At 44.4% G+C, this 72,089-nt stretch overlaps 1 protein-coding gene across 1 annotated transcript; it reads left to right on the forward strand.

Annotated features, from left to right (window-relative positions):
• The first annotated feature begins 29,199 nt into the window (after window positions 1-29,199).
• LOC146059166 (aquaporin-2-like) lies at window positions 29,200-54,842 on the forward strand. The gene is made up of 4 exons (XM_083171288.1): window positions 29,200-29,568; window positions 37,631-37,795; window positions 40,252-40,332; window positions 54,303-54,842. Exons 1-4 carry the CDS (start codon window positions 29,200-29,202, stop codon window positions 54,522-54,524), a joined length of 837 nt encoding a protein of 278 aa, XP_083027414.1. The 3' UTR covers window positions 54,525-54,842.
• The last annotated feature ends 17,247 nt before the right edge of the window (window positions 54,843-72,089 follow it).

Genomic DNA, 72,089 nt, shown 5'->3' on the forward strand with positions numbered 1-72,089 from the left:
AGCAAAGATGTCTAAGCTGATGCATGCAAATTAGTGCAAAATTATAATTTTAATTAGTACCTTTGTTATGTTTTTCTCTAATATGTTGTGACACCATAACTAGAGCAGTTGATAGCCAATAAGATCCTGCTTTGAAAGCAAAGTAAATCAGAGTAAATCAGAGCCTGCACATCTCTAACCATAACAAATAAAAAGAGGTCATCATTTACCTACTTTAATACCTTGTATTGTCATAGCTGTTCCTAGTTTATGAGAGGGATATTCTGACCTATATGATTAGAAAGCAAGTTTGAACCATGATTATATATACACAAGTCATTGCAGGATTTATAGTTGTTTATAATAATAATAATTAAAATGTAAATCATTTAAAATATGGTGTTGCTGTACTGTACCCTTTTAAAATGTTTTATTAATAATTAAATAATTTTACAAATCAAGAGAAAACCTCTCATTATATGCAATTAAAATATTATATACATTCATGTTATTTCTTGGTTCATTATCTCAAACAGATTGCAAAAACCTTGTAAAATTTACATTTTTAAGTATTTATTTTATTATTTTATTAACAGTTTCTTATATAGTGCATGCATATTCCGCAGTGCTTTACAGAGAATATTAGAATATACAAACTCCGCACAGTTAGAGCCATGGTGGGAATCAAACCCATGACCTCAGCGCTGTGGGGCAGTAATGCTAACCATCCGTACTGCCCCATTTGTTGACTTCATTTCAGTAAATCCAAAAGAGTCTTCAGCTGTTGTCAGGTATCTCATGACAACAACAGGTCAGGGGTTTTCAAACTTGGTCCTCAGGACCCCGAACACGTTGTCCAGGTCACCCGGCAGGTGCATTCATTACTAATTAACACATATTGAAAGATTCATAGATGGCGCTAATTATTTCACTTGTGATTCTGTGCGGAGACCTGCAAAACGTGCACTGTGTGGGGTCTTGAGGACCGAGTTTGAGAATCTGCAGTATAGTAAAAGCATAAGTACACTTAAGATGTGCAACTGCTTGTAAGGTCTATTAATGCTGGAAGCATATTGAATAATATAACTCCACAGTTGGCCAGACTGAGGCAGTCAAATAAGTACAAAATTATAATATTAATTGGTTCCTCATTATGTTATCTAACAATATAAGTGACACAACAACAAGTAAATAGAGGCCATCCCTTAACCTAAAATTACACCTTCATTTTCTTATTATAGCTGTCCCTGATTTATGAAAACAATATACGATTATTACGATTTATTTTTGTTTTATTTTCTCTCCTAAATCTAAAAAAAGGAAATGCTAAATCATTTTAACTATGGGTAAATGATGAGCATCACAATATCTGTGCAGCTGCACTAAACAGCATTCTGAATTAGCCATCTAATAGGGGAAGTCATTAGCTTCCCATAGTATTGTTCATTAAGCTGACTCATAATCTATTGGTCACGCTCACTACAGAAGGTAATTTGGAGACCATCCCATCCGCTCTGTGAGGACTTTTATAGTACTAGGAGTTTAGGCAACGGGTTGCAGATCCACTGGTGTCTTACCAGAGGTTCTGTGTGCAGTTAGATCCCAATTCAAACAACCTTTAGCAAGTTGATCAAATCAAAATCTTAAAACCTTCTTCAATGCTGGAAAGTAGTCATTGAGCACCTTGTAGTTTGCAACTTTGTAACCCATTTCTGTTTTGGGCTACAGATCAACAATATTACTCCTAAGATGTTGGGGGTGTCTAATTCTGTTGGCAGTTGTTCAATGGCCAGGGCAAAAATCAGAGGGACTAAGGGGTAGATTTATTAAGCTTGGAGAATTGATAAAGTGTCTGATGTGATGTTATCACCGGTCAATCACCTCATACCTCTTATTTTTCAAACCAAGCCTGTAACTTCACAGTTAGGAGCTGATTGGCCAGTGATAAAAAACGAGACTTTATCACTTCACCGATCTTAATAAATCTGCCCCTAATTAATTTGTTCTACTTGTCTTGTGCAGCTCTTGGCTTAAAGGGATGACATGGTCTTGTCAGGGTGATATATTGTTATATATTATTAACATATTATATACATTCATTTTATTTCTTGCATCATTTTTCAGATTGCAGAAATCTTGCAAACATCTGTAATAAAAATGGGATTTCAGTTTTTAGGTAATTACCTATAAATGTCTCCACAATCCCATGTGTTCCAGTTGATTGATAGCATACATACACATATACCTCATAAAGTAATTTGAAGTTGAACAAGTAGTGGAACAGTTGTTATTCCCAAATACCCTAGTAATGCTGGTAGCATACTGAAAATATTACTGTAACGGTTGTCTAAGCTGAGGCAGGCAAATAAGTGCAAAATTATCAGTTTAATTAGTACACATCATTATTTGTTTCTCTTACATCTTCAGTGACACCATAACAAATAAACAGAGGTTATCATTTACCTACTTTAATACCTTTTATTGCCATAGTTGTTCCTGATTCATGAGAGTGACATTCTAACCTACAGTACAGCATTCTTGCCTACTTTTGAAAACTGGTTTCAGGGAGATTATAGTCGGTAGTAGAATTTTGCACACCACCCCATTTAAGGGACTTGTCATGCTCCACCCAAAAGGGCGTGTCTAGTTCCATATATGGAGAGATTGTGAAAAGAGATTGTGAACGTGGCACCTAGAAGCGTGGGTGTGTACTGCTACATCTGAGAGGAATCTTGTAAAACGACATATATCTAAATGTAGATGAGCCCCAAAGCAGTTAGTAAGAGCTACTATACTTGGTAAAATGCTGGGAAATGGTGCTGATGATTCAATGTAACTGTATCTAATCTCTCATTCCTTTTTTCCCAAAAAATGTAACAGTATAATGTGGGCTAGGTGACATGAGGGAGATTGGTAGACTAATGAGGATGAGAGGGAGATTGCTTCAATTTCAGGGAGTCTCCTGCAGAATGCAGGAGGGTAGGCAACTATGACCTACACTATATGATTAGAACCAGATGGGACTGAATGCATAGCTACTGAATTTTAACTCAATAAGCCATTATTCATAGAAAAGTTATTGCAGTTTTTTTTTAAATATACTAAAACAAACATGAGATAATTTAAAATATGGTGGTTATCACAGCAAAATCTTCAAGTCACTGTGCTGTACTCTTGTAACCTTGTTTAAATAATATTAAATTAATTTTACAAACCAGGAGAAAACATCTCATTATATGCAATTACAATACATATACAGTCATGCTAATTCTTGGTTAATTTTTTAGTAATTCCAAAAGAGTCTTCAGCTGTTGTGATGTATTGCATAACAACAACAACAGCATTGTAAAAAGCAAGCACACATAGAGATCCTACAATAAACTGAAGATGTGCAAGTGCTTGAAAAGGTTTACTCCCAAATAACCTAGTAGTGCCTGTAGCATGCTGAATAATTTAACTCCACAGTTGGCCGACCGAGGCAGGCGAATGAGTACAAAATTATAATATTTATAGGTTCCTCATTATCTAACAATATAAGTGACACAACAACAAGTAGACATCACTTAGCCTATACTTACAGCTTCATTCTCTTATTATAGCTGTCCCTGATTCATGAAAATAACATTCTGACCTACAGATGTAGCCTCGCTCATCTGTCCCGTTGTCATGCCATCCGGGCATCCTTGTCCCGCCATGAGAAATGTTGCATGATATACATAGTTACATAGTAGATAAGGATGAATAAAGACTTGCGTCCATCGTGTTCGACCTGGGTTTTAATAGCTTATCCCTTGTAAAAGACAGAGTGTGAGTCATTTTTAAAGAATATGATTCTTATTAGTACCCTTGGATGTTTTTATCCAATAAATGTTTGTCCAACCTTATTTTAAATGTATTTATTGTGTCCGCCGACACCACCTCACCAGGAAGAGAGTTCCACAGTTTGACTGCTCTGACCGTAAAGAAATTTTTTCTTTTGAGGGAACGAAATCTTCTTTCTTCTAATCTAAACTTGTGCCCACGCTTCCTAGATTCTTTTCTTGCAGTAAAAAGTGTGCTCGACAGTTCCTTATATTGGCCCTTGATAAATTTGTACATGTTGAGCATGCCCCCCCCCCCCTTAAGCTCAATCTCTCCTCGTAGCTTAAATTATCCATTCCCCTGATTAGTTTAGTTGCTCTTCTTTGGGTTTTTTCTAATTCTATGATGTCTTTTTTATAGTGTGGGGCCTAGAACTGTACTCTGTATTCAAGGTGATGTCTAACCAATGCTTTGTACAGTGGCATAATTACTTTTGAGTTCCTAGTATCTATGTCCTTTTTAATACATGCTATAATTCTGTTGGCCTTTGTTGTTGCTATGTGACATTGAGCACCACACCCCAGTTTGTTCTCTATTTGGACTCAAAGCTCCTTTTCAACTACTGAAATACCCAATGCCTCCCCACTTAAGTTATAACTAGCACACTGGTTATGCCTCCAGAGGTGCATGACCTGGCATTTATCCACATTGAACCTCATCTTCCACCTTTTTGCCCACTCATCTAGATTGTTAAGATCACTTTGAAGTGCGATGACATCCTCTTCTGATTTAATAACTCTACTAAATTTTGTGTCATCAGCAAAGATGGATACATTGCTGAGTAACCCCTTCCCAATATCGTTAATATATATGTTAAATAAGATGGGCCCTAATACCGAACCCTGTGGCACTCCACTTAGTACTGGTGTCATATTTGATACAGGACTGTTCACAACCACTCTTTGTTCTTTATTACACAGCCAGTTCCCTACCAATCTACAAATGTTTGCCCCAATCCCAGGTCCTCCATTTTATTTATCAACATCTTGTGTGGTACTGTATCAAAAGCTTTTGCAAAATCTAGAAAGACCACATCTACAGTGTTTCCATTATCATGGTCTTCATAGAAGCCTAATAAATTTGTCTGGCATGAACGATTTTTCACGAACCCATGTTGGTTAATACTAAGTAAACTGTGAAGGTCTAAATATTCCATGATACCATCCCTTAAAATTCCTCCAAATATTTTACCCACTATTGATGTTAAGCTCACAGGTCTGTAATTAGCTGGGTCATCCCTTTTACCTTTTTTGAATATCGGCACTACCTCTGCTATTCTCCAGTCTTTTGGTACCTTACCTTATGATAGTGAATTATAAAAAATGCAATATAGAGGGGTCGCTAGTTCCTCCCTTAATTCCATTAGTACACTAGGATGGATCCCATCTGGCCCTGGTGATTTATTTGTTTTGATTTTGCTGAGCCTCAATATTATCTCGTCGGTCGTGATGGCGCACCAAGTGTACTATTGTGAAATCATGCAAAAGTAGGCGAAAGCATGTATATAATATTGCACTGCTTTGTAGCTGTGTGCCAATTGCTCCACTAATGAATAGTTTAGTGCAGTGTCGCGGATAGATACTGCACAGTTTGTGAAGCGCCATGGCTATTCACCAGTCACCTATGCTTCGACTCTTTAATTAATTACAGCAGTGGCGTAACTATTAAACTTGCACCCCTCCGCCAAATATTTTGGCAGCACCCCCTCCCCCAAGTAGAGTTTACCCTCCACCCAACCACCCCAAACCTGCCTTACCCTTCCGCATCATGCTACGTCCACCGCCGGTCTTGTCTGCGGTCCAGGCATTCCTAGAACTCGGCTCCTGCTGCTAATGAAAACTGAAACTGACAAAATGGCTGCCCCCATACAGCAGACCGTTTTTAAAGATGTTAGAGGAGTGCGCCGCCTTCTCTAGCATCCTCAAAAACTGTCTGCTGTATGGGGGCAGCCATATTGTCAGTTTTCATTAACAGGAGCCAGGAGAGCCAGGACCGCAGACAGATGCAGCAGGTCCCAGCAGGTGGCAGCAGCATAGCAATAGACCCACAGACCCCAGACGCCCACACTTCCTCAGCGCCTCACAGCCGCCACAGGTCTGCGGGGCTATTGCTACGCCACTGAATTACAGTATGCTATGTGGTTGCTCAATCAGCCCCCGGGACTCGGTGGGGAAATGTATGCCAAGTTTAGCTCTGTAAGGGCAGGCTAAACTCAGCAAACATTTCCCCACCTCAGGTCCCTCAGGCTCAAATTGCAGCATTTACTGTACAAGATAAAGATGCAAGTTGTACCAAAATGCAATTAAAAAGCTTACAGCTCTTGTTACAATAAACCATGATTATACATAAAGAAATCATTGCATGATTTATTTTTGTTTCTCTCTCTTTCTCCTAAATCTAGAAAAAAGTAAAACTATTTCAACTATAATGGTTAATAAGCATCAAAATATTTTGTAGCTGCGCTAAACAGCAGTATGAATTAACTGGCATGATAAAAGAGATTGGTACTTGTGTACTAGCACTGCGCCCATCGCATCGCAGACCATAAGGCATACGATGGTATGCAATGCGATGATGCGCGATGGCAGGCGATGTTTTACAATTTTAAATTGTATACCATCGCATTGTATGGCATTGTATGCCATTGTATCGCATATACAATGGTATGTGATTTAAAATTGTATAAGCACCCTAATGGGTTTTTCAATGTTAAAAGTGCCCCCTATAACATAATTAAACGTCATGGGTGCTTACTATGTTAAAAAAAGCACCCCCCCCCCCCACTATTAACGGCAACCCAAAGCGTGGTGCCACTGCAGCCCCATAACAGAGGGGTACAAGTCACTAGGGCTGGGGGGTTAGGGTGGGTACTGTATGTCACTGGGGATGAGGGGATAGGGTGGGTACCCATTTCTAAGCACTTCTATAAATGTTGCTTGTCAGTGTCCAATCTCTAACTTAACTTTCCAGCAAACTTGGGTAGAATGAGAGAGAGGCAGTACTGAAAAGGGCAATCCCCAACTACTGACCAGCAACAACGGGAGCATCCTGCAAAACTACCAGAGATCATTTGAGGTTAAGGTAGGCTTACAGGGGGCCCTTTATTTATTAACAGTTTCTTATATAGCGCAGCATATTCCGTTGTGCTTTACAATTGAAGACAGTGATAGAAAAAATTGGGTATTTATAGACAGTCAAAAGTTAGGGCCCTGCTCGCAAGACATTAATCATTAATCGGTGGCACTGCAAAACTGGGGTGTAAAGTCTACTTTTGTTCTATATAATACAGTATATAATACAGTAACAGTGGTCTTATGTCCTTTTTTTTCTCTTTTTTTTTTTTTTCCTCACAGAAATGACTGAATGGAGAAAGGAACAGAAATATTACAAGGACATTTTCATTTTTACATCTCTTCCAGATGGAAGGATTGATAAAACTAAAGTTATTTGTAAACACTGCAACGTTGAATTGTCTTATCAGTGGAGTACTTTGAGTTTAAAGAATCATTTAAATGCAATACATTTAGTTGTAGGCTAATTGGCTCCCAACAAAATAACCCTAGAATTTCTGTGTGTGCGTGTACATGTTGTAGGGAATATAGAGTGTAAGCTCCACTGGGGCAGGGACTGATGTGAATGTACTAATATTCTCCGTAAAGCGCTCGGAATATGTGTGCGCTATATAAGAAACAGTTTATAAATAAATAAAAATAAATACAAGCGTTGATTCCAGAAAATCCCCCAATGAAACAAACAGTGCAGTGAGGCTTCAGCAGACTACTTTGGATATGTAACATATGGGAGATAGATAAACAAAAGTTAGAAAAGCTAACACATAACCTAGCGAAGTGGATAGCTACAAGCTGCAGGCCAATTAGTATTGTGGAAGATGTCGGTCTCAAGAACATTCTTAGGATCGTAATGAATGACAGCACATATGAGCCTGCCTTAAGACGCACCATCACAAGAGGAATCCATGACTTGTATGAAAAGGAGAGGACTACAAAAGCGACAGCGTTACAACATGCACCACATGTTGCTCTCACAGGAAACTACTGGACATCGCTGGGTAACCATAATTACCTTGGAGTTACAGTACATTATATTGATGAAAAGTTGGAGCTGCATTTTCATGCTGTGACTGTAATGAAAACAGAAGAGAGACATTTTGCTGAAACATGAGCAGAACATTTTTGCAGAAACATGCGCAGAACATTTTATTCATGTTGCACAGGAGTGGGACATTTCAAATAAAGTCAGCACACTTAGATGGTTTATCAAAAAAGTCTGTTAATTCTCATTCATTTCTCTCCATACAGGACATGCAAATAAAAAGGAATAAACAAACAATGCGTAGTCCAGTTTTTTCAATACAATTAAAACTTCATGAGGGTCCCAGAGGGCAAATAAATAGTCCCTTTATAGTTTTCTTTTTTCCTCTTCCCTTATGTGTCTGCTCAAATGGGTAGATTGTACAGGTTCACTGCGTGTCACCAAAGATAAGGTGTATGTATGTATGCTTACATGTGGAAAATGACCATCAAACACATCAAGGTATCTTTCAACTTAATATGCTTACTTGTATGCTTACATTCAAGAATGTATGACTCCTCATATCTCAGTTTCTTTAGGCACAGACATCATGGTGATCCAAAAGAATGTTTATTGATAAAAGACGAGATACAATAAAACGTGGTCCAAAAAATGAGTAAAACTGATACCTGGCATTCACTAATGACCCTTTCACTGGGAGATTTTAAGATGCTATAACAAGCCCAGGATGCTCACCAGTTATGATGGTCAAAAGATAAAAACAGAGTCTGGATAAAAATGATAGCAACACAGCACCAACGCGTTTCGACCCTTAGGTCTTTTTCAAGGTGGTGTTTTTTCTTTCCCCTGTTCAGGTTTATATACCCCATAGTTATCCGCCCCCCTGGTGTTAATACATCAAACATAGACAAATATAGACAAATATGCCCTTAGATTAGGGTAAATCTCAGCAACCAGCCGACCCTCACCCTAATCTAAGGGCATGTCTATGTTTGATGTATTATTAAGGATTCACCCTGACGCCGCCCACCATCCCACAACCAGGGGGAGGGATAACCATGGGACCTTATGAACACCTTATCTTTGGTGACACGCAGTGATCCTGTACAATCTACCCATTTGAGCAGACACATAAGGGAAGAGGAAAAAAGAAAACTATAAAGGGACTATTTATTTGCCCTCTGGGACCCTCATGAAGTTTTAATTGCATTGATAAAACTGGACTACACATTGTTTGTTTATTCCTTTTTATTTGCATGTCCTGTATGGAGAGAAATAAATGAGAATGAACAGACTTTTTTGATAAACCATCAAAACAGTAAGAACTTAACACAAAGTGCTGTCATTATATCCTAACTGTTGAGCGCTTTACCTTTTTATCTGTTTATTACTGTCTCTATATCCCAGGAAGATAACTCCTGGGCAGGTTATTGCTGCCCTCATCAGCGCCAGTGATTGTATATTTGTATATTGTACAGTAGTTTATAGGTAGGTATCCTCTCTGTTTTTCACAGGATTTTCTGGGACTTCAGAGGGTTCCTATTGAACCACACTGACCTGAGTGTTGGTCCCTATATGCACATAGCGTTTTCTTCATCCAGTCTTTCCCACTTCAACAATAAATCCACATACAAGGCAGTGAATGATGTAACTGACCTGGGAACTGGTCCCTAAGTTTGCATTAAAAAATTCTTTAAGATGAGTGTATCTTTGTTTAATTTTGCAGTGTAAATGATTGCCGCTTTAAAAATGGCCTCCCCTTATAGCAGACCGTCTTTTAGGATGCTAAAGGAGGCCGCCACCTCCTCTAGCATCCTGAAAAACTGTCTGCTCTATGGGGGCGGACATTTTGTGATGGTCAGTTTTCATAGCACTGCAGCAGGAGCCAGGAGGAGAGCCGGGACTGCAGACAAGTAATCTGCGGGTCCTGGCCACAGACCAGGCAGGTGGCATTGGCGTAACAACAGCCCCGCAGACTGGCACCCACACTTATACAGCCTGCTACTGGTTACTTCTGGCCTAAAACTAGCGCAAATAAATGACTTTCGCAGTGTTAGTCCTGACTCAGCATACACACATAATTGTGTTTTGTGAATGCACTTTTATTTGTAAGATGCATTCAACATCAAATCCCATTATGTTCAATTAGTCTTCAATATGTGTTGCATTGTGTAATATAGCTGGGAAAAATATTTAATATGTGTAGATCATAAATTACACCCTCCAGCTGGAATAAGACATACATGGCAGCTCCCCAAACAAGCTGTGGCTTGGCCGGCCACCATTTCTTTTCAGTCTATATCTGGATAATAAACAAGTGTTATGTATTAGCTGTCCTAGTTATTATTATACTACTACTACGCCTTACATGGGAAGAAGTTACACTCAAAGTCCTACAGTATATTAAAAGACACACCTCTGTAATGCTGCACATAGGTAATTACAGGTAAACACTGGACATTATGTACCATCCACCCAGATATTTGCATTTTCCAATAGGCAACATATGTTGTGTTATGTACGTAATATATTGTAGCTAATTCAATCTTTTGTATTTACTGTAACATGGCTAATCCAATATTTGAATAATGAGGGGGAGCTCGGGAAGCCATAAACGCCCAATCTTCTCCTAGGAACCTTCCGTTATGCTAATGTTTACTTTAGCTTCAGGCTTAAATTTCATTGAATTTATACTGCAGTAAAAGAATAGATATAAAAGATATAGGGCCAGATTCTCTAAACTTCAAAAGTGATAAAATGGAGAGTGATAAACAACCAATCAGCTCCTGTCTGACATTTTTCAAACACAGCCTGTGACATGGCAGGTAGGAGCTGTTTGACTGGCTGTTTATCACATATAATCTAGCCAATATACAGTATATAAGAATCTTGCCTCATGCCTGATATACAGATGGGGCCGGGCTCATCTTTGCAGGGGATGGCGATGGCGACGCCATCGCCATTCCCTGCTCCTGCGCCATCTGTGTGTCGGAAGGGGACGCGCGCGCACAAGGTGCGCGCGCGTCACCTTCTGACGGTGCTGCCGTCCCCTTCCGACGGTCGCCCGGTGCCCACACCGGGCGCCCGCACCCCCCCACAGCCTCCTCGGGTCCCCCCAGCCCCCCTCGAGCGGGAGGCGGACAGTATTGCGTCCGCCTCGCCGGCCGGCCGCCTGGATACTGAGACGCGCGTGCGTGGGGGACGCACGCGCGTCTCAGTCAGATGGCGCGCCGTGTTGCTGGCGCATCGCCAGCAGCATGCTGCTGGCGATTCGCCAGCAAGCATAAGGCCGGCGCCGTCTGTATGTACAGTATAGACTATCAGGATGCAGCATTCTAGTAGTAAAATACTGTATTAATTGTAGATTAATACAGTCATTACAATCCTTTATCCACTCACTTCTAAACACTATCGTATACCCATACCTTTATGTATGCTCGAGTCTATATGGAGTTGTGCAGCACTGTATCACCTTACAAATAAACAATAATACTACTAATCTTGTGAAAATAGTATTATAAGTTTTCCTATCAGATGTAAAGCGTGAATTTCCACTTTCTACCTGGTAGCAGCCAGATCTGGGAGGACCTTTCTATCTTACTATCTGAGGGCAGTGGCGAAACTACTGTAAGGCAGCCCCAGCAGCCGCTTGGGGGAGCAAGCAGCAGCAGGGTCTGTGTGGGCGCCGGCACCCGCTCGACGCACTGACATGCTGCTGGACCAGGGGCATAAGTTCATCCCAGTTGCCCAGAGGCAAGTTGCTTTTGTATTGGGCCCTTATAAACACAGGACTTACACATCTTTATAGCTAGCGCTCTCTTACAGTCTACAGAGACCAGAGCCCAAAATGAAATAGCAGGCTCAACCTCCACTGTGTGACATTATGCTGTTGGGATAGGTTCAGATTCATGACATTCAGCTGTTTGTAGCATGCAAAATCAGTGTTCTCTAGTGGGCCTGAAGCATGGCTTCTTAACTCTGTAGCAGCAGAGAGTGCACCGCAGATCTCCATTGGGTTTTCAGAGATCTTGAATTGCAACTTTTGATTTTAGGTTTCTTTCCAGCATTTTAGGATTGTTTGAGTCCTTACTTTTGTTTGAGTCCTTAAAGACTTTTATCACAGTTACACACACACACATAAAGACAAAATGCCACATGCATTATTAGCATGGACGGTGTAATGGTTAGCATTACTGCCTCACAGCACTGAGGTCATGGGTTCGATTCCCACCATAGAACTAACTGTGCAGAGTTTGTATATTCTCTCCGTACTTGCGTGGGTTTCCTCCAGGTACTCCGGTTTCCTCCCACAGTCTAAAAACATACTGGTAGGCTAATTGGCTCCCAACTAATGAACACCCACCTTGAAAAAGCTGCTGTGGCCAGCGAAACACGTAGGTGTTTTCCTTCAAACAGGACACTTGGTCATTTAAACCCTTGCCAGAAGAATCCTTGCCAGACGAATTCCATCCTTCTATTTATGGACCCTCAGAATTGAGCCCATTTCTCCATCTGAGACATTGTCTCCAAGGACAAAGTGGACTGGTCCAACTACCACTATCCGTGGCACAAAGGTCATCTTGGGGGCACGCCACCTCCTAAATAGCCCTGCAACTCACTGTGGAAAAAGTGACACCAGTACCGTTCCCCTTCCAGCATAAAAACGGTTTGGATTACAAATATTGGTTCATCTCTGGATTCCAACAAAAAAAACCACTTGGGTTTTTTACAAGGACTGGCACACTACTCCAACTATAAATGGGTGACTATTGACCATCTGTCCGTATTGTTTTAATTATCCTCCATTTTTATTATTTTATTGATATTTTTCAATTAAAGTGTTATTTTTATTCACATTATTCCTTTTATTATTTTCATAAGGAAAAATTAGTCATTAAGTGTACAGAACAATTATACATATGAATGGGAAGGGCATACTGATTTAACTGCCGAGAACTGGCGAGAACACTGGTGGTCTGACTAGGTTTTGACTTCCTCCAGACCACGCATTGCCGTCACTATAGCATCTACACACCAGAGATCAATGCTAACTTTCTAAGCTATCTAGACAGATCACTTAGTAAATAGACCAAAATCACTACATGTGTATGGGCTAGGGTTACCAACTCATCCCTTTAATCCGAGACACATATTAATTACACAGGTTCTGTGGCTGGCTTTCACCTGGTTTTAAACTGCCACACCTCAAGACTCCATTTCACCTGGCTTTAAACTGCCACATGCATACCTCCCAACTTCTGTGTTGGGGAAATAGGGACACTCGCCCCGCCCAAAAATGGGGCGGGACGTATGCAAATGAGGGTGCGGTTTATGCTAATTAGCCACAACCTCATTTTCATACGAGAATAGACGCTGTGCGCATGCGCACGGCGTCTATTCTATTAGATTGGGGGGTCTCCCAACTGCCACCCTCCGCAGCGGGACAATGCCTGCCGCGGGTGGGACAGCGGGACAGGACCCGAAAATCGTGACTGTCCCGCTGTAATCGTGACAGTTGGGAGGTATGCACACCTCAAGACTCCATTTCACCTGGTTTTAAACTGCCACACCTCAAGACTCCATTTCACCTGGTTTTAAACTGCCACAGAACCTGTGTAATTAATATGTGTCCCGGCTTAAAGGGATGAGTTGGTACCCCTAGTATGGGCCTATAGTCTTTCTATATGGAGCAGTGAACAACATGCATTGCAATCATACAATTTTCCCAAGAAATGAATTATTCAGACTTCTGGCTCTGAGATTACACTCAATGACATGTTTGGGAGGCAGATGAAAGGAAATAAATGCAATATCTCTGGAAGAGAGGTTCCCATGTTTGCATATTACAACCTCTCGCAGTCATTTCTGTAAAATAAATGAGGACATTTTAGGGTAACACGCACATCTAGTTTTTGGAACACTAGATAAACATATTGCTTAATTATCTGCAGCAATGTAAATGATCCATCTACAAACTGATTAGACTAAGCCTCAACATTTGCCAGCTTAGTGGCCCTGGAGAACTGACTTGGCCACTGATTGGTAGGAGCAGGTGGAAGTGGAAGGCGGCCCCATCCAGCTGGGAATCATTTGCAGAATGACCTATTATACTATGAGCAATGTTATTGAGGCCTTTTATTATAGCACACAACAATACATTCCAACAATGCTTTATTTTCTTCCAGCTGTGATATTATGACATTGAAGGCAGTAAATTATTCAACACTATTTTATAAATACATATTAGAAATGGATCACTGGCATTCGATAATAATTACATAGATCACTCCGACACTGAGTAATCTGTTTTAACTAGTCTCGGTAATATTTCATTAGGGTACGTTTATTTGTGGAATCATTGGCAAACGCCAGAAAATCTAGAACAGCAAAAATTCTGCCAAATGAACATGTACGGAATGGAAAAAGTTTCATCCTCACAACATTACAGTAGTGTATATCACAGAAACTGCCACTTGCAGATGGAGCAGCTCTCATTAAAGCCATCCGCCATCCCCTGCCAGCCTACACTGCCCCACCCCTTCTGCCAGAACGAGGCACGCGTTCACAAGACGCTGCAGCGCCCCATTCTTGGCAATGGGACACACGAGCACGTGATAAGCTTGCACATCCCCTTCCGTCCCCGTCCGCCGGCCACGCCCCCGGCCAGCCTCCGCCAGCACTATGGATATGTTGCACTGGTGGACTGCATGAGGCTGGCTCCTTCTGTACTGTGTTAGTGGTGCTGGCCATGGGCTTTAAAAGGGCAATAATATTATATGCAAAACACTTTTGGTTTAGCATTTAATGTTGTTTCTCTTTTAAATTCCATGGCCCATTAATGCCAACAAGTAACTATATCCTAGAGTGAGTTGAACGCTAGTTGGCATAGCGTATTGTACCTATAATACAGTGCACATATGTACGAGCGGATCTGTCTGATTCTCAGGCTTACTTCTGCTTGTGCCCAGTGGCGTCGAGAGGAGGTGGTTACTTTTTACCCGGGTCCAGGTCTACTGGAGGGGCCCGGGTTCCCGCTCCCCCATCTCCTGTTGCAGTGAGCCAGGCAGTGTGGACAGAGATGACAGGCTGTTCAGTGCCGTGTGCTGAGCTAGGGAGAGAGACAGCTGCAGCGGCAGCCTGCCATCTCTCTGCCTCTCATTTCATTTTTTTTTGCACAGGGGGCCACACCACATCCATTTTTTTCGGGGCCCGACAGACCCGTTGGCGTCACTGCTTGCACCTAAGTCTATAACACAGGACAGAGGAGATATAACACAGGCCAGTGAGTACAGTAAAAGTGTGTTTGCATGATTGTACACACATGCACTAGTAAAAATTATTGTGATTGGCTGTTTGCCAATTTGTGTGTGTGTGTGTGTGTGTGTGTGTGTGTGTTAGAGAGAGAGAGAGAGAGAGAGAGAGAGAGACAGAGAGTGACAAACACACTTTTTAAAGAAATGCAAAAAAGTGTACTACAAAGCAGACTTTCTGTGACACCTCAGATAGTCTTACATTTGGAATCTAATTTTAGAAAATACATTTATTTCTATAACATCATATCTCCCCCATCAATCCACTTCTCTCTCTGCCACACCATGATTCCATAGTTGCCTGCCTTCCTGCGTTTTGCAGGAGACTCCCTGAAATAGCAGCAATCTCCCTCTCTCCCTCATTAATCTAACATTATGTCACCTAGCCCACATTACACTGTTACATTTTTTGGGAAAAAAGGAATGATAGACAGATACATTTACATTGAATCATCAGCACCATAGTAGCTCTTACTAACTGCTTTGGGGCTCATCTACATTTGGATATAAGTCATTTTACAAGATTCCTCTCAGATGTAGCAGTGCACACCCACACTTCTAGGTGCCACGTTCACAATCTCTTTTCACAATCATTCCATATATGGAACTAGACACGCCCTTTGGGTGGAGCAATGGGACGCTGTGCAAAATTCTATTGCCAACTATAATCTCCCTGAAACTAGTTTTCAAAAGTAGGCAAGTATGTATACACATTAAAATGGGATCATCAGTGCCATTTCCCTGCATTGGTTTATAAGGCACAATGAGCCCTATGGCTATATGCATTTTAATTGAGGTTTCTTGTTGCCACTTGTATGGAACCACATTGTAAAGCACAATACAGGAACAAGCCCCGACTTTTATCAGTACAGTAGATCTTACTAACTGCATTTGGGCTCATCTACATTTGGATGTAAGTGATTCTATTATATGCCTCTCAGATCTTGGACTACATACCCACACGTCACCTTCGCAATCTCCCTGAAATGTACAGGATGCTGTTCTTCTAGCATCCTTATTTCACCTTGCTTGAAAAAATGAGAGACATGAGGAATATTACAATATACCTGATATTGTTATTACAAGGGAAGGTGCACACAGTTAAGCAGAACCATAAAAAGCTCAGATACTCATCTGCTCATACAGAAGGTGAATGTCTGCCAATAAACTCCTTGTTTATTGCACAATGTTGCATTATCCCATTTAACCTCTAGAGGTCCCCTTCAGACAACGGTTATCTCTCTTTCTTGTGCTTTACTGTATATATTATGCTGCATCACCAACAGGTGTGCCCGGTAGATACTGTTTCTTGTAGACATTATTTTTATTATTCTATTTTTTTCTTACATCTGCCATGTGACCTAATGGTTATAATATTCTCATCATAACAAGGAGAGTCTGCTGAAAGGGATGCGGCCATTCGGTCTACGAACATTAGCTCTATAGTCATTAAATCAACCACTATAAGTCGACAATCACCAGGTCGACACGTGCAATAGGTTGACATTTTTATTAGGTCGACATGAAAAGTTAGTTTTTCATGTTTTTTTTTTTTTCATGTTTAAAAGGTGTTTTTTTATACTTTCATACTACCCAAGTGGACATAGAGGGAGAATATAAGTGTTCCAAGTGCAGCGAGGCACTGTGTATGAAGCATGGCGAGCAAATCTTCAGCCCTCCCCCCCCCTATATAATACAGTGCATGCATAAATTCAGAACTGGCAGTAAAGTGATAGAAATGGGAACCACTTGTTAACCCCTTACCGACACAGCCTGTTTTTGCCTTCCTGACAGAGGCCTTTTTTTTCAAATCTGACATGTATCACTTAAGTGGGGATAACTTTTTTTTGCTTTTACTTATCCCAGTGATTTTGAGATTGTTTTCTCGTGACACATTGTACTTTAAGTTAGTGGTAAATTTTGGTCGATACAGTCTTTTTTTTTTTGTGAAAAATACCAAAATGTCGTAAAAAAAATTAACATTTTGCAATTTGCAAAATGTTAAATTTTCTGCTTGTGAGACAAATAATCATACCACTCAAAATAGTTCATAACTAACAAAGATCATATGTCTACTTTATGTTTTAATCATTATTTCAAACTCCTTTTATTTTTTTTTGGACACTAGGGGGCAGCAGAGTCAAAATTATACACTTAACACAGTAAACGCTGCTTTTGGCTGTTCACGTTTGAACAGCCAATCGCAGCGATCGCTGAGGGGGGGGGGGCATCGGTGCCCCCCCTGGGCAATGAGGGAAGATGTCTGCTGTCAGGGACAGCAGACATCGTCCCTCTGTCACCGCGTCTATAGACGCGGTGACAGTTTAAAGTCATGACGTACATTTACGTCATGTGTCGGGAAGTACATCCCGACCATGACGTAAATGTACGTCAAATGTCGGGAAGGGGTTAAATACCCATGTAAGTTTATTCCTAATTGCGACTACATACTTCCCTTCATTGGGGACCTTGCAAACTCCTCAAAAGGGGGCGGAGCCTAAGGTGCAACATTGCGGCACCCTGTTTCCCCTCACTATGGGGGTTTGCCCAGGACTGCCAGATGTTGGGCTGGTCCTAGGCTCTCCTTGCTTTGTGTATAGACGCTGTGCACATTGCATGGAATCTGTTCACTCGCTGCTACTATGAAGAGTAGGAGACTACATCTTGCCCAATTTAATCACCCATGTGACACTGTGGAGTATGGGTGGGACAGCGGGACAGTCCCAGAAAAAATGGGGCTATCCTGCTGAATGTGGGACAGTGAGAAGTATGGTTTATGTAATGGGGCCCCAATACTACCAATAATAAATATACTGTAACCTACTGTATGGTTCTAAACCTTTGTATAGTGAGAATATACATGAACACTCCTCTGATTATGAAGGTAGCCTGGTTATTAATTGTTTCTATGCCCTCTCTAATTAACATACTTACTATGCATAAAGCATCCCTGAAATAAAATGTTTCTCTGCTTAATACACAGATTCCCTAATCAGGAATGTTGTCCAAAGAATGTTGCCGTCAGTTGAGGACAGCAATACGAGACAGACATGATGACCCAATCAGGAAGATGCATTGTACGTTTGTCACTTTGATACATCTGGCCCTTTGTGAGAAGACAAGGAGTGCTGTCCCTTGTTTCACTGTGTACATACACAACTACACACATACATATGTGGGGGCATCCAGGTAATTGGTGGTTTGGCATTATTATTATTATTGTTAAAAATATAAAATTGTATTTACGGTGCAGCATTCTGAAAAGGGGAGGTGGTATCCTTTCAGTCAAGGTCAAATCTAGAGGGCAGGTGTTAAGGGGCCCATACACGCACCGATCACTGCGGTGCGATATGTGTTCTGAGGTGCGCGCTCCCGCGGCACCTCATCGCACAGTACAAAAAGTATGTGCTGCACATACTTTTTGGACTTGCTTTTCATCGCATTGCATCGCATTGCATGCACAAGGCATGCACAAGACATGCAATGCAACGCGTTGCATGCTATTTAAGCTCAAAATGCACGCCCACATCGGGACGTGTATGGGCGCCTTTACAGTAATCTGTGTGATTGCTGCTCCATTATTCCCCCCAGACAAGTAGAGCATTTCTCCTGCTGCTGAGTCTCAGCGGCAGGAGTATTCCTAGCCCCAGTATGGCTAAGCTGGGGAGAGAGGCAGCTGCTGCTGGGAGGTAAGTATGGGCAGGGGGTTGCAGCGGATCCCCACCCCACCAACAAGCCCAGGCCTAGGTAATTAGTACAAGAAACAACTCCCCCCCCCGAAGGGGGTGTTGTGCCGTGACCACATCATCATGATTCTGCCCCATGCTATGCAAAGCCAAATTACACATGGCACGGCAACACCAAACCAAACAGTATAAATTTAAAGTAGTATAAATATAGGGTACTTGTGAGTTATCTGGGCGTCCGATTTTTTGATTGTATGCCTTAAGTTAAGGCATACAATCAGATGCGATGCGATGCGATATCGCATCGCATCGCATCGCATGCGACCATCGGATGCGATGACCCGATTTTTCCATAGGAATCAATGTTAAAATGGACTGAGTCCATTTTAACATGGAATTCAATGGGAAAAAGGGGTCCTTTTCATACCCCTACTATCCAAGTGGGCATGGAGTTGGATATAAACCTGTGGCGAGCGTAGCGAGCCACCGAGCCCGAAGCGTGGCGAGCGAAGCGAGCCCCGCGAGGGGACGGTATTCCGTGTCCCCTCCCGGGGCTCGCTACGCTCGCCACGCTTCGGGCTCGGTGGCTCGCTACGCTCGCCACAGGTTTATATCCAACTCCATGCCCACTTGGATAGTAGGGGTATGAAAAGGACCCCTTTTTCCCATTGAATTCCATGTTAAAATGGACTCAGTCCATTTTAACATTGATTCCTATGGAAAAATCGGGTCATCGCATCGCATCGCATCCGATGGTCGCATGCGATGCGATGCGATGTCCCGATCCGACCCGATTTAAAAATCGGACGCCCGGATAACTCACAAGTACCAAATATAGTATAGAAAATATACTCCGATTCCTCCTCTGTGGAAAAGTTTTAGGAATTCACAAACTGCAATTGCCAACAATCAAATGCTAATATTATAATTATGCCCATATAAATAAAACAATTAATTAGGCTGTCAACCTCCACTTCACTAATTCAGCAGTGATATGAAGTAAACTATTCAATAGCCTATTAAATAACCAACTTTTATGTAATCTAATGTAAATAATTTAATTAGTACCTACTATACTTTTGGCAATGTTTTCTTATTAGTAAAAGTGATTTGGAGTTTTTACATTTAAGATTCGCTTTAAAGAAGGTGAAAATCCTGCATAAATTGGGATCAGTGTAATATTCCTAATATATCTGTCAACGCTGTCATTCTGAAGTTGCAAAATTGATACATGCTGGATAATAAGTAAAGCAAATTGTCACAGTCTTGTAGAGCGTGCAGTGGAAGTGCTGATACTCACCCGTATGTGAGCACTGGTTCTCATGTCTAGCTGGCGTTTGGTTGGCACCATCCGTCAAGCAGGGATCGGAGGGGCACGATAGCCTCTTAGTGTGTCTTTTCTGCCAGCTCACGAAGATGGGCGCCACCATATTTGTCAGGTCATCTTATCTGCACTGTGACCGATCGGAGACCTTCCCCGCTGCAGCAACCAATGGCGGAGTCCCCTTAGGTGTATAAATGGACTTTAGGAATGCCTCCACTCCGGAACAACTTCTTCCATAATCCTCTGTGTACAGTTGTCTGCCCTACATATGTATCCTGGCATTTTAGGATTTCACCATCTTCCTTCTTGTCAGTGCTCTGCCGATGTCCCTGGTTTTACGTATTCCAGTGCTCTGCCGGTGTGCCCAGTTCCTGGTATTCCAGTGATCTGCCACTGTACCTGGTGCCATGAATTCCAGTTCTCCGCTGATGTCCCTGGTTCCACATATTCCAACAGCAGTAGCACCATACCAGTTGCCGACAGCAGTAGCGCTTCCTATACATAATGCCCACACCAGTTGCCGACAGTATTACTGCTGCCTATACATATGCCCACACCGGTTGCCGACACTAGTAGCGCTGACTGTACATATGCCCACACCAGTTGTCAACGCTCATAGCACTGCATGTACATGCAGATGTACAGCAGGGAGAGCACCTCTATTGCCCGGCGCCTCCCTGCTCTGCATCCTCTGATGAGCGGGTAGCGCAGGCCCTGGCCAGGCGTTTGATTACCACAATGGCATATGTGTGTGGAGTTTCTATATTCTCCCTGTGCTTATGTAAGTTTCCTCCAGTTACTCCGGTTTTCCTTGAGGCATGGAGGACAGCACTGGGTGAGCAGCAGCAGCAGCTCACCCGGAGCTGTCCTCTCATCCGCCCATCCACCTCCCACCGGGTCCCACATCACTCACCTACAGCTGGTCTGGGTGAAAGCAGCTCACCCGGCACCATCCCGCCTTGAGGCCGCATCCCACCACCTAAGTCGCTCACCCAGTCCCGGCGCTGGCCGCGTGAGCAGCAGCAGCCAAATCTGAAAAGTTATTTTGTGCCTTGCCCCTGATGAAGTTGTTCTGACAAAATGCGTTGGGTTGCTTTTTAATAAAAGACTATCATCTTGAACGAATCTCACGTCTTATTCTGAACATCTATGGACATCAATTTATATGGAGTGTGAAGAATACACCATTAAATTTTTAGGACATAGGGTTATATTGGGTGATAACATGGATGCACACTCCGTCAACAGAAGACCGGAGAGGATTGAAAGGGGGACTGGACAAGGCTTCGTTTTGGGGGCGGGGCAATGCTACCAAGTCCCGCCCCCACAACCGGTGGCTGCATTAATTTGCGGGTCATTTTAGCCCCTCCCCACGGAAATTTATACAGCAGGGAAGGGGGAGCAGGGGCTGTGGCTACAATGGGGGAGACTTGCCCACCTTCCCAGGGGGCCGGGAATGGGACCCGATTTGCGGGAACCTCCCGGCCATTCCGGGAGGGTAGGCAAGTATGGTATAGATATATAGTTATACACAGGGTTGGACTGGCACACAGCGGTACATGGGGAAATCCACAGTGGATCCTAGCTCCTTCTCTAGGGATCAGGTTCCTGGCTTTGCAACTAATGCTGGGTACACACCAGAATGATTTGGCACCAACCCGGTAAATTTAGATGCAATTTTTTATCCGATGTATGTAAATTGGGGATGTTTCGGCAAGTTTTAGATCCAATTCCGATCCGTTGCGCATCTCCGTTGGTCGTTTAGTCGATTTGGGGATCCTGTCTTCTGTAGTCAGGAATTGTAAACGATCCCATCCACTGGGTACAGATCGTGATTGGATCGTGATCATATGCAGATCGTGTGCTCCAACAGATCGTGCGGCCAACGTACAATTATCTTACGATCCCCTCATGATCATGATTGTTCTGGTGTGTACCTAGCATAAAATTATAATTTATGCATGTTACCTTGTACTGCACATCACTATGGTGTATTTTCTACAGTTAATCTGGTACATTGCTTGGGCTATCAGTATTTAATATATATATATATAGCCCCTTATAAAAGGAATGCTAAGGAATTTAAATGATTATTGTTGATTATAGTGGAATAGATCAATATTTATTGGAGATCCAGATATTTATTTTTAATAATTCCCCACCCATATTGGCTTATGTATTGTCTTTTAATTGTGTGTATTAATGAAGGAGTTTTATTGTTCCTAGATGGGTACACTTTATTACCGATCACTTGACTGATTGGATTAAATGCTCTCGATCAATTGAGAGGTGTGTACCCAGCTTTACCCCTGCGACCTCCAAACAGAGTGAGCTAGAAATACTTCAGTGTGTACCTTCTTCTATCGGACCGGGGGTCTGCAGTTTATATAGTAAACTGTGCATAACATATGACCTCTCTAACCAGAATTTTAAACCATTTACTGGCTAAAGCTCCTCCATCACTGCTTCATCATACACAGTATCGTCAGTCATCAGGCTGATAGGCCAATATCAGATTGTATAAGTGTGTACCCAGCATTAGATGAATAGGGGAGGTAGAGACGGAGAGCTATCCCCTGGTAAGCACTCTTATTCTATGGATGACAGAAGTCCCACCACGTGGAATCAAGTGAATAGTTTATAAAGCAGCATTGTAACCAGTCCAATGAGAGAAGAATAACAGGTGAGCAGGAGTTACCTATACATTACAGGGAGTTTTAGCATGTGTCAGAAAACTGGATTTTGGAAAGTGTTCAGCTACAGTAAAAGCTGGTTTAAGAGACCCCTGTATAAATATAGGAGAGCAATAAGACTGAACTTCCCTTTGGGCATTGCCTGATTGACGTACAGATGTAGCGCCTCTCATTCTTGCAGGGGCTGGCAGTAGATTAGCAAGCCGCCTGCCGCCGAAAGGGGACACGCACGCACGAGACGCATGTGCGTCCCCTTACTATGGAGCTCCCTGCCGGTCACCACTGCTTCGCAGCCGGTCCCCGCCACCCAATTCCACCTCCCTGCTCACCCCCCCTAATCCTGCCCATCTCCCTGAAGCAGAAACGGGCAGGGTTCGCATCCCTCGTTGACAGGAAACTGGGATGCGCATGTGTGTGCGAAGCTCATGCGTCCCAGTCAGATGGAGCACCAGTTCGCCAGAGGGGGCATTCTGGTGAGCCCCAGCGCTGAATGAAGGGCGCTCCATCTGTATAGGCTGATTAGGCTGCAGCCTCGGGCGTCAGGGCTGGGGGCGGCACCTTGCAGTTGAACGCTGAGAAATAAAATGAAGACCTAATTTATTTCATGCTCCTTAGCTATCACCTGTCCCAATGTACTGTGCGGGGTAAAGTTCTTAAGGTGACTGCCAGATGGCTGTGCCAATGTAATTTACTGAAGGAACCATTACTTTAGGCACATTATACTGCAGCGCCAGGTGACTAGCCTAAAGCCAAAGTCTTCTTCATCTGCTACAAGCATTAGATTATACATACCAGTTGTATAACCTTTGTTACATGTGCATGGGCAGTATAAATAGCGAGCACCCATACACGTGTGTTTAGAAGCATAAAAGGTTAGCTACATGTGAATTAGCCTGGGGCACCTTAAACTTTAAGGGGGCAGGCACATGGCACGATTATAGCCCATTTTCTAAGCGATCTATCTAGATCGCTAAGAAGTTAAGCACGGATTGCTCTGTGTATATGCCTCCATGTGAAGGCAATGCATACCACCTAACTTTTTGAAGGTGGTAATCGGGACTCCCGCACGACGAAGCCACGCATGCCCTGAAAAGGGGCGTGATATTTCAAAAGGGGCGTAGCCTCGCGGGGTGACTTGCCCTCTGGACGCGCCCCTGTTTTTCACCGCTCTGCGGCGCTGAATAGATGCTGTGCGCATGTGCACAGCGTCTATTCTTGTCAGGCTGGGGGGACTCCCAATTGCACAGTGGCGCATGCAGGGGGGTTTCTGAGCACCCAGAAACCCCCCCCCCCCAGTATTCTACAGCTGAGGGTCCCCTCTTTCCATGGGTTCAAGAATTTTAAAAATCGGCCCTTGGAAACCGGAGATATCTGACTTCAAAGCAGTGGTCCCCATCCAAGCCTGTTAATTGCTCTTCCCAGTCAGATATTTCAGGTTCTGTCTGACTTAGAGTTTTGCTGAGGGTATATTCCGAAATCTGGGACTCTCCTTCTTTGATCGACACTAGGAGCTTTTCTCGGTTCTTGTGTAGTTTCCAGGCGCTCGCCAAACTATCTAAAATAAAGTAACTTAACTCCATGCCAACGTGGATAGTTCATACCCCCACTATCCACGTTGACACAGAGTTGATTTTAGATAGCGTGGCGAGCGCAGCGTGGGTGAGCGAAGCGAGCCCCGCAAGGGGACTCAGATGCACGGTGCCATGCTGGCGCCGTGAAACTACACAAGTACCCTTTTCTCTACTGTGCCCAAAACCAGAGATATCAGCCTTCCAGCAGCTGGTTACTGCTCCAGTTCCACGCACCTGGTATGTAGTATTATCCCCTAGTCCCCAGTATCATTTGGTAGGTGGGATTATCTAGTTTTTAATTCCATTAAAATCTAAGAAATCTGTTTCCGGGAACTGGAGATATCTGCAGTCAAGCAAGCTGTCCTCCTACCAGAAAATGATGAATAAAAAGCCCACTCGTATTAAATACTCTGCGTATTAAACATCCTCTACCACCATCGAAGTTATGTATCAGGGCCCCTTCATTCAGCCCAATGCCCCCTTCTCCCAGCCCATCTCCTACCATCTGTGCAGTAAAGGGGTAATTAGTGGAAATTACTGATCCAGACACTACATGCTGAGCGGTTGAAATACTACCCCCTACCACCCATGGGACATCCGCTGGAGGATCAGTATGCCCAGGGGTCTACACTGCTGTTGACGCCCATATATATATATATATATATATATATATATATATATATATATATGCAAAGGAGAAACCCTTTCCTGCGCTTAAGGACTAGAGCAGCACCTCTGAAGGGTCTTCTGCTAGACAAGACCCAATCAAATAGACATAGACATTGGTGAACTTTGATAGATATTGCTCAAATTGGAGATTTTCAAAAACGCAGATACAGGGGCCCTGTATCTGCGTTTTTGAAAATCTCCAATTTGAGCAATATCTATCAAAGTTCACCAATTGTTGTATTGTACATGCTTGCATATTTGCATGATTGTAATTTCCCTGTGAAGGGTGTTTTATTGTATAGAGTATACACGTGTACTTTTTATATATTTTGTATTAAACATACAACTTTTTAAGTGACATTTATTGTTCTTCAGCGCACCCTGATCCCCCCCCTTTCTTTATATATATATATATATATATATATATATATATATGTGTGTGTGTGTCTATATATATATATATATTTATTTTAGTATTATTATAAATTTTTATTATCATTATTTATATACATTTGGTCTATCTATAATACTTTAACTGACCCAGCATATGCTGGGTCACCCAAGTGTCCATCTCCGTGCTTTGCTCCGCCCCTCTGGAAACCCCCTTCTGAAAATCCTGCATTTGCCCCAGTGGCGGAACGTGGAAACGTCCCCGAATACCGGGACGTTCCTGCGGTAAGCGGGACAGTTGGGAGGTATGGGCAATGCGTGGTCGATTGCCCGCTCAGATCTTGAGCACATGCAGTTAACAGTTAGTTAGATAATGCTGCATGTGCATCAGGAAACTCAAAGGAAAGTTAGCACAGATCACTCACATCGCTGTATATAGTGTGTATAGGATGATGTGTGGCATGTGATCTGTTCTGACAACATGGCTTAGCACATGCCGGCACATTGCCCTATGCGCACAGGGCTTTAATCAGGCCCTGCCTTTGGGGCTGTATGGATTCCAGATGCCTGAGCATGTCAGTGACCTCCCAGGATGCCGCTTCTCCATGTGTCCCACCCCCAACATAATAACACGCTGTAAACAGCAAATACTACAAACTATTGTTCCTACAAATATTCTTCAGAGACGAGAAATCTCCAGTGATTTTTCCTTGTAAAAGTTATTTAATTAAACATCTTCCTATTCTTTTATTACTAATTATCTTTTTGTGCCAACGTTATAGTCTTGGGTGGCCTAATTCCCAGAACAAGCTTGTTAAATAACTGTGTTTCTCTTCACATAGAGAATGATAAATGATAGGTCTCTAGACATTTTATTTGCATAGTGGTTGGTGGTAAAGTGGTTAAAGGTTTGATGGCTATTTCATACTGAATTATTGAAGATAAATCCACACAACGTTATTTTATATGACTTGCATGGATTTGGTGGTTACAGCTAAGAGAGCCTAGGTGTCAATACCCCCCCCCCCCCATGCCACTTTTTGTGTACACCTTCCTGCTACAGTCCCATTACTGCTATAGCTTTATAAACTTAATGTATGTAATTAGTGTAGTTCAATCCCATTTAAGCATATCATTACATATGAATAATGCTTACAATTATAGATAATTATATAATCTTATTAAATTCTATATGTTAAAAGTCCAATACTGCTTCTCACCTCTAAGGGGGTGATTCAAGTGCTTTGTATGCTGGTGGCCACTGGATGACGCCTGATGGAGCAAGTCAAGTGTTGCAGCATTTGGATGTGCACAGTGACCCGCACCGACAATAATGTTACCTTGTTCCATCATTTTGAATGTCTGGTAACTTGTCCAATATAAAATACTTCTGCTAACAAGGCCATCAACCAAACTACGCCAACAGTTATCTCATTGATTGTCTCAAAATATCTCCCAGCTGGACCTCTCTGCTCTGCACAATATATGTGTCTCTCCTTTACATTCATACCTGCTTCCATTCAAGGGTACAGGTGGCTGGTGGCCTTTAAGCTCTTTTGCATGGCAGACGCCCAACTGGGACTTTCAGGTATTGTCGTCTTTCTTTACCCAGTTGGCAGTGCATTTAAGTTATTTTGCTTAGCAGCTGCCCATACGGCACTTCCATGCATTGTCTTCATTCTTCACCTGGTGGGCGGCGACCTTTAAGCTCTTCTGCATGGGCAGAACCCATCCGTGACTTCCAGACATCTTCTGTCTTCATGCAAAACAGAGGGGGTTTGCGGGTGCACTATGCAAACCCCCTCTGTTTTGCATATACAGTAGCTAAAAATCTCAGCAAGGTAGCACCTCTCATTACAGGGTGTGCAGTCTAGGGCCCCCCTCTTCCTATATCTTCTGTCTTCAGTAGCTTTTCATCACTCCTTCTCAACTGATTGACTTCCTCTCTGTCCATGCGCTGGGTAATGTTAGCTGATGCAAGGGGGAGGGATGATGATGCAGTGAGCTATAATTGGTTAACCGCAGTGCCATTTTTGAAAATACAACACTGCCATGGTGAGTCAATCTTGGATTGTCTCATCATCACTCCTATTTTTGATCGATTTTGGTCAATAACCAGAATCAGTAATATCAGCCCTCTGCTCTATGGTCCTCCCTGGTATATATCTTTATGGACTGAGGTGGTTAGTCAGAGTTGATCACTAATGTGCTGATTTGCAACTCATTAATTTTTTGAATGGCTGCAAATGCATGCAAATTGCAGCATTCATGCAGGAGCCAAAAATAGCAAAAATTATATTGAAAAGACGTAATCGCCATCCCGATCCCAATTTCACTGACAGCAAATCGGTTTTCTGTGAGTGTCTGAAAAAACACAGGCATGGCCAGGTGTTTCCAGGGAGGGTCCATGAAGTCAACTCCGGTCTCGATCAGCCTGGATCTATCGCAGAGTTGTGGATATAGGGTTGCCAATCCCGAGGCATTTTTTCAATCCTGGGAATCGGGATTGAAAAATGCTCAATCTCGGGATCCTGGAATTGACATCCCTAAAACAAAAATTCCCCCCGTCCCCCACATTAACTTACTTGGGGGAGCGGTGGGAGCAAGTGGAGGCAGTTGGTGGCGGCGGGAACGGGCGGTGAGAGAGTTCCGGCAGCGGCGGTACAGCAGTGAGGCCTGCGCAGCATGACCTATGATCTAATCATACTGCGCAGACTGGGAACAGCCAGACAGCATCTGAGTGGGTACTCAGACGCTGTCCGGCATTAGACTGCGCATGCGCAGTCTAATCTCAAAATCCCGGAATTGGATACTACAGTTCCGGGATTGAAACCATGGACATTTTGGGGCTAAATCCCAGGATCCCTCCGGCCCTGATCCCAGGATTGGCCACCCTATGTGGAAGGTATGACTAACTCACATTTGCACAGACAGAGAAAATCATTAGATGGTTTGCGAATTGTGTACGGATGTGCGACAGGATAGTGAATAGCAATATTTAGTCTACTCTATACATAAAACTATGAAATCATTCTTTAAAAAGAAATGAGTATATTTCATTAAGTAGTAATGTCACATAGTAATCTCCCATTGATTTCCCAGAAGTCCTTTTTCACTGATTTCTGAGTGTGTTTTTTTTTTCTGTAAAATCCAATTAAAAATCTACATTTCCAATGCTAATGAATAAGCAAGGTACAGCTTCATGGAAATGCACGCAATGACAGTTTTTCCAAGTAATGTTCAGGGGGAGCACATAAAAATGTTACGGGTAATTTAAAATATGATGCTGTACTGATTAAATGATTACTGTACTCTGTACTTTTACGCTTGAGGTAGTAGGCAGATATGGCAGGCTCTGTAAGGATTGGGAAATAGTCCTTACCAACGCTAATGGCTACACATTTCAGATATATATCTGATAAGTCTGTACACTTGAAACAACTGACACTAGAGTACATTGAATATTACCAGTGTGTTGGGTTCCTGTCATTTATTTAATAACTCATCTTTGCTACAGTACATAATTGGAAACCATTTACCTGTGGCTCCTCCCTCTACATCTTTATGTCTAGCTATACTATATAAATGGAAAATATTTCTTTCCACTGTTTCTATGACCAGAGGGGTCTGTTCCACTAATCTGCCCCAAACTAACCACGTGACATGATCAGAATGTGGGAGCTTCGTTCCGTAGCCTTTACAAGGGCAGTTTTCGTGGAATTTTTTGCTACTCTGTTATTTGTCTTGTTTGGTTTAGGCTCATCTTTGAACTGGCCACGGGCAACTCCGAGTGTCCTCCAGGTTGCACTAGCATTCGGTCTCACCATAGGCACTTTAGTTCAGGCTTTTGGCCACGTAAGCGGTGCCCACATTAACCCAGCTGTAACTCTAGCCTTCATGGTAGGCTCCCAGATTTCCTTCTTACGAGCAGTTTTCTATGTGGGCGCCCAGTTGCTGGGAGCTGTATCCGGGGCCGCCATACTGCAAGGCCTTACTCCCACTGAAGCCAGAGGGAACCTATCAATAAACGGGGTAAGTCATTAATATTCTTCTTATGTCCTTATATTGTAGTTATATAGCTAATCTGTTCTACATGACCAGGCTTATAGAGCAGAAGTTCTCAAACTCAGCCAGTCCAGGTTTTAAGATATCATGCTTGAGCACAGGTGACTTAATTAATACCTTAATCAATTTGATTTGACCAGTTGCGCTCATGCATGGATATCCTAAAAACCTGTAATGGCTAGTTTGGTAACCTCTGCTATAGCACCTGCTTGTGTAGAGCATGCAGGAAACTAAGCTTATAGAGTAGAGGTGTTTCTGAGTTGTGAGCATTTTGTGCAATGTAACTGATTTGTAGCATCATGTTCTCACACTGGCAACATTCAGTAATGTAACTGTGTAGAGTTGGATGTAAATAAAAATACTTCTCTTCCAAGTCATAGCTTTTGAACTTATTACAGGTTGAGTATCCCTTATCCAAAATGCCCGGGACCAAAAGAATTTTGGATAACGGATTATTCTGAATTTCAGAATATTTTTATATTTCGATGATGTATCTTGAGGTATCTTGCATTTATGTTGTACAAACACATCAAACACATGAAATACACACATATTTTATTTATGCATAAAACAAGGTTTCAAAACATGAAAACAATAATGATGGAACAGCATGCAAATCGGGCGGAAAAAATGGAAAATCGGGCAAAAATCAGCAGCAAAATCGGATGCGATTTTGCTGCTGATTTTTGCCCGATTTTCCATTTTTTCCGCCCGATTTGCATGCTGTTCCATCATTGCACACCTTGTACACCCCCGATTTCCATCGTATAGCATCGCTTGCAATATAGTGGCATGTGATGCATGCCATGCGATGCATGTGAAGCGATTCGATTTGTAATTGTACAATCACCCTGATGGGTGCTTACAATGTTAAATGCACCACCATTGTCAACACCACCCCCACTATCAACGCCATCCTGAAGCGTAGCGAGCCAGCGAGGGGTGGCGGTACGCGTCCTTTCAACCTTTTCATACCCCCACTATCCACGTCGGCGTGGAGTCGATTTTAGATAGTGTGGTGAGCGTAGCGAGCCACCGAGCCCGAAGCGTGGCGAGCGCAGCCCCGGAATACATGTAAAGTAATCCACGTCCGCCACACTTCGGGCTCGGTGGCTCGCTACGCTCGCTACGCTCGCCACACTATCTAAAATCAACTCCGACGACCACGCCGACGTGGATAGTAGGGGTATGAAAAGGTCGGAGGACGCGTAACGCCGCCCCTCGTGGGCTCGCTGCGCTCGCCACGCTTCAGGTTGGCGTTGATAGTGGGGGTGGCGTTAACAATGGGGATGCATTTAACATTGTGAATCACATCGCATCGCATGCCACTTGCTGGCATGCAATGCTATGTGATATTTAATTGTACAATCAAAGGCATTTTCCCAAAAATCACATCGCATACCATCGCATAGTACCTGGGGGTGTGCAAGGATGGAATAACATGCAAATCGGCAGGAAATTTGCATGCTGTTCCATCATTGCACACCTTGCACACCCTTGATTTCCATCGTATAGCATCACATGCCATATAGTGGCATGTGATGCATGCCATGCGATGCATGTGAAGCGATTAGATTTGTAATTGTACAATCACCATGATGGGTGCTTACAATGTTAAATGCACCCCCATTGTCAACACCACCCCCACTATCAACGCCAACCCGAAGCGTGGCGAGCGCAGCGAGCCGGCGAGGGGCGGCGGTATGCGTCCTTTCGACCTTTTCATACCCCCGCTATCCACGTCGGCGTGGAGTCGATTTTAGATAGTGTGGTGAGCGCAGCGAGCCACCGAGCCCGAAGCGAGGCGAGGGGACGCGGAATACATGGAAAGTAATCAGCGTCCCCTCACGGGGCTCGCTGCGCTCGCCACACTATCTAAAATCAACTCCACGCCAACGTGGATAGTGGGGGTATGAAAAGGTCGGAGGACGCGTACCGACGCCCCTCATGGGCTCGCTGCGCTCGCCACGCTTCGGGTTGGCGTTGATAGTGGGGCTGGCATTAACAATGGGGGTGAATTTAACATTGCGAATCACATCGCATCGCATGCCACTTGCTGGCATGCAATGCTATGCGATATTTAATTGTACAATCAGGGGCATTTTCCCGAAAATCACATCGCATACCATCGCATAGTACCTGGGGGTGTGCAAGGATGGAATAACAAATCGACAGGAAATGGCCAAAAATCGTCAAAAAATCGGCCGAAAATCGGACGCAAATCGGCCGCAAAATCGCATCGCAGATCGAATCGGCCAAAAAATTGGCCGCACATTGGCAGCAAATCGGCCGACAAATTGGATGCGATATCGTGATTTAGATGAAATCGGGCGCCGTGATAATACTCAAGTACCACAATTATTTTTAGTGCCAGTTACATATCATGTCCTCAGTAATGCTGTTACAGATGTCCCCAGTAGTGCTGTTACAGATGTCCGCTGTAGTGCCAGTTACATATCATGTCCTCAGTAGTGCTGTTACAGATGTCCCCAGTAGTAGCAGTTACGGTACTCTTTACCTAGAACGGCGCCCATCGCGACCATTGTATGCACTAAAAAACGGGTACGATGCGATGCCCGCGATGGCCGCGATTTCCCATAGGGATCAATGTTAAAAGTCAGATTGGACGCGATTTTAGTGTTAAATGCCTCAATGCCCGCGATTTATACATAGGAAACAATGTTAAATGGGCCACAGAGCCCTAATAGTCCCCCTGAAGTCTTAAATGGCCCCCACAATTTTTAACGCCACCCCACGATCAACGTGAACCCGAAGCGTGGCGAGCGCAGCGAGCCCGCAAGGGGCGGCGGTACGCGTCCTCCGACCTTTTCATACCCCCACTATCCACGTCGGCGTGGAGTTGAGAATAGAATAGTGTGGCGAGCGCAGCGAGCCACCGAGCCCGAAGCGTGGTGAGCGCAGCGAGCCCCGCGAGGGGACGCGGATACCTTCACAGGTAAACGCGTCCCTTCGCGGGCTTCACAGGTATCCACGTCCCCTCGCGGGGCTCGCTACGCTCACCACTCTTCGGGCTCGGTGGCGAGCTGTGCTCGCCACACTATTCTATTCTCAACTCCACGCCGACGTAGATAGTGGGGGTATGAAAAGGTCGGAGGACGCTTACCGCCGTTCCTCGCGGGCTCGCTGCGCTCGCCATGCTTCAGGTTCACGTTGATCGTGGGGTGGCGTTAAAAATTGTGGGGGCCATTTAAGACTTCAGGGGGACTATTAGGGCTCTGTGGCCCATTTAACATTGTTTCCTATGTATAAATCGCGGGCATTGAGGCATTTAACACTAAAATGGCGTCCAATCTGACTTTTAACATTGATCCCTATGGGAAAATCACGGGCATTGCGGGCATCGCGTCGCACCCGTTTTTTATGTGCATGCGATGGCCGCGATGCCCGCGATTTTTTACCTCCGACGCCCGCGATGCTAATCGCGGGCGCCGTTCTAGGTAAAGAGTACCGCAGTTACATATCATGTCCCTAGTAGTGCTGTTACAGATGTCCCCAGTAGTGCCAGTTACAGGTCATGTCCTAAGTAGTGCCAGTTACATATCATGTCCTCAGTAGTGCCAGTTACATATCATGTCCTCAGTAGTGCCAGTTACAGATCATGTCCTCAGTAGTGCTGTTACAGATGTCCCCAGTAGAGCCAGTTACATATCATGTCCTCAGTAGTGCTGTTACAGATGTCCCCCGTAGTGCCAGTTACATATCATGTCCTCAGTAGTGCTGTTACAGATGTCCCCAGTAGTGCCAGTTACATATCATGTCCTCAGTAGTGCTGTTACAGATGTTCCCAGTAGTGCCGTTACATATCATGTCCTCAGTAGTGCTGTTACAGATGTCCCCAGTAGTGGTTTTATCAAGAAAATAATGGAAGTAAAATGGAATGTATGGTTTTAAGGAATAATTTGTATAAAAGATATTTGGATAAGAGATACTCAACCTGTATAATACTGGGTACTGTAGGTGCAACTGTGCACATGTGTATTGGAGACTACTATCAAACCAGGTGCACAGAATGGGCAGGTATGACCACAATATATGGGCAGTTCTGCACATAGGTGACTGTGCATTTTTTTGGGTGCAAGCAGTTATCTGGACTTTTAGCTTAATTAAATGTGCAATAATAAAATGAATCATCCCAAAAACCGCTGTGTAATTATAGGGGCTGATTTCCAGTCACACTAAGTACACATTTTACATTTGTGCCCAATATAGAGGGGAGCACTGCATGCAGCACTGCAAGCTGAGGTACAGATTTCTTGCATGCAGGGCAAATACTGCATGCTCCTAGTTCTGCAAATACAACTTATAGTATGTGGATATGGTGAGTGTACGGTGAGTCGCACATACAGAAACGCAAAAACAATGCCTGCGCCTGTAGTTCAAGTCAACTTAAGTGTAAAAATGTAGCTGGACAACGTTAGTAGTAAATACAAAAAGGCATTTTAACCTATTCTAAAACACACACAGGGAAGAATAATACCATGATGTTGTTAACAAATTTTGGGGGAGATTTAATAGGATGAGAGATTCAGAAAGTGAGAGATTTGGTAAGAAATCTCCAGGTTTTTTAAAGCGGCAATCATTTACACTGCAAAACCAGTTTGATTTTGCAGTGTAAATGATTGCCACTTTAAAAAACCTGAGATTTCTTACTAAATCTCTCACTTTCTCAATCTCTCATCCTATTAAATGTTACCCTTTATACCATTAGTAGATACAGTAATTACAAATAAGTAACGCCACTGTTATACAATAGCCATGGTACTAAAGAATGGAGTACCTGTACTACCTAAAGGGGTCAACACACAAATGGTTAGTAAGATCGATGCTATTAGATGTCTTCATCATCACTAGGTTTCCTTGTCAAAGTGATACTACCTAAGAATCATATCTCTGGAGTTCATCCTACTAGTACAATATCATAGGGACATTCTACACTTACAGTACATGCCCATACTGACCTCCACCTATGCTTGTCAGCCCTCGTTCTGCTACTCCAGGAGTAACCCGCCAGTAGTGTAGTGTAAAATATGCACAAATCTAGAAATTGTATTAGACATGGGTAGTAGGATTATTTATATTCATATGCCAGATATATTGATGGCTAAAGAGGGAGATGGAAGTATATGAAGTTTACTAAAGAAGGGATAAGTTGTCCATAGCAATGAATAAGCTTATGGCAAGGATTTATCAAGTACTTCCATTAAAATGATGGGTAGAAGCTAATTGGTTGCTATGGGAAACTTCTATCTTTAGGAGGCAGGACACATCTCCAAATTATGCTATTCTGGCCAACTGTGTTTTAACACTGTGTTTTTTTTACAGATGGCGTAGGCTACGGGTGGCCAAACCTGTCCTCAAGATCTACCAACAGTACATGTTTCTCATGCAACCTGTGGATCTATAGTAGGAATGAATGCAGCAGGTTTGAAAATGTGACAGTTAGTAATGACTACAGCTGTGCACCAGCTAGGTGATTTGGAAAACGTGGAATGTTGGTAGATCTCGAGGACCGGTTTGGCCACCCCTGGCCTAGGCCATGCGCGTCTTCAAAGCATTTTATATTCTGATGCTCCAAGAATTATATAAAAAATAGCGCTATCTCCAGTGTGTGTGTGTGTGTGTATTGCACCATGGACGTTCCTGCTGCTATTGTTTCCTACTTCCTGCCTTAAGGGATTGATTCATGCTCTTTTATATTGTTTGCTTGTGAGTGATATACAAAAAATAAAATCCGCCATGTGTTTTTTTGAAGTATTGCACCAATTGTGTTTCTTTATACATCTCCAACCTCCCCTAAATTGAAAAATATCTGGTTTTGGGGTGTTGTTTGGAGATTTGTTTTTCAGATCCATCAGACCTCTATGTCTATATCTATGTACCCTTAAAATTCTGGATGCTCATATATTAGGTCATGTATTTTTATGTTCCATCTTAATTGTATGGTGTACGAAACTGGATATAGTGCTATTTGTTATATAATTCTTTCCTTTGCACATCTTTATCTTTTCGTTGGTGGTTGACAGAACTCCAATTTTATTATAACCTCAGCTGCACATCTTTGTTTACGCTGGAATTCTGAAATAATTTTTTCTACATTCTCTGATGCTCCGCAACATAATTTCTATATTAACAGTAGCTATGCTTCCCTTCTAACTGTAATTCACCCCATATAGCGCTTTCTCTCTGGTTGCTTGTACTTAGCAGGTAGGCTATCTGTTATTACTGCTTCATTGCGCTAGATAAAAAAAGTTAAGACGTGGTCCTGTACACTTACTGACGTGTGTATCTAAATGTAATAATAAACCAGTGAAGAAAGTATTGGTGGAAATAAGTTTTATAAGGAAAGATGGAGTCGCAGTGCTCCTACTATTAAATATATATCAATTGTATATGAGGCAAATAAGGAAATATTGCATATACTGTATGGAGATATATATATATATATATATATATATATATATATATATATATATATAAACTTTTTGTATACTGGGAACAATGTAAATCAATTGTATATTAAAAGGATCAGTTGTGTATACAAAGTTACATCATACATGGTTGTTGGTATATACAAAAGGGTTGGTAATAGTAAGTGCACTATAACTTTATTTATAAGTAAAATACAAATTATGTTCTGATGTTACCGCGTCCTGCTGCTAGCAGGTGCATAATCTTACCCAAATTCCAAGTCCTTATTGCTGTTCCAGTAGCGGGCAAGTGGGTCCAATATATGTTGTCAGTTCATTGTATGCTGGTGAGCCGCTGATCTTTCAGTTATTCAAACGCTGGTACACTAAGAGATAGTCCTTTCCCAGTCCTGGCCCATGCCCCATTAGTAGATGCTCAACTTACCCCATCCAACTGTATCTTTTTGGCAGGTACAGCACCATTTTTTGGGGCCATTTGGAGACACCGATGGTTTTTCGTCCGGCCACTCTACTTACTAGCCAGCAAGGAGACTTGGACCGTGGCAGTATAATACCCCCATGAGAACATAATTATAGTTATAGTTAGGGATGGCCATCTACCATCAATAATTCAAAATAATCGATGGTTTATGGCAGATGTCGAATATTTTTGCCATCGATGGGGGAGAACCAGATGGTTTCCCTCCATCGATGGAACAGCAAAACAATGTTTTGCTTTTTCTTCATTCAAAGTGCCATGACATTGAGCATAGCTCCGCCCCCAACACCCACGGAGCCCCACCCCCATGTTTTGATTGTCCCGCAGGCCAATCAATCAAACACAATGGATGACCATTGATATGTAAAAATATCGATGGTCATCCATTGCATAGTTTAGCACTATCGATGGCCAGTTGCAGAATTGCCATCGATGGCAATGGCAACAATGGCCATTCCTAGTTAAAGTGCACTTACCATTGTTTATTACCATTCCTATGCATATACTGTACCAACAGTCATGTGTGATATAACTTTATATACACAACTGCAATTAATTTACATTGTTCACGATTAACAAAAAAGTTTATATTTCTCAATTTATTCAGTTGTTCCTTATTTTCCTCATATGCAATTGATTATATGATTAATAGGAAGAGCATTGGGACTCCATCTTTCTAATAAAACTAGTTTCCACCAACACACGCTACACTGATTTACAATTTACACACACACGATAGTCAGCGTACAAGACTCCCCTCAACTTTTTGATTCACCTTATTGAGTGGGTATCGGGTAATACCCCCAGGTCTTGTTGCAGCACAAATCATACAGCTACAGCTAGCTTAACCCCCGAAGTGCAGCGATAAGTCCCCAAACCACCGTGTTCTCATTGCACTAGATTGTTTATGTTTGGATGTGGAAGCTGGGCATTATAAAGGGCTTCATATTCCCCAGAAGATAAAGTTAATGCCCAATAATACCTATGCTAGGATGTATCTAATTAATCAATGATAAATGATGTGTTATATGGGCATGGGGAGCATACACAAATGTGGGTTTATCCTATAAAATAACACATATCTTTTTTTCTTTTTTTCCAGTTATTCAACAACACGGAAGCTGGTCAAGCTTTTACTATTGAATTATTTCTAACTCTTCAACTGGTCTTGTGTATACTCGCCTCCACTGATGATCGACGGATAGATAACGTGGGGTCGCCAGCTTTGTCTATTGGTCTCTCGGTGGCAGTTGGACACCTTCTCGGTGTAAGTATCAGAACTCTTAAGGTGTACATACACGGTACATAAAATAAAGTCTGTGCAGCCTTATTTAGTTCAAAATGCACTGAAATATTATACCGTGTATGGGCACCTTTACACTGCGAGCTACCATCACACATGATTAATCACACACCATAGTGAAGTACAACACATGTCAGTACCCAACAGCACAAATTGACATCATAAACATACTGTAGGTACATGTTTAGTTTCACAGCGACACTTCCCAGCAGATCGCATCGTATGCAAATTGCAAGCAAATATCACACACGATTTGCATGCGATTTGCATACGATGCGATCCGCAATGCGATTTAGCACACCCCCACTATCCACATCTGCCCGAAGCGTGGCAAGGGCAGCGAGCCCCGCAAGGGGATGCTCCTGACCAGTTCATACCCCACTATTCATGTCGGCATGGAGTCGATTTTATAAAGTGTGGCGAGCGCAGCGAGCCCTGTGCAGGGATGCGTATAACGAGCCTGAAGCGTGGCGAGCGCAGCGAGTCCCGCAAGGGGACATGGATTACTTCACCTTTATTCCGCGGCCACTCACCACGCTTTAGGCTCGTTTTAAGCGGACGCTCGCCACACTTTATAAAATCAACTCCACGCCGATGTGGATAGTGGGGGTATGAACAGGTCGGAAGTATGCATACCGCTTCTGCTCGCCACGCTTCGAGCTGACGTGAATAGTGGGGGTGTGTTAAATCGAATCGCAGATTGAATCGTATGCAAATCGTATGCAAATATCGCATGCAATTTGTATACAATTTACATACGATCTGCTGGGAAGTGCCACCGTGAAACTAAACAAGTACCTAAACATCATTATAACTAGAGATGTGCAGTTTCTGATTTACTCTGATTTCAAAGCAGGATTTTATTGGCTATCAACAACTGTCATGTGATTTGGAATAGCCAATAAGATCCTGCGGTACATGTGTAGTTTCACGGCGCCGTGCTACTTCCGGGTGTACACTCGCCACGAAATATGTCCAAAAAAGTAACTTAACTCCATGCCAACATAAATAGTTCATACCTCCACTATCCATGTTGGCATGGAGTTGATTTTAAATAGAGTGGCGAGCGTAGCGAGCCACCGAGCCCGCAGCGTGGGCGAGCGAAGCGAGCCCCGCAAGGGGACTTAGACGCATGGCGCCATGGTGGCGCCGTGAAACTACACAAGTACCGATCCTGCTTTAAAATCAGAGTAAATCAGAACCTGCACATCTCTAATTATAACTGACAATATGCGATCAGTGGAGCCAGGAGGGGGGAGCGGGTACTTTTTTACCCGGTCCAGGGTCTGATGAAGGGGTCGGGGCCAACTCTCCCCTCCTCGCTGCAGAGAGCCAGGCAGTGGCAGTAGAGTGGACAGGATGCTACTTGCAGCACAACCTCTCCTAGAATGTAGATATAATTGGGGAAATTTACTAATATGGTTGCCCATAGCAACATCTCATGTGAAATAGAACTCCCATCTTAGTAAATGTCCCCCAATTTCTCTATTGCATCCTAGAAAATATTAGAAGGAATCTGATTGGTTGCTATATTATCACCTCTTTCAATTTTTAGAAGTTTTAGTAAATGTACCCTGTAGTTCAACTTATTCATGTTCGGCCAAAAAGTAGTACCTCTTTACCTTATACATGTTTTGCCTGTCTAACTCCCACCTGTTGCCTGCTGTCAAGGTGAGCCAGCCCTAGGTTTGGAATGCATGACCCTAGTTTGCCTATGCCTTGGGCTGGCTCTGTCTGTGACCAATACTGTGTATGTGTATACAGCTGCTGGGATTTCTGAGGGTCTCGATATATTTCCAGCACAACCGGTGTAATGGTTAGCATTACTGCCTCACAGCACTGAGGTCATGGGTTCCATTCCCACCGTGGCCATAACTGTGCAGTTTGTATATTCTCCCCGTGCTTGCGTGGGTTTCTCCCGGGTACTCCAGTTTCCTCCAACAATCCAAAAATATACTGGTAGGTAAATTGGATTCCAACAAAAATTAACTCTAGAATGTCTGTGTGTTCATGTACTTGTGGTAGGGAATATAGATTGTAAGCTCCACTGGGGCAGGGACTGATGTGAATGTTCAATATTCTCTGTAAAGCGCTATATAAATAACTGAAAGAATAAATAATTTACAGGCAGCTACAGCATTAGCACATTATCACCCGGGGTGCTGAAATCCCAGTAAAATGAGGGGGCGTGGTCAAATGGAAGGGGGCGTAGCGCAACTGATTATCACACGTCTGTTGCATACAGGATTGCAGCTGTGAATGCATAAGTGTTCAACTCAGACCCATAGTCTACCCAGTGCATAAGCTATTTATTGCTGTTTGCCAGTGACAGCGTGGCACAATTATTCGTTGATCACTATTTTGTGCAGTTAAGACAGAGTTTTTGAATTCTTTTTAAACTATATATGTTTCTGTTTTAGATACATTACACTGGGTGTTCCATGAATCCGGCAAGATCCTTTGCACCAGCTGTTTTTACCGGAATCTTCAGTGCCCATTGGGTAAGAAAATGGGTTATAGTGTTGTTAGTCTGGAGATCTATCTACCCCACCAGAGAGATATCACCATATCTCAAATACAGTACAATGGTCAATAAAAGGGGATGGGGAGAACATGATCAGGTGGCACGAATCAATTATAATCAATACATGTGTACAAATTCAACAAAAAGGAAGAAGGTAAAAAACAGTACGTCCCTTTTTAACAAAGATATGAGTCCTGTGCAGTGTACCTCGCTCACCTCTAGAGGAGAGATGGGAAAACACATAGCGGTTTATCTATATAATAAGTTGAAGAGTGTGTGTTTCTTTAGCTCTGCTCTGGAGATGTAACCTTTCCAAAACAAATTCTATGACTCTCCAATTTAACCCCTTCCCGACATTTGACGTATATATACGTCATGGCCGGGAAGTACTTCCCGACACATGACGTATATATACGTCATGACTTCAAACTGTCACTGCGTCTAGAGACGCAGTGACAGAGGGACGATGTCTGCTGTCCCTGACAGCAGACATGTCCCTGCATGCCCAGGGGGGGCTGCGATGCCGCCCCCCCCGTCGGCGATCGCTGTGATTGGCTGTTCAGTGTGAACAGCCATTCACAGCGTTTTCTGTGTCACCGGCGAATAACGTTCGCCGGTGACACGGGATCGGAGGTGATTGGTGCTGTAAAGTACAGCACCAATCACCGCGGGGTGTAAGGGTGACACTGGTGTCACCCCACCTCACCCCGCCCGCCCCCAAAGGCCGTGATTGGTTCGTCGGACCGACGGACCAATCACAGCCATGGAGGGGGGTTTAAACTAACGGTGACTGCACTGCAGACGCCATTCCGGTCTGGAATTGCGTGCAGTGCGGTCACCGTGCCCAGCTGCCGCCATATACTGACCAGAACCTTGCTAAATACTTACCTGATCACTGCCTGGATCTTGCTTCTTCTTGTGACATCCTGTGCTGTGTTGTGCTGTGTTGTGCTGCTGCGAGTTATTAGATAGAGAGATAGAGAGAGAGAGATAGAGAGAGATAGAGAGGCCTAGTGACAGAGAGTGCTATATTTTGTGCTGCTGCAGTGTAATAGAGTTATAGATAGAGAGATAGAGAGAGATAGAGAGAGAGAGATAGAGAGATAGTGACAGATTGTGCTATATATTTTTTATATAACTGACTGCTGCCCCCCCTTTTGTGCTGATCAGTATAAATTAACTGATCAGCAACTTTTTGGGGGCGCAGGTTTTTTTTTTATATATATATATACCTGTCAGTGCTGCTGCTGCAGTGTCATAGAGTGATAGATAGTGAGAGATAGAGAGATAGAGAGATAGAGAGAGATAGTGACAGAGAGTGATAGAGACTGCTATATTTTGTGTCTGCTGCCCCCCTTTTGTGCACCCCCAGCAACTTTTTGGGGGTGCAGGGGTTATTTTTCATATATATAACTGTCAGTGCTGCTGCTGCAGTGTCATAGAGTGATAGATAGTGAGAGATAGAGAGATAGAGAGAGATAGTGACAGAGAGTGATAGAGAGTGCTAAATTTTGTGTCTGCTGCCCCCGCCTTTAGTGCTGATCACTATATCTGAGGTGATCAGCAACTTTTTGGGGGTGCAGAGGTTTTTTTTTTTTATATATACCTGTCAGTTGCTGCCAGTTGCACTGTCAGTTGCACCAAAGGTTGTGCACCTGCTGCCCCTCACTGGTAATCAGTGTCGCATCACTCATCACCTTTTTTTTTTTTGTGGGTGCTGTGGGTCTTTTTTTAATTTTTTTTTACACACACTGTGATTTTGTGGGTGTCCTGTGGCCACTGTGCGCTGATCAGTGACGTACATCACTGATCATCTTTTTCGGCACAGGGTTGATCTATTTTTTTTTTTTTTGATCAAATTCCTGTTGCCTTTGAGCGCTGTTCAGTGACGGACGTTACTGACCAACATCTGTGCTCAATTTTTGGCGCAGGACCTTTTTTTTTTTTTTTACCCCTTCAATTTTTTTTTTAACCCCTTCAATTTTTTTTTTTTTAACCCCTTCAATTTTTTTTTTTGTATAAAGTTTTTTTTTTTCTGCACTACATACACACTACACACTACATACCCCCCGGGTTGAAATGAAGTTTGTACCCCCCCCTACACTATACACGTGTTGAAACATTTCACTACCAGTAACACAAAAATAAAAATGGCATCCCAAATGTCATCCCAAATGTCATCCCAGTCATCCAGAAGAATGTATTCAGCGGAGGAGGCATATACCATGCTTGCCTCTGACTCTGACACAGCCAGTGATGCAAGCGGGGAATTTGAAGGATTCGTCTTAAGCTCCTCTTCCTCCTCTGGTGATGAGGGACCCCCTCAAAGACGCCCCCGTAGAGCAGCTGAGACCCCCCCCCAATAATTGATCTCGTATGGACCCCACCACCAGACAATTTTGAGCCCCAGGTTCCTGAGTTTTTGGCCATGCCAGGAATCCAATTTGATTCCACAGGTCTCAGAGAAATTGACTTTTTCAAATTATTTTTCTCTGATGATTTTATAAATTTAATGGTGGACCAAACTAATTTATATGCCCAGCAGTTTATTGCTCAAAACCCCACGTCATCATTTGCTAGGTGGACCCCTGTAGATGCAGTAGAGATGATGACGTTTTGGGGTCTGGTGTTTCATATGGGCATAGTAAAAAAGCCAGAAATTAGGCAATATTGGAGTACAGATGTTCTGTACAGCACCCCATTTTACCGTATGGCCATGCCCCGGGCTCGATTTGAGACGATCCTTAAATTTTTGCATTACAACGATAATGCACAGTGCCCACCCAGAGATGATCCCACCTTTGACCGGCTATTCAAAGTCAGGCCGGTCATTGATCATTTCAGTGCCAAATTTGAAGAGATGTACATCCCAGATAAATTCATTTGCATAGACGAGTCCCTTATACATTTTAAAGGAAGGGTTAAATTCCGCCAGTACCTTCCCAGTAAGAGGGCAAGGTATGGCATAAAAATGTATAAGCTGTGTGAAAGCACCTCAGGGTACACTCACAGGTTTAGGGTATATGAAGGGAAGGATTCAAGAATTGAACCGCCAGAATGCCCCCCCTCCCTCGTAGGTGTTAGTGGAAAAATTGTCTGGGATTTAGTGCACCCCTTCCTGGATAAAGGTTATCACCTCTATGTGGATAACTTTTACACTAGCATCCCCCTGTTTAAGGCCCTTGGTTCAAGAGGTACAGCAGCTTGCGGTACTGTGCGCAAGAACCAAAGAGGCCTCCCAAAAACGCACATTGCCCAAGTAATGAGAAGGGGTGAAAGCAGGGGAATATGCATCGAAAATATGTTGTTGGTCAAATATAAGGACAAGAGGGATGTCCTTATACTGACAACAATTCACGGAGACAGTACCACCTCCGTCCCTGTACGAGGTACCAGTACCCACACCTCAAAACCTAATTGTATCCTGGATTACAATAGGTACATGGGCGGAGTGGATCTTTCAGATCAGGTACTGAAGCCGTACAGTGCCCTGCGGAAAACAAAAATCTGGTACAAGAAGCTGGCCGTGTATATCATCCAGATGGCACTGTATAACGCTTACGTGCTATTCCGTTCTACCGGCCAGAGGGGGACATTTATGCACTTTCAAGAGGAAGTCATAAAGGGCCTAATATTTGGGAACCAGCAGGCAGAGGGCCCCAGTACTTCTAGTACTGGCCCCCGTATTGTACCAGGGCAGCATTTTCCGAACGAAATCCCCTCCACTGCAAGAAAGGGCAGGACACAAAAAAGGTGCAAAGTTTGCTATAAAAAGGGAATAAGAAAGGAAACTATTTTCCACTGTGAAACTTGCCCCGACAAACCCGGCCTATGTATAAAGGAGTGTTTTAAAATATACCACACATCTATGGATTATTAGGTTCATCATTTCACCATGCTTCGGGGGTCTTGCTAATGCCACATAGCACCCACCAACATTCCACCAGAATCTGAGCTGCAAAATCCAAAAATCACTCCTTCCCTTCTGAGTCCTGCCATGCACCCAACTGGTATTTTTTGGTCACATATGAGGCATTGCCATACTCGGGAGAAATTGGGGCACAGATTTTGGGGTGCTTATTCTCCTTCATACCTTCTGAAAATGAAAAATTTTGAGCCAGAACTGCATTTTTGTGTAAAAAAATGTAATTTTTCATTTTCACTGCCCAGTTGTACCACAATTGGTGAAACCCCTGGGGGTTTGAAATGTACACTATACCCCTAGATGAATTCCCTGAGGGGTGTAGTTTGCAAAATGGGGTCACTTGTGGGGGGGTTCCACTGTATTGGTGCTTTGGGGGTCTTGCTAATGCGACATAGCACCCACCAACATTCCACCAGAATTTGTGCTGCAAAATCCAAATATCACTCCTTCCCTTCTGAGTCCTGCCACTTTTTGGTCACACATGAGGCATTGCCGTACTCGGGAGAAATTGGGGCACAGATTTTGGGGTGCTTTTTCTCCTTCATACCTTCTGAAAATGAAAAATTTTGAGCCAGAACTGCATTTTTGTGTAAAAAAATGTAATTTTTCATTTTCACTGCCCAGTTGTATCAAAATTGGTGAAACCCCTGGGGGTTTGAAATGTACACTATACCCCTAGATGAATTCCCTGAGGGGTGTAGTTTGCAAAATGGGGTCACTTGTGGGGGGGTTCCACTGTATTGGTGCTTGGGGGGTCTTGCTAATGCGACATAGCACCCACCAAAATTCCACCAGAATCTGAGCTGCAAAATCCAAAAATCACTCCTTCCCTTCTGAGTCCTGCCATGCACCCAAATGGTATTTTTTGGTCACATGTGAGGCATTGCCGTACTCGGAAGAAATTGGGGCACAGATTTTGGGGTGCTTTTTCTCCTTCATACCTTCTGAAAATGAAAAATTTTGAGCCAGAACTGCATTTTTGTGTAAAAAAATGTAATTTTTCATTTTCACTGCCCAGTTGTATCAAAATTGGTGAAACCCCTGGGGGTTTGAAATGTACACTATACCCCTAGATGAATTCCCTGAGGGGTGTAGTTTGCAAAATGGGGTCACTTGTGGGGGGGTTCCACTGTATTGGTGCTTGGGGGGTCTTGCTAATGCGACATAGCACCCACCAAAATTCCACCAGAATCTGAGCTGCAAAATCCAAAAATCACTCCTTCCCTTCTGAGTCCTGCCATGCACCCAAATGGTATTTTTTGGTCACATGTGAGGCATTGCCGTACTCGGGAGAAATTGGGGCACAGATTTTGGGGTGCTTTTTCTCCTTCATACCTTCTGAAAATGAAAAATTTTGAGCCAGAACTGCATTTTTGTGTAAAAAAATGTAATTTTTCATTTTCACTGCCCAGTTGTATCAAAATTGGTGAAACCCCTGGGGGTTTGAAATGTACACTATACCCCTAGATGAATTCCCTGAGGGGTGTAGTTTGCAAAATGGGGTCACTTGTGGGGGGGTTCCACTGTATTGGTGCTTGGGGGGTCTTGCTAATGCGACATAGCACCCACCAAAATTCCACCAGAATCTGAGCTGCAAAATCCAAAAATCACTCCTTCCCTTCTGAGTCCTGCCATGCACCCAAATGGTATTTTTTGGTCACATGTGAGGCATTGCCGTACTCGGGAGAAATTGGGGCACAGATTTTGGGGTGCTTTTTCTCCTTCATACCTTCTGAAAATGAAAAATTTTGAGCCAGAACTGCATTTTTGTGTAAAAAAATGTAATTTTTCATTTTCACTGCCCAGTTGTATCAAAATTGGTGAAACCCCTGGGGGTTTGAAATGTACACTATACCCCTAGATGAATTCCCTGAGGGGTGTAGTTTGCAAAATGGGGTCACTTGTGGGGGGGTTCCACTGTATTGGTGCTTGGGGGGTCTTGCTAATGCGACATAGCACCCACCAAAATTCCACCAGAATCTGAGCTGCAAAATCCAAAAATCACTCCTTCCCTTCTGAGTCCTGCCATGCACCCAAATGGTATTTTTTGGTCACATGTGAGGCATTGCCGTACTCGGAAGAAATTGGGGCACAGATTTTGGGGTGCTTTTTCTCCTTCATACCTTCTGAAAATGAAAAATTTTGAGCCAGAACTGCATTTTTGTGTAAAAAAATGTAATTTTTCATTTTCACTGCCCAGTTGTATCAAAATTGGTGAAACCCCTGGGGGTTTGAAATGTACACTATACCCCTAGATGAATTCCCTGAGGGGTGTAGTTTGCAAAATGGGGTCACTTGTGGGGGGGTTCCACTGTATTGGTGCTTGGGGGGTCTTGCTAATGCGACATAGCACCCACCAAAATTCCACCAGAATCTGAGCTGCAAAATCCAAAAATCACTCCTTCCCTTCTGAGTCCTGCCATGCACCCAAATGGTATTTTTTGGTCACATGTGAGGCATTGCCGTACTCGGGAGAAATTGGGGCACAGATTTTGGGGTGCTTTTTCTCCTTCATACCTTCTGAAAATGAAAAATTTTGAGCCAGAACTGCATTTTTGTGTAAAAAAATGTAATTTTTCATTTTCACTGCCCAGTTGTATCAAAATTGGTGAAACCCCTGGGGGTTTGAAATGTACACTATACCCCTAGATGAATTCCCTGAGGGGTGTAGTTTGCAAAATGGGGTCACTTGTGGGGGGGTTCCACTGTATTGGTGCTTGGGGGGTCTTGCTAATGCGACATAGCACCCACCAACATTCCACCAGAATCTGAGCTGCAAAATCCAAAAATCACTCCTTCCTTTCTGAGTCCTGCCATGCACCCAAATGGTATTTTTTGGTCACATGTGAGGCATTGCCATACTCGGGAGAAATTGGGGCACAGATTTTGGGGTGCTTTTTCTCCTTCATACCTTCTGAAAATGAAAAATTTTGAGCCAGAACTGCATTTTTGTGTAAAAAATTTAATTTTTAATTTTCACTGCCCAGTTGTACCACAATTGGTGAAACCCCTGGGGGTTTGAAATGTACACTATACCCCTAGATGAATTCCCTGAGGGGTGTAGTTTGCAAAATGGGGTCACTTGTGGGGGGGTTCCTAAATTTTAGCATCTTATGGTGCCTAGAAACCTACATGGTGCCTAAAAAATAATCTCATAAAAAGGAGGCTTCAAAATCAAGTAGGTGCTCCTTCTATTATGAAGCCTGTGGTTTGGTCAACGTGCACACTAGGGCCACATATAGGATGTTTATGAAAACAAAAACTGTGTTCCTTAGAAAAATGTATTAAAATTGCAAATCTGCAAAAAAAATGAAATTTTGAAATTTCACCTACACTTTGTTTTAATTCCTGTGAAACACCTAAAGGGTTAACAAACTTCCAAAATGCTGTTTTGAATACTGTGAGGGGTGCAGTTTTTGAAATGGTATCATTTATGGGGGTGTCTCACATACAAGTCCCTCAAAGTCACATCAGAACTGAACTGGTCCCTAAAAAAATCAGTGTTTGAAATTTTCTTGAAAATTTGAGAATTTGCTATTCATTCTGTAAGCCTCCTAGTGTCCAAAAAAAATAAAAGGAAGTTGAAATAATGATGGAAACATAAAGTAGACATATGGTCTATGTTAGTTATTAACTATTTTGAGTGGTATGATTATTTGTCTCACAAGCAGAAAATTTAACATTTTGCAAATTGCTAAATTTTCCATTTTTTTACGACATTTTGGTATTTTTCACAAAAAAACACAGACTGTATCGACCCAAATTTACCACTAATTTGAAGTACAATGTGTCACGAAAAAACAATCTCAAAATCACTGGGATAAGTAAAAGCAAAAAAAAGTTATCCCCACTTAAGTGATACATGTCAGATTTGAAAAAAAGGGCTCTGTCAGGAACGCAAAAACTGGCTCTGTCAGGAAGGGGTTAAAAAAAATACCTATTTATGTACAGAAATAGACACCCGGGAATGCTCCTTAACAAGAAGAAGTTCCTACAGCCAGTAACAAGTAAAATAGGACATATCCAGAAGGTCAACTAGACCAATATTGAGTGTTTGCATACAGGGTTTAATTCAGGTGCGTGTGCAGTTGATAGACATTATGGTAATGCAGCAGGAGGCATCTTTACAAGCATTTATCTCTTGCTGCAGTAGTGATCTGAGCTGCATCCTAGGACGCAGCATCGAATCAAAGCATCGCTACTACAATGGAGACCCCTGACCTCTTTCATCCCCCTAAGCGGCAGTGATAAATCTCCATTTTCCAAATGGAGCCCTCAGGACTTATTCCAGCATGCACAGAATGACTGCTTTGTGTATGATTGCAAACACACCTAAATGGTCCTTATAGTGTAGATGCAATTTTATGAATTTTTGCATTTGCCCATCCTATTCAGAGTGGATGTGGATTGAAAGGTCTACAGTGTCTATGTAGACAGTCAATAGGACAACAGCAACAGGTCGACGGGATGCAGTCATTTAGTCTACAGCATGATGGTCAACAGTCATTAGGTCGACACCATTAGGTCAGCATGTGAAAGGGTCGACATAGGAAATGTCGACATGGTTCTAGGTCAAAAGGTCATTAGTTCGACAGGTCATTAGTTCGACAGGTCATTAGTTCGACATTGTCAAGGTCGACAGTCAAAAGGTCGACATGAGGTTTTTCACTGTTTTTTGAGCCGACATGTGCCGACAGGCGGTATTTCATGCCCTACCATCCACTAGGGTGTGGTGGGAGAATAAAATAGTGTGCACTTTAAACTGTGTCCATGTCGACTGTGTTGACATTCAGGTTAAAAAACAGTAAAAAACCCAATGTCGACATTTTGACTTGACCTAAACATTGAACTAATGACCTGTCGAACTAACGACCTGTCAAGCTAATGACCTTTCGACCTAGAACCATGTCGACTTTTTCCCATGGCGACCTAATGACTATTGACCATCATGCTGTAGACCAAATGATCCCAACCCCAGGTCAACACAGACAAAAGATCACCATGCACTAGGTTAACACAAAGACTGTCGATATGCAATAGTTCGACATGGTGGAAATGTTGACACAAACAAATGTCGACATGGGGAGGACTGACACATGAAAATGTCAACATGAGTTTTCCACTTTTTTTGTGTAAATGTGGACATCTGTCAACATGGCCCCCCACTTAATGTAGTGTGCATCCGTTTCATGTGTCAACCATTGACATGTTGACCTTTTGTCAATGTCGACTTGGTGCATGTAGAACTTTTATCTGTGTCAACCTATTGCATGTCGACCTTTGAGTGTTGACCTCTGGACTGTCTACCTAGACATTGTAGACCATTTCCCATCCAGAGTTGCAGTGATTTACCTGTAGCTGCTTCATCTACTTCATGGTTGATTTGCTTGGATGTGCATTCGCATCCTTGTGAGTCAACCAAACTCCGCCTTGCCAATGGTGGTATGCCATTCGCAAGGCGTGTTCCTTCGCACAGCATGCAAATGGATGTTTCACATAAACATCCATTTGTATGCCACTAGAACCCTCCCACATCTTTCGATGGTCGCTGACCATCGAAAGATGTGGAAGATGCACGCATATGTAAGGTTGCTCTGTGCACACCCCTGCATGTCCGCCACGGCCGCATTAGCATGAGAACGGCCAGTGTTCTCATGGGAACGCCCATGAAACACTGGGCATTACCATATGCTAATAGCCAGCCCGGCACCCCATGCCTCCCCGCCCTCCGCCCACAAAAATGCCCTGGGTGTAAATGTCCCTCCCAAAATGGCTGCTGCCTCTGAGGAGACATTTATTTTGGATGCTAGAGGAGACAGTGGCCATTTTGGAGGGACATTTTAATGGAGACACACGCAATAGAACAGTGGCATTGGCAGGATGGGGGAATCCCCTGACAGCAAGCAGGTGCTACAGTATATGGGGCTGAAACTTTTTGGTGGGGGGTACAAGTTTTATAGTTACCCTATTGTGGGCTTTGGGCTTCCCACTTCCACCGGTGTACCTTCCCTAGGCTAACTATTTGGGGGTTATTGCTTTTTTGGGGGAATCCCATGAAGTGTGTCCCCTCCTCCCCAGAAATCCCTGGCCTGGGCTAACAAGTTGGAGGAATGGGCTGGGGTTAAATACTTTGGCATGAAGTGTGCCGCCTGGCTGCGGCATTAATCCAATACTCGTGGAGCACATTGGTCATTCTAAAAATAACGGGGAACCCCAAACAATAGTTTATCCCTGCATTTTTAGAACTGTTTCAAAGAGCCTGGGGCTGGATAGTCTTCCAGTGTGACATACTACTTTTTCCTGGTTTTTTTTTTTGACTCTATACTTTTTACACAGAGAACACTGCAAAGATCCCACAGACACCCTGCTCAGATTGACATCTACTAAAGTGTATTTTGGTCCCATTACAGTAGGCACGTCCAAACTATGGCCATCTAGCTGCAAGTGCCATCATGACTTGCAATAGTTTTGCTTTTAGGGAATGCTAAAACTATGGCAAAGCATGCTGGGATGTGTAGTTTCACAACAGCTGGAGGGCCACAGTTTGGACAAACTTGCATTACAGTATTATAAAATTTCTGTTTTCTATGGAAACTTGTTAAAGCCCGTCAAAATGTACTTTACTTTTGAGCTGTGACAGTTTTTGCTTTCACTTTGAGCTGGGATAGTTTTTAGCCCAGAAACTCTACATCCCATCCCTAGTCTCTATCTACTCCCATCCCTGTCTTCACAGCTCCCCCTCTCCATATCCAGAAAGTTTGAAACAGTAGTTAGCCTTTTATATATAAAGAATATTTGTGAGTTGGTTTATTTTTTACAGTTCTATTTCTATATGTGATTTTACTACTGTTTTTGACTTAAGCAATTCTGTATGTATGTTCTTATAAATGCACTACTCAAATCTATGTGTACCCTCTACAAACAGGAAAAAGTTATATATTGACATACAGTAGCACCATAGTTGCCGACTTTCTGGCTGCTCTCTCCGGGAGAGAGCAGCCAGCTCAGTATGGCAGGGGGGGCGGGACCAAAGCCGTGATGAAAAAGGGGCAGAGCCACGGCGGCGACAAGCCGTTTAGGGGCGTGGTTATATCGATCGCATCATTTTAGCCACGCCCCCGCCGTGCAATGCTTGTATTTTATGCATTGCACTGCGGGGAGCGGGATTTAAGTGACGCGATCGCGTCATTACACCCATGGAACCCCCCACGGACCCCCCCTCCGCGATGCAGGACAATGCGGGAGGGTTGTCGTCCTTTCCAGGGGGCTGGGAGGGGGACCCGATTTCCGGGACCCTCACGGCCATTCCGGGAGGGTAGGCAACCCTGAGTAGCACTCAAATATTCTGTAATGTTTTGCTGAACATGCAGCAAGTCAGAAGTCCAGAGTTCAAGTGTAACTTAAACATTCACAGTTTTATACTTGCGTTTTTCAATTTGAGTAGATGTCTGCTTAGATGTCTTTGACAATACATTTTTACACTCAGGAGTCAGGACAAATTCCTTTCGTAGAGAAGTAAGATCTGTACTCTAGAGGGCAGTGTACAGCTTCATGTTACCAGTTGACCACGTCAGGATATATAAAAGTTTTACCTTTTTGGGGTGCTGTGCTAGGATTCTCACCAGAGGTTATCATTATTTTGCTATTCTCAATAAGGAAACTATTATAATAACTATCCCAAAAAAAAAAAAATATTTAACAGTTAATCTACTTTGGCATAATTGATTCATCAGGGCTATTCAATTAGACTTCAAAGGCAGCCTACAGGTGGCACTTAATGGGGGGTATGGATCATTAGGTCATTAGGTCACCAGCATTATGGTCGACAAGCATTATGTCGACACCATTAGGTCAATGTGCATTTATGTCGACATGCGATAAGGTCAACATGCAGGAAAGTCGAAATGACTTTAGGTCGGCAGGGTCATTAGGTCGACATGGGTAAGGTCAACAAGATCATTAGGTCGACATGGGTAAGGTCGACAGGATCATTAGGTCGACATGGGTAAGGTTGACATTGAAAAAGTAGATTTTTTTTTTTTACCGGAATGACAACACAGTCAACATAAACACTAAAACGTAGTACCGCGTCCCCTCGCATGGCTCTCTGTGCTCGCCATGCTTCGGGCACGGTGCCTGGCTAAGCTCGGCATACTATTTTATTCTCCCACCAGGGGCGGATTAAGGTCTGTGGGGGCCCTGGACAACAAAATTGTGGGGGCCCCCATAGACGCCCCCCCACCGCAGACACATCCCCCCTCCAGGGAGGGGTTGGTACCTGGGCAGCACTGGGGGTCCCTGCAGTGGTCTGAGCAGTCAGTGCCATGGTCCCTGCAGTGTATGGAAAGTTAGCGGCGGGGTCCCGGCAGCAGATGGGAACTAGTAGCGGTATTGGCTATTAGTTCCCATCCACTGCTGACTTCCCATCTGCGGCAGGGACCCTGTCGCTGTCCGCCCAGACATCTGCAGGGTCCCCCTGCTCCTCCGCGCTGCACCAGCCCGCATGTGCTCCCCGATCCCACTGCTCAAGCACGGGGCGACAGGAGCCCCACACCGGCAGCAGTGCCGGTGTGGGGGTCCTTTATGTGTGGGGGCCCCAGGGCGACCGCCCCTGTCGCCCCGTGTTTAATCCGCCACTGTCTCCCACCACGCCCTAGTGGATGGTAGGGCATGAAATACCACCTGTTGGCACATGTCGTGTCGACATGGACACCGAAACGTACCACCGCGTTCCCTCGCATGGGATGCTACGCTCGCAATGCTTCGTGCACGGTGCCTTGCTACGCTCGGCATACTATTTTATTCTCCTACCACGACCTAGTGGATGGTAGGGCATGAAATACCGCCTGTTGGCAAATTTTTGCTCAAAAAACAGAAAAAAACCCATGTCGAACTAATGACCCTTTCGACCTAACCCATGTCGACTTTAAGTCATGTCGAACTAATGCATTTCGACCTAATGGTATCGACCTGATGCTTGTAGACCATCATGCTGGTGACCCAATGTCCGTATCCCCTTAATGGATATTTATTTTTGGGTTGGAACAGTGCTAATTGTAATGGTGAGGTAATTGTTTCTGGATTCTATGGGCAGTATTCAATGAGAATTTTGACCATGTGCAGCGAATCCTGTTTAGGATTCGCTGCACATTCGCCACTGCCCGCCGCGTTCCGGAGCCTCGCCGGCTCCAGTATTCGGGTCGGGCTCACTGCCCCTGACCGGCGAATTTTAACTCCTGCGGCGATGCCGCAGGGAGCCTGACTACGGCGGCAGGCAGGGAGATGGAAGTCTCCCTGCCTGCCCCAGAACGTTTGTGGGGGGGAGGTGGGCTCCCCGGGTGCCAGTCACAGGCTACCCCCCGGGATAGCCAACAGTGGACCGGGTATTCACTCCACCCGATCGTGCATATGTAATGATCGGGTGCAGTGAATATATGAATATCTAATGAGCGGCTCGGCTCCCGGCCCCCTGCTGGCTGCTCTGTGTAAAAAGAATTTTTTTTTTTTTTTTATTAAATATATATTCATGTGCTTACAGCACATGAATAAAAATAGCATGCCCCTCCTCAGAATAAAATTCCTGATTTTTTGACACCAAATGTAAAAAACAAAACACTTTATTTTAAAAGTTCACCTTCCACTTCACCATAAAAAGATAGCGATTGCTACTCGGTGAATCATGGCGATAAAAACCTTGAAATGTATTCGCCATCTGGTCATTGAATAGCGTGATTCACCGTTTTAGTAAAAAAAAATCGCCTTACAGCACGAAAATAGCACAAAATCGCCATAAAACATGGCGAATCAGCCTCATTGAATACTGCCCTATATGTTAGCACCTGAAAACATTCATTTTACTGGGTCAGAAAAAAGGGGGCTCTAATTGAATAACCCGAGGTTACCATCTTTTTTTATCCAGAGTAAATTAATGGAGCTAATTAAATCCCTCCTTTATCATAATATGCTTTTTTTATTAAATAAGTGTGGTAATTTATAGTGTCACTGATACATTTTTTCTACAGGTCTTCTGGTTAGGACCGATGCTTGGTGCTACCTTGGGATCTCTAATTTATCACTATATTCTAATTCCAAACACCAAGACCCTGTCAGAGAGGATGGCAATCCTGCAAGGGGAACTGGAGCTGGAAAAAGACTGGGATGAGAGGGAAGTACGAAGAAGACAATCAGTAGAATTGCACTCACCGCAGACAATGCCAAGACATGGGATGACAGAGAAGGTCTGAAGTACAATGCAGAGGATGGAAATAACAATTTCACATGATGGACAGCTTAATCTGTTTTAAATTAGTAAACTGTTATTCACTTGTTGTGACTAATAGCAGCCTGGGAACAAATAGTATGATTGGCCGATGACCTCGCACATGCAACAATCATGGTTCAGCTGCTTTTTCCAGCATTGATGATCTAAACCAGGAGTCGCTAAACCTGTCCTCAAGATCTACCAGCAGTTCATGTGTCTCAGGCAACCTGTGGATCTATAGTAGGAATGAATGCAGCATGTTTGAAAATGTGTCAGTTAGTAATAACTACAGCTGTGCAGCAGCTAGGTGATTTGGGTCATGTGGCAGTTAGTAATGACTACAGCTGTGCACCAGCTAGGTGATTTGGGTCATGTGACAGTTAGTAATGACTACAGCTGTGCACCAGCTAGTTAGTAATGACTACAGCTGTGCACCAGCTAGGTGATTTGGGTCATGTGACAGTTAGTAATGACTACAGCCGTGCACCAGCTAGGTGATTTGGGTCATGTGACAGTTAGTAATGACTAAAGCTGTGCACCAGCTAGGTGATTTGGGTCATGTGACAGTTAGTAATGACTACAGCTGTGCACCAGCTAGGCGATTTGGAAAACGTAGACCGTTGGTAGATCTCGAGGATAGGTTTGGCCAGCCCTGATCTAAACTAAAGGTGTCAAACTTGTGGCCCTTCAGCTATTCTCTGCATGCCCTGCCACAGTTTTAGCACTCCCTAACAGAAAATATGTGGCAGGGAATGCTGAAATGTGTAGTTCCACAACAGCTAGAGGAAACAAAAAGAAGGAGAGCAGCGCTACAACTACAATGAATGAATGGACTCCTGTTGGTAAAGTATTTTCCTTTATGTATAAAAAAGTAAAAATTTAATAAAAATTACATATAATTCACATATATACACATAAACATAACAATAAGAATTATTAAAAAGGAGAGTATCTCACTTTCATAAGGATTATAGGATCCAAGAATGATGTTGATTTTTGGTGGTATGTCCCTTTAAGGTATGTGCACTTGTTTTTTCAATAAGTATTACCACTGTGTGGATGATAGGTCCAATCGCTGAAGAATATGGGTGGGTTTACAGGTCCTCACTATTGGATGCGGGGTCTGAAGTTCTGGCACTGGAGGAATCTGTGGTCTATTTTAGAGCCCAATCTCCTCTCCTGTGCCAACGGGGCCCCAATGGCAACTGGAGGGTGATGTAAATAGGCAGAGATGGGTTGGACCTCTTGGGGCAACTTGATTCCTAGGGCCCACTTCGATGGTACTGGTGGGATGTCCCAAATGAGGATAAAGTCCTGCTAGGTCCTCTAGGAGTGCCCCAGGGTTCTAGGTCCTCTGACAGGTGGCTGAGTGGAGTAGGCTCACCTGGAGGTATTGGTTAGATCTGGGGTAGCCAACCCTAGTCCTCGAGAGCTACAAACAGTGCATGTTTTGCAGGTCTCCACACAAAAGTGAGCTAATTAGCTCCATCTGTGTATCTTTTAAAATGTGTCAGTTATTAATGAGTGCAGCTGTGCAGCAGCTAGGTTGTCTGGAAAATGTGAACTGTTGGTAGCTCTCGTAGGCTAGGGTTGGCTACCAGTGGGTTAGATGGTATTCCAGATGGACGACCTCAGTGGATCTTGTATGGCAAACAAGTGGCAATGGGAGGTGGGCAACAGTGTTGAGTGGTTTTTGGTCCAATCCACAACAGCTAGAGGCATGGCTACCATTAGAAATGATGTGGCCTGGGACTGGCAAATAGACAGGGCGCCCCTGTCGTGATGGAGGGGACATAAAAGTAATAGAAGGTATTGGTAGAAACAGAAAGAATAGGTGGGAAAAAGAATGAATAGGGTAAATGGCAGAGAGTGTGTGTGAGGGCGAGAGAGGGATAAATTGGTAATAAAGGGAGAAGGAATAGAAGAAGAGAGAGCATCCTGACCAGCACACAGAAGAAAAGTACTCACCTTGGCGGAGGGCTTACAGTAAGGTCCTTGCAGTAGGACTTTCTTTGGATCCGCATATCTTGCTGGGTCCTTCTCCCTTCCTCCTCGCAGGCAGCTCTGGGTCCTTCTCCTCCCTGACTCCTTGCACCATCTCCATGCAGCAGCAGCTGCTCTTAAGGCCCCATCCACTAGTGTGATATGGCTACTTTTTATACGATTCTGAGTATTACTGCGATGGATCGTTTAAAGGGACACATTGCATGTAATTTACATGTGATTATGATGTCAGGCGCGTTCCTGTCTGCCTCGCATCGCAGTCGCAGATCCTACAGGCTGCCATGAATATTTGTTACAGCCCGTAGCCCCTGCTAGGATCGCATAGGATACATTGTATGCAAAAGGACCGCATACAATGTATCACATGTGATCCTGCACCGAGTTAGCGGGGTATTGTATGCGAGTTACCACATGCAATTCCTTGCCATAGTGGATGGGGGCCTTTACTGAGAACTGCTGCAGGCATAGTTTAGTCTAGTTTGCCTTGGTCCTGGACAGCAGGGGCTGCTGGGACGTGTCATTTTTTGTAAGTTGCTTGTGACCTAATGACTGTCGACCATCATGCTGTAGACCAAATGATCACAACCCACTTTAAATACCAGCTCCAGGGCACATGCGTGGGATCTCGCTTCTATCATTTTGGGCCATTTCTGATCCAATTCCGATCCGATGCGCGGCCCCCGGGTCATTTGGCTGTTTCAAAAATCCTACCTGCAGCAGGTAGGATCTGGTAACGGCCATTTAGCTGTGTACAGGTTGAGATCAGATCAGATTAAGATCGTGTGCAGGTCGTGAGCAGATCTTTTGCTCCAACAGCTCGTGAGCCGACGGTACGATCCGTTCATGACCTGCAATGTTCTGGTGTGTACCAGGCATTAGGACATTTATCCCTGAGCATCCAACCCACTTTGAGTAGTGCACGTGGAGGGACAGGGTATGCACATTTTGCTATGGAGCCCCCATACTGTAGTTATAGCTGAAAGGAAATATTTCTGTGCTTAATACCCATAGATGTGTTACATTACAAGAAAAAGACACCTGGACTTGGTCATCACAGACCCCTCCACTTTTTGAAACACAAACGTGAATCCTAGTGCAGTTCTTTCTACCCTTCTACCTTTTTATTACATCGACCTCACCTGCTGTGCAGCATGGTTTTGTCCGTTTGCAGCCTTGCTAACATGGGCCAGTGCACACATTCCTGCGGCTGAGTTGCACATTATCTTGTATTAAAAAATAGAAATTAGAAAAAATATACATGGAATGGTTTTTGGCTACTGGAGCATTTTTATGCATTAAGGTATCAAGTTGGGGGAGAAAGCACTATGGGCTCTGCATCTCTGTATTATCCTGTATAACAAGGGCCGGGGCCACCACTAGGCAGCTTTAGGCATTTGCCTAGGGTGCCGGCCGCTGGAGGGCGGCAGTTTGGAGCAGGTGACCCCACTAGCCCCCCCCCCCCGATGGAGGTGAACCCTCAACCCCCCCTCCCCAGGAACTCGCCGGTGGCGCGGGAGTATCTGCGGCTCTGTCTGCAGATTCCGTTGCGCTTTGACTTATCATACACTTTGTTGTCCACTGCACAATTACTATGCAAATATGCTACCCCCAAAACCTTTTTACTTAGTTAACTGCCCTTGCTTTAATGGGCATGGAAGCTCAGTGGCGCCGACAGTTCTGCCGGGCCCTGGAAAAATGAGGGGCGTGGCCAACGGGAGAGGCATGTTCATGCCCGGTGGAAAAAAACAAACAACTAAGCAGGGGCCGGGGGAAGCAGGGTGCGGTCAGCATTGCATGCCCGGTCAGGGAGAGAGAGGACTGAGCAGCATCTGCTGGGCTAGGGAGAGAGGCTGCTACAACGGCAGTTAGTTCTCTCTCTGTCTCTGTGTGCCTGGCTTCCTTGCATACGAGGAGGGGAGTAGCAGACACCGGGTTTCTCCATCAGGTAAGAGTGCCCACTTCCCCCTCTCGGCGCCACTGTGGAAGATGCATGGATTCCTGCTATACTAATATAAAATAATTGGTACTTGTGTAATAGCACGGCGCCCGTTACGTAGCTAGCATAGCGTCCCTGTCAGATTCAGCGTAGTGTTCCCCCGGCCAGTGTAGTCAGCGTCCCTGTCAGATTCAGCGTAGTGTTCCCGCGGCCAGCATATAGTCAGCGTCCCTGTCAGATTCAGCGTAGTGTTCCCGCGGCCAGCGTATAGTCAGCGTCCCTGTCAGATTCAACGTAGTGTTCTCGCGGCCAGTGTAGTCAGTTAGCGTTACGCAGTTACCGTAGTCAGTCGAAGGTGAAGTGACTGCGGCTGTATTATTTCTGAAGCTCCTTGATAATTTGGATAAGCTACTTGTTAATTTGGAATGGCCACTGAACCACTGATGATGTTTAACCTGCCGCAGACAGAGGAGGAGTCAGTGGCATTTTTTCAACAGGCACCATTTGCTGCCACTTGCACAAACCTGTCTTAATGGCCACCCAATGCGCTTTAGTATAAAGGAGTGTATTTGGCGCTGCCACATTTAACCGAGGCAAAAGAAGGTCAGTCTCCGTGCGGCACATTGGTTTCAGGGCTGTCGTATCCCATTTCTTACCCTTCTCCATTTTATATTTTTCATGGGCAAAGGAGCTTACAATCATTTCTTTTTGTGAGCGACAACTAAAGTTGTCGAATAAAACCACCATGTTGTACAGTATAATAATTTGATGCGTGAGGTCTGCCCGCACCATGAATTTAATGTCACAGCCCCAACGCCAGAGTGGCGGTCCAGGCAAAATAGTGGAGGTGGATGAGAGTCTCGTTGTCCAGTGAAAAATCATGTTGGACACGTCCTACCTTAACAGTGGCTGTTTGGAGTCATATCCCGAGACACAGGTGAATGTTTTGTAACGCCTGTGGCGAGACGTGATGCCAGCACCCCGAGGTCCGCCATCAACAAGTATGTAGAACTGGGTACCACTATATATTCTGATTGCTGGTGTGCATACAACCCTGAACAGATTGAGCAGGCAGGGTACCAGCATGCACGTGTAAACCACCGGTATAATTTTGTGGACCCGGAGACTGGGGTTCATACCCAAAACAGCAAAGGGGCACTGCACGCCAATATCTGGACTCATACCTTATTGTTTATTTGGCGCAAAACTCTCGGCGCAGAAAACACTTTCCAGCAGATTCTATATGCCCTAACTCTGGTCCCAACGGCCGACAAACCAGCCGACACAAATGCAGACACAGCTGCGTCACCTTCAACTGCATTTGCAGTGAATGCATAAACTGAAGAATAACTTTTGTATTATTTTCTTTGCCTTGTTATTTGATATTATTGTACTTTAACTGTTTTTTTCTTCTTTATTATTCACTAAAATCCAGTTACCAGTTAACACATGTCGTCATTACTGTCTTAGATGTAAGATATGGCAGGTGTGAAAGTTTTCTTTAAAAACCCCCACTATCCACGCCAGGCCGAATCGTGGTGAGCAGACGCGTTACACGTCTCTCCCGACCTGTTCATACCCCCACTATCCACGCCAGGCCGAATCGTGGAGAGCAGACGCGTTATGCATCTCTCCCGACCTGTTCATACGCCCACTATCCACGTCGGCGTGGAATTGATTTTATAAAGTGTGGTGAGCGCAACCAGCCACCGAGCCCAAAGTGTGGCGAGCGGACGCAGAATACATGTTAAGTAATCCGCGTCCCCTTGTGGGGCATGCTTCACTCGCCACGCTTCGAGCTCGGTGACGCGCTGCACTCGCCACACTTTATAAAATCAACTCCAAGCCAACGTGTATAGTGGGGGTATGAACAGGTCGGGGGGGGGGGCATAACGCTCGTTGGGCTCGCCACGCTTGGGCCTGGCGTGGCTAGTGGGGGTTTGAAAAGGAGGCATTTTCCAGTATGTAACATGGAGCACTGGCAAATGCCTCCTTTATTGTGCATGAGACACACTTGTGCCCACATCCCCCCTTTGTGCACGAGACGCAAGTGCTGCCGAACCCCATCTCCCTGAAGCGGACACGGGCAGGGTTGCCATACATTGCCACAATAATTACTGAGATGCGTGGGCGTCTGAGATGCTCCTGCGTCTCAGATAGATGGAGCACATCTCCGCTGGAGCCCGCATGATCCCCTCTCCGCCAGTGTAGGGGATTCTCTGCCAGTGTAGGGGATATGGCAGTTACCGGCGCTGTGTGAGAGGCGCTCACTAGGCTTGCCAGGGATGCCGGGGACAGAGCTGCAGCTCCCAGGGACAGTACGGTGACTAGCTGCCTGATGGGGACACTACTCTGACAACGCAGGGCTGTGATGAGTCACTACGCTGACTACACTAGGCAGCCGTTGGGTTACGCTGACAACGTAGCTTAGCCTACGCTGAAAACTTAGCATAGCCGGGCGCTGTGCTATTACACAAGTACCAGATAATTTACTAACTAAAACCATAGACACATGGAACTCTGCCAATACAAGCCAAGTTATAGATGACAGACCATTTGCTGTAACTATTCAACTAAGCAATACAGTTATGGGTCTAACAAAAGTCTACTTCTTAGTACAATGGGTCAGAGTTAGAGGTGGTGCATTGTCGATGTCGGACAGAGTGAAGTGAGATGTATGGTAGTGCACAATCATCACAACCACACTGCACATATGCGCGGACTGATCAGCGGTAGCGGATATACTGTGGGGGTAGATGTACTTAGCTTTGGAGAGTAATAATGTGGGGAGAGATAAACTACCAACCAAACAGCTCCTAATTATAATTTTTCAAACTCAAGCTGTAACAAGAAATATATAAGAAATAATGCCTAGCACTTTATCTATCTCTTTCTCCTTCATCAATGTCCAAGGCTTAGTGCATACCCCCCACAGTGAGGATGTATTCACAAAGTGAGTGACAGGTAGTTACTATCTGTGGGATGTAATGGGGGTGGGGGGGGGGTGGGGGTCATGTCCTAGTCAGCCTCAGTGAATTTGTACACACATGGACTGGCCCTGGTGCCTTAGTCGAGACAGACATTCTGAGACTCCATAGGGTTGCCCGGAGGTTCGATGATGCAACCAATGAGCCAAATGCAGTCCACACAAGCACATTGGTCTAACAGGGGAGATCCCCAGTACTGTAGGTCAGTGCCCCCACGAAGCCACCTATCAGATAGTGACTTTTTTCTTTAAGATGTGGCCCTGCTCTGGGTAGTGGACCCATCCCCCTCCTGTCTCCCATACAAACATCTGATAGTTCATAGAGCAGAGTACCCAACACTGCAAATACTCAGTTTCGGTGGGCTCCCATCGATATCCATTATAACATTTGGTAAAGGGACAGGAGTGGTTGCTAGTTGAGGGTGTAACAATTTCTGGGGGTTTTCTGGGTTTTAATGGAGGGGGGCATATTTGCAGGGCCGGCGCCACCACTAGGCAGCCTCAGGCATTTGCCTAGGGCACCGGCCACTGAAGGGCGGTCACTTGGAGCAGCCCCCCCCATCAGGTGAGCAGCTCCCTCTCTCTCTCACCAGCCCCCCCCCCCGTGCAGCGATGCTGTGGCCATTGCTGCATCTCACCACCACCCCCCCCCCCCGGAGCGAGACGCTGCTCACTCTCTCTCCCCCCCGTGCAGCGATGCTGTGGCCATCTCCTGCCACCGCCCACTCTCCCACACACACCCCCCGCCCCGTGGAACAAGACACTGCTCCTTCACTCTCTTCCCCCTGCCGTGGAGCGTAGCGGCGCTGGCGGCCGCTTCACACCCCCCCTTCCGTGGAGCAGGTGAGCGCCGGGGCGCCCTTTCCCCCCGCCTGGGCCGCTGCAGTGCCTTGCACCGGCTCTGCGTATTTGTAATGTTCGGGGGATTTTGGTAATGAGTTTTTTGCCTGCATGATGTTGGTTTTGAGGTATGTGTTCATTGTGAAGGTTTGTGGTTCATCACAGCAGCTTATTGGCCTGGGGAACAGACTGCCAAATATATTGAAACTATTGGCTTCCACAAAGGTGTAGTGATGTATTGGTTCTGTCAATTTTGGTGTTGGTTCCCCCTACATTGAATTTGGTGTCGCCCACAGGAGGCTACTCCTAGAAATTTTCCCAGGGGCTGATTTTGGTTGAAGTGCCAGAGACTCCAGCCCCCCCGCCGCCGATTCCTCCCCGACCATCGAATGATTTCACCTGCCCTTGCAAGTAAAAGTCAGTGGGAACTGACTTTTATTTGCAGGTGCCAGGACGAAGTTATGTGACATCATCCGCCCGCCCCCGGCACACTCTGTCCCGTCTGCATACCCATGGGAATACCCAGCATTTTCATGGGGACTCATTTAAAACGCTGGGCGTTTCCATGGGCGACACCCGACCCCGCTGTCCACCCCGATTGCTGCAAATGGCTCTGTGACTATGCAAGTCCCCGAAGCCGTTCACAAAGGGGACCTGCAGATGTGCATAAAAGACCATGCGCAGTCCCCCAACCATCGGAACGGGGCCGAATTCACCCCGTTTCGAGGACATTAGAACCGCCCCTTTTGCTCCCAATCCACCCAACATATTTTTGCAAGTCCGCTACACCAGCGTCCACAACTGAATTAATATACCTATAAATGTATTGTTTAAAAGGAAAGGCCTATGTACTGCTCATGTTACAGTGCAGCAGGAATTATACGCAGCCCTACCCTATGTGTTTTTATTATCTGATTTGAAATAACTAGTTCAGTAAGCACTAAAATAAATATTGTACACCGTATTTCATTAGCTAAGACACAGGGGAATGACAAGGAAATTGATACTCTTAAACCTAAATTAAAATTGCGAGACAGATTCAGCTCAAATGCAATATTTTATATCTATACTAAATAGAAGCAATAACAATGTTCCACGGCTTTAAAATATCACTCTACTAAATCTTCTCACCGTATTATCCGCCGCTGTAAAAATTAATCTGGAGAAAAATTATCTCTATATGGAATGTTCTTGGCGTCCATCCAGAATTCAGGGTCATGTAGAAATAAGGGAAGAAAACAAAAGTCTTATCACGATTACATTTTTATTTTAAGGATCTTACATTGTATATATTTTATTACAAGTATCTTACATTTTATATTGCATTATGTCGTTTAAAAGAAGTCAATAATTAGCTTTCATTTCTAAGAATGTTAATTTAAAATGGCCTTATCTTCATTTTGATAACGAATGTTGCCCAAATGAGGAAACGTTTGGCTGCTAGAAAGAAACTGGCTCAGAGCGGTATCCAATTAACGTCCTTAGGTTCAGGTTGGCTCGCTAGGCAGAGTACATTCTATACTGACTTTTATTTTATTTTATCGCCACGCCTGCTCCTATAGGGGAGCACCCAGCATTTTTATGAGGATGCCCATAAACGCTGGGCGTTCACCTGCTATCGCCCCCTGCACGCCCCCTTCCCTCCCTCCCCGCAGAAAACAGCCTGGCGAGTGCGTAACTCACCGAAGCTGTTTGCTGCCGGGTTTATACAGTTGCAGAAATGCACATGCTCAAACTCCGACCATCAGGGCTATGGCTGAATTCCTATCGCAACGAGCATTTCTCAATCGGCACCACGATGTGGTAATTTACCATGGAAGCACAGAATTAAGGACAGTGGGGCGGCTAAAAGAACACTGCACACTGCTCCCCCTCTTCAGTACCCCCCTTCCCTGGTGGAGCACATAATACACACTGGCTTTCCCTCTTGAGCAGCAGCAGAAGGAAGAACTTGGCAACCAGAATGCGAGCATGAGAGTGTGCAGTGCAGAGCATGAGATTGTGCAGTGCAGAGCAGGAGAGTGTGTATTACCGAAGTATCAGGGTTTATTAGCTACTTTATGGAGCTTCCTGATCAGAGGAGTGACATAAGGGGAGAAAAGGCTAAACGTGACCCAGAGATCCTAGCTTCTACCCTGTCCTCCCCATACACAGCTGACTGGATTGATGTGTCTCTCATACCTCCTAACTGTCCCGCTTATCGCGGGAATGTCCCGGTATTTTGGGACATTCCCGCATCCCTCCCGCCGCCGGCAGTGTCTCGCAGCATGGGGGGGGCAGTTGTGAGTCCCCTCTGTCGTCCGTGAATAGACGTTGTGCGCATGCACCCTGTCCCTCCCCGGCATAACCAAGTGCTGGGAGGTATGGTCTCTGTCCTATGTAACCTGTTATCTGATGAGAGTGTAGGGACTGGAGAGAGGTGTTCTCCTGAGTAACATCCCAGTGCGTAAGTAGCTGCTGTGTACAAAAAAGTATTTACTACAAGAAAGAAGAAACTAATTGCATTTACTGTATCTAACATCTAAGAGGTGATATACTTCTTAAGATTGTAAAAAAGTTCCCAATATGCACAGAAATTATTGTATTCTCTTAAATGCAAATTTGGTATTTCTGTCCCTGGAGGCGGGCCCCCCATGTACAGTATCTGTTCTGCACTTGTACTGGTTCTCATGTGGTTGTGAGTTCAGTTTGACAGAGAATCAGAATTAATGATTCGCTGACAGCCTGTCCCTGTTACTGCAGAGCCTAGTCCGCTGATGGGGTAAATCCCCAAGAGGCCTGGTGAGGTAGGTGCCTGAGTGTGAGTGTTCCACTAAGCTGCTGCTGGAGGGAAGCAGGGGAGTCTCTGCTGGACAACAAGGTAAAGTATAAAACAAAAATACAGAAAGCAATGCTCAATATTGTATTATTGTATATTGTTGGGTTAACTTTATAATAAACATGTATTTATTGTTATTAAAACATGTGATAATTCTCACATCTCTTACATATTTGTCGTCTGTTATTTGTCTGTATGTTTGTCCATTATGTATAGGGTTACCACCTTTGTGTTGAGAGATTACCGGACAGTGGCTCTCCCCTTGACACCCACAGACCACCCATTGAACTGCCCCAGCCCCGCCCCATGACCCCCCTTATCATGTTTTTTTTTTTTTAACCTTTGCTTCAATTCTATTCTTGATGTTGCACACCGGAATGCCACTTACACTGATGCTGATCTGCATGCTGCCTTGCTCCTCCTGGGGCCACGCTGGGCCAGTAGCTGCTAATGAGGCCGGGCTCCTTCACCCAGGTGTGGGCACACGGGTGCAGGACTGCGACCGGGCATCCTACATTATGCCACACCATGAGTCACACAGCACCGCAGGAGCCACCGCCAGAGCTGTGGCCAGAGCTGCCGCCGTAGGGCACATGACACACAGAGTGTCCCTCCTCCTCACAGCACTAGACGCGGTGGAGTGACTGTGAGTGAACGGAAGCTGCAGAGTGTTGTGTGGGGTATATGTGTCATTGGAATAGGCCACAGGTTCTCAAACTCGGTCCTCAGGACCCCACACGGTGCATGTTTTGCAGGTCTCCTCATAGAATCACGAGTGAAATAATTAGCTCCACCTGTGGATCTTTTACAATTTGTCAATGAGTAATGAATGCACCTGTGCACCTGCTGGGTTTCCTGGAAAACGTGAACTGTGTGGGGTCCTGAGGACCGAGTTTGAGAACCCCTGGAATAGGCCGACACCAGGGGCAAATGGAAGCTGCCGCTGGGCGGCTCAGTAAGCACAGAATTTCTGGACAATGTATACTGTAGTCTGGGACAGCCACCTGTCCGGACTCCGAATGCCTGTCTCAATTAATGGACTGTCCGGAGTAATCCTGGACAGGTGGTAACCCTTGGTATGCATTCGGACACTGTTAGACTGATTTGGATGAAACCAACGTGAGGTGGCTTGATTGGGTCTAGATTAGGTTTACAACCACTAAGACCACCAATCCTGAACCCATGGTGGTCCCAGTGGCCCAAAAAGGGGTCCGGCCACTACACAAAGTGGGTGAGGGAAGCAAGACATGGCAAAGTTGCATAACATAGATAGAAGAGGTAGTGGACATAGGGTTTAGGAAAAAAAGGGAGGTCAGATCTGGGAGCCAACCACAGAGTGGTGTATGCCGGGCACACCATAGGCATGGGGAGCATGTTCAGGGCTTTCCGCTGGATGGATTTGGATGAGAATTTCAGATGACACCAGGCAGCCACCTCCTAGGTCTTTTGGAAGAGCTGTCAAGCTTAAAACAAGAAAAGGATGAAGGTCAAGTAATGCTAATTTACAAACAAACCCGAGCAACAGCAGGTACCTCAGCTAGTAAAAGCATATAACAATAATGATAAGAGCAACTTTAAATGAATCCTTGACAAAGCGATTAATTGTGCAGTGTCTGTTTCTATGGTGCCTTTAAGCCGCTGAGGGTGGTGTTGCAAAGTTCATATCATTTGTATATTTACCAGAACACCGCTGGAGGGTTGGGGATGGTAACCACTGCCTCGTGGTTTTCAGTCCACATGCGATATTGCTGGGCTGGTAACATGGTGCCTGGAGTAAGAATATGTTTTGTCACCCTCCCCAGCCTCTCACACATTATGCCACACATATTGGATGCCCATTCCACATCATGTCACAGGCCGTAATACCTTTTACCTGTTATTCCACACACTGTCATGCCCATTTCACATGCAACACACCAGAATGCTTAATTCACAATAACCCCCACACCATAATGCCCCCACTAGTGCTTTTTTCATACAAAATGCCCCTTGAAGTGCCTCCTACACATGTGATGGCCCCTTGTACTCCCGATCTTATATAATGCCCCTCTGTAGTGCTGCTTACACATACAGTATAATGCCTCCTTTTGTGCCTCTCACACACATAATCCCCCTAAAGTGCCTCTTACCTACATGCTTGTTGCCAGGCGGTTAATTGCTCATTGAGAGGAGTATCTAGCTCGCCGCCATGGGTTTTATGCTTCTTGACAGGGGGGTACATGCTCATTGCCAGGGGGGCTATGTGCTTGTTGCCGGGAGAAAAGGGTTACATGCACATTGCCAGGAGGGGGTAACATGCTCGGTGCTAGGGGGGTTCAATGTTCATTGCCAAGGAGGGTACATGTTCATTGCCAAGGGAGGGGGTTACATGCTCATGAACAAGGGGGTTACATGCACCAGCTTTCCCAGAATACGCACTTCCGGGTAGTGCTGGGTGCTCTGTGCTCCCTGACAGATGCTAGAGGTGCAGGAGTACCTCTAGCATCTGTCTCCTTTAAGGTGGTGGCCCATTTTGGAGGGGCGCATGTTCTCCTTCTGCATGCAGATTGAGACTCTATACCCTTACAGTGCTGCTTCCCCAGCCAGCATCTCCTGGTTTCTTGGTGCAGTGGAGGAGGGAGGAGAAGGGGCTGGAGGAGCAGCCTCTCTCCTTCTTGGCTCCTGAAGGTTGAGTTCCACTAAAGCCACTCTCCCTACACCTCTGGGAACCAAGGCTGGGTTTCTAACACCATTTCACTGCATACCGTAATTGCATCCTGGGCGATTATCGATAGACATGCATATGGATCATAGCGTGCATGCACAAGGCCATCCTACGTTAAAATTTGGCACATTTTTTAATCGATGACCTATGTAAGTTGATTGACAGAAAGGAGGTGGACGTGGCAACCGGCCATTTTTTCAGTGTCATGGAAAACACAGACATGCACAGGCATTTGAGGGGAAGGCATGTGATGTCAGCTCTGGTCGGATCTGACTGCTTCTATCAAGTAACTCCTGGGCTATGCATAAACTGCACACAGTGGAAAATCATTCATAGTAACATAGTAATTAAGGCTGAAAAAAGACTTTAGTCCATCGAATTCAACCTATTTGTCTTGTAACTACTGACTTGAATAAGTCATATCTATAGGATTCCCTTAGTGGCCAAAAAAGTATCCAGTTTTGATTTAAATTCATTAACAGTAGTTGCTGTAACCACCCCCACCGGCAATGAGTTCCAGAATTTTACTGCTCTAATGGTGAAGAATCCTCTTCTTAATTCAGTACGGAATTTCTTTTCCTCGAGCCTCAGTATATGCCGCGTGTCCTAAGTATAAGCCTTTTAGTGAACAAATCATCTCCCAGTTCCATAAGATTCCCAATCCTGTATTTGAACATACAGTATTAATCATACAGTGTCACCTCTCAACCTCCGTTTCTCCAGTGAAAACATATTAAGCCTGGTTAACCTATCTTTGTATTCTAGTGATTCGAGACCTTTTACTAGCTAAGTCGCCCTTCTCTGTACCTACTCCAATTCATTTATGTCCTTTTTAAGGTGCGGTGCCCAGAACTGAACACAGTATTCCAAGTGTGGTCTCACCAGTGTCTTGTAAAGAGGCACTATCACATTGGCATCCCTTGAATCCATTCCCCTTTAAATGCATGCCAGTGTCCGGTTTGCTTTTGCTGCAGGACTTGAGCAGTGTGCCCTATTACCCAATTTTTCATCTATGATGACCCCCAAGTCCTTCTGTACAGCAGAATTCCCTATAACAACTCCATTTAGCCTATAATTACCTTGTTCGTTTTTTGTTCCCATAATAAATGACCTTACATTTATCAACGTTAAACTGCATTTTCCACCTTTCCACCCACCTTTCCAGTTTAATTAAGTCACTTTATAGTGTATCCACATCCTGTCCCGAGTTAATTTCCTTACTCAATTTCGTGTTGTCCCCAAATATTGCTATTTTACTCACTATGTCACCTCCAATATCATTAATGTATATATTAAACAAGGTGGGTCCCAAAATTGAACCTTTGCTTGCAGCTAATCGCCAATCCAGCTACTTTTTGTAAGCTACAGATGGAGCGGCTCTCATTCAGCGGTAGGAATCACCAGATTGCCCCCTGCTGGTGATCACCGGCGGAGAGGCGATCCATCTGACTGGGAGGCGCAAGTGTTTCACATGCATGCGTGTCTCAGTCACTCGGTGGCAGGGAGTTGAAACCCTGCCTGCTTCAAGGAGATGGGCAGGGTTAGGGGGTGTGGGCAGCGAATGGGGAGCAGCGGCCCGGTGTAGGAGAGCTCCATCAAAAGGGGGTTGTGCGGGGGTTGGGCTGGCGAGAGGCTGGCGGTTGGTGATTCTATCGCCAACTGCCGGCAAGAAGAGAGGTGTTCCATCTGTAAGCTGATCATTTTGCAGGCTTACTTGTGGCAGGATGTAACTCAGAGTGGGCAGCACCCATCTATTTGCAGGGTGATCGCATAGCGCTGCTACACCGCGCCACAGCGATCAGGCCTGAATTACCCCCATAAATATAAGTATAAATGGCTGCTAGGATTACTGTGGTGTCCTGATTGCTATATTTGCAATTGTCATAAATGTTGAAAAATGATCTGCAAAACTTAAAGACGTTTTTACGCCCATGGACACAAGCAGAAGGAAATTGTTTATGGGCAGTCCGAGCTCATACGTTATATTGCACATAAAATTGTGTGTTGTATCATTTGTGACTTCATTAGCCAAGAGGGATCCAATGCTGGCAATTAGTGTTCTAATAAAAAGACTAATAATACTGAGAAATTAGCGAACAGCTGCGCAACAACCGAATGACTGCATTAAGTTAAATGACTTTAGTAAACTAACTGTAGATATTTAAGAGAAATACCCGTTAGGGATGGATCATTTCCAATTTGTTCATGCAGTGCATATAAATAATTAAGTTCAGAAGTGTTAATTTTACTGTGTTTAAAGACGCATGGTATCATTTTTAATTTTAAACAGCGTGTAATTGGTGGGAACAGTGGAAAAGGAAAATAAAAGCAGGGTTATAATGGTTATCCATGCAGTGAAAGGCTATTGGAATCCACTTTAAACCATTTTAATATAGGGCAATGAATGGATCCCTGTTGGTGTTAGAATGGAGCTGATTGAGGCAGGTACAAAATGTACTCTACACCGGGGTCATTTATGGTGCTAGAACAGTAAACACACTGCATGGTGCAGCCAGAAACCAGCTGTGTCTATGGCCCAAATTCTGGTTCACTCGCAAAGGCAAATTCCTTCTCAAATAAAAAAAAAAAAAAACATGTGCACTGCTGGTGGGGCAGATAAAACTTGTGCAGAGAGAATTAGATTCGGATGAGTTATTTTGTTTCTGTGCAAGGAAAATACTGACTGCTTTATTTTTACACTGCAATATAGATCTCACTTTGCTGTAAAACCCCACCCAAATCTAACTCTCTCTGCACATGTTACATCTGCCCAGTGCACATGGTTTTGTCCATTTAAGGAATTTGCCTTTGCAAGTGAACCAGAATAAGGGCCAATGTTCTGTCTTCTTTACCACATATGTTCTATATGGTTCTGGGAAAATAGGTCGATAGTCATTAGGTTAACCACTATTGGTCGACAGTGACTAAGATGACACCTAAGAAGGCTGACACAAGCTTAAGGTGGACATTTGCATGGTCGACACTGAAAAGGTTGAGAAACTGGTGTCGACCTTTTGAGTATTGACCATGTACATTTGACCTTAAGCCTGTGACGACCTTCTGTCATTGTCGACCAAGAGTACGTCAAGCATTCTTAGGTATCGACGGGTGCCATGGTTTGCCCTGGTGTCTGGAAAAGAGAGAAACCACCCACAAGTCAGGGTTGGAGATGGTTTATGCCACACACTCTAGGAATAGACTGCTGAGTTTGGCTTGGGATTGGACCTAATTCAGACCTGACTGCAGGGCACATTTTTCGTTTGCAAATGGACAAAACCATGTGCACTGCAGGTAAGACAAATGTAACATGTGCAGAGAGAGTTAGATTTATGTGAGTTATTTTGTTTCTGTGCAGGGTAGATACAGGCTGCTTTATTTCTAAACTGCACTTTAGATATTAAGGACCTTATTCTGTCCCTTCTCTCCCCTGCACATTCGCACGGGGGAGTAATGTCTTGTGGCTGCACAAGTGCAGACGCAGGGTGCGTGCGGCCACAGCGAGCAGGGTGTTTGCTGGGTGCATGCACCCAGGATTGTGGGAGGGAGGCATGGGGCGGTGTGCGGCGGTGGGCCGTCTGATTTCCCCTGGGAATGCCCAGTGTTTCATAGGTGTTCCCATGAGAACACTGGGCTTTCCCATGCAAATCGCCCGGTAACACAGGTGTGTGTGTCGGGGGCAGGCAGCTGTTACAGGTTTGTCAGATGTCCTCCAACTTCCTCCCAAGGGTGCACACATATCTAAGTGACATGAGAGTCACTTGGCTATGCGAGCACCTTTGCCATCATTCGATGCTCGGTGACCATCGAATTATGGGGGCGGCTCCCCCTAGCCTGCGAGCAGGTATGTACGCTTATGCATCCGCTCGCATGTGGCCGCATGGAGGAAAAAGATTTCACTCACCATCAAATGCTTTTACCTGCCTTCATGGATAAGAGTAAGTCTATACTTATTTTTATCCTGGACGAGATGTCCGAAATGGGGGCAAGCGCTGACATCATGTGACTTCAGCCGCCCGCCCCAAGCAGACATGTACATGCCTGCATTCACAGGGGTACGCTCAGCGTTGCTATGGGTGCAGCCCTAAAAAATGCTGGGCAGTCCTTTGCGTCTGCCCCCTGTCCATCCATCAGTAAGCAAATGCCCCTGCAAGTGGGACACTCGCTAAAGGTGTTCATTCGTGGGTTTGCGCAAACATGAGCAAAGCCCCACCATCAGCCGGGGGAGTGAAATTGGACCTGACTGAACAGTTCTGAATCGCC

The sequence above is a fragment of the Crinia signifera genome, chromosome 2, assembly GCF_055691185.1.
Source record: "Crinia signifera chromosome 2, ASM5569118v1, whole genome shotgun sequence".
Taxonomy (NCBI): Eukaryota; Metazoa; Chordata; class Amphibia; order Anura; family Myobatrachidae; genus Crinia; species Crinia signifera.

Bases quoted from the DNA above. Each gene is read 5' to 3' on its own strand.
- LOC146059166 (XM_083171288.1), top strand. From the start codon at position 29,200: ATGATCAGAATGTGGGAGCTTCGTTCCGTAGCCTTTACAAGGGCAGTT. The intron at 29,569-37,630 runs GTAAGTCATTAA...CTTTTTTTCCAG, and splicing joins GGAACCTATCAATAAACGGG to TTATTCAACAACACGGAAGC. The intron at 40,333-54,302 runs GTAAGAAAATGG...TTTTTTCTACAG, and splicing joins GAATCTTCAGTGCCCATTGG to GTCTTCTGGTTAGGACCGAT.